The sequence below is a fragment of the Somniosus microcephalus genome, unplaced genomic scaffold, assembly GCF_052327205.1.
Source record: "Somniosus microcephalus isolate GS21.2 unplaced genomic scaffold, FLI_Smic_1.0 unresolved_chr4, whole genome shotgun sequence".
Taxonomy (NCBI): Eukaryota; Metazoa; Chordata; class Chondrichthyes; order Squaliformes; family Somniosidae; genus Somniosus; species Somniosus microcephalus.
Genome location: NW_028225182.1, coordinates 37,649,558 through 37,711,219, shown reverse-complemented (window position 1 = coordinate 37,711,219; position 61,662 = coordinate 37,649,558). Strand labels below are relative to the sequence as shown.

Here is a 61,662-nt window from a genome sequence, read left to right as displayed (position 1 = left end):
CAGCAGGTGGGGATAGAATCCATACCAACTTAACGAGCACAGTTTTGTATCTCTCTTGTGGCTGACCCTGGTCAGTGAATGCTGGCTGAAATCTGCAGTAGAACTGTTGTCAATATTTAACCACTTACATATTGATGTAGCCCCTTCAACGTACTGAAATGTCCCCAAGGTGCTTCACAGAAGCCCTATCGAATAAAATTTGACACCAAGCCACATACGGAGATATTAGGGCAGATGACCAAAAGCTTGTTCAAGAGGTAGGTTTTAAGGAGGAGGGAGCGCTGGAGAGGTTTAGGGAGGGAATTCCAGAGTTTGGGGCCCAGGCAGCTGAAGGCAAGGCTGCCAATGGTGGAGCGATTACATAGAAACATAGAAGATAGGAGTAGGCCGCTTGAGCCTGCTCTGCCATTCAATGCGATCATGGCTGATCATCCAAATTCAGTACCCGATCCCTGCTATCTCCCCATAACCCCTTGATCCCTTTAGCCTTAAGAAGTGTATCCAACTCCTTCTTCTTGAATATATCTAATGAATTGGCCTCTGCTGCCTTCTGTGGTAGAGAATTCCACAGGTTCACCACGCTGTGGGTGAAGAAATTCCTCCTTCAGCGACTGGTGCACAAGGTCACCCAGGTCTCGTTGCACTTCCCCTTCTCCCAATCTATTGCCATTCAGATAATCTGCCTTCCTGGTTTTGCCACCAAGTGGATAACCTCCCATTTATCCACGTTATATTGCATCTGCCATGCTTCTGCCCAATCACCCAACCTGTAAATCATCCTGTAGTTTCTCGGCATCCTCCTCACAGCACGCACACACGCCCACCCAGCTTTGTGTCGTCTGCAAATTTAGAGATATATCTAGTTCCCTTGTCTAGATCATTAATATATATTGTGAATAGCTGGGGTCCAAGGACCGATCCCTGCGGTACCCCACTAGTCACTGCCTTCCACTCAGAAAAAGACCCGTTTATTCCAACTCTTTGCTTTCTATCTGCCAACCAGTTCTCTATCCAAGTCAGTACCTTGCCCCCAATCCCATGTGCCTTAACTTTACATACAAATCTCTTATGTGGGACCTTATCGAAAGCCTTCTGAAAGTCCAAATACACCACATCACAGAATCACAGAAACCCCACAGTGCAGATAGAGGCCATTTCGGCCCATCGAGCCTGCACCGACACCTATCGCACCCGATCCCCGTAACCCCTACACCAACACATATCCCACCCTATTATTGAACGCAGCAACAGCCCGTGGCGCGCCCAAGTGGTGGTGGTAAGGGGTAGCGAGAAGAAACGGATGGTGATCGACTATAGCCAAATGATCAACAGGTACACCCAACTAGACGCCTACCCGCTACCCCGCATATCAGAAATGGTGAACCAAATCGCCCAATACCGGGTGTTCTCCACCATCGACCTCAAGTCAGCGTACCACCAGCTCCCTATCAGACCAGAGGACCGCCCGTACACCGCCTTCGAGGCGAACGGACGCCTCTACCAATTCCTCAGAATCACCTTTGGGGTGACGAACGGGGTCTCGGTCTTCCAGAGGGAGATGGACCGCATGGTCGATGACCACCACTTGCAGGCAACCTTCCCCTACCTCGACAACGTCACCATCTGCGGTCACAACCAGCAGGATCACGACTCGAACCTCGAGAGGTTCCTGAAAACCGCACAAAAACTCAACCTCACTTACAACGAGGACAAGTGCGTTTACAACACCACGCGCCTCTGCATACTAGGCAGCGTGGTGGGGAATGGGGAAATCGGACCAGACCCCGACCGATTGAGCCCCCTACGGGAGCTGCCCCTGCCCAACACTCCCAAAGCCCTGAAAAGGTGCCTGGGGTTATTTTCTTATTATTCCCAATGGGTCCCCAACTACTCCGACAAAGCCTGCCCCCTCTTGAAAGCATCCTCTTTTCCGCTCTCTGCTGAGGCCCACGCTGCCTTCAAAAGCATTAAGCGGGATATTGAGCGGGCCACGCTACAGGCAGTGGACGAGAACACTCCCTTTCGAGTGGAAAGTGATGCGTCTGACTTTGCCTTGGCGGCCACCCTCAACCAGGCGGGGCGGCCCGTAGCTTTCTTCTCGAGGACCCTCCAAGGGCCCGAGATCAGACACTCCTCCGTGGAAAAGGAGGCCCAAGCCATCGTGGAGGCAGTGCGCCACTACCTAGCCGGCAAACGCTTCACCCTACTTACCGACCAGCGGTCGGTAGCGTTTATGTTCAATAATAAAGAGGGGGAAGATTAAAAATGATAAGATTCTTAGGTGGCGGATCGAGCTCTCCACCTTCGATTATGACATCATTTACCGGCCAGGGGCCCTTAACGAATCCCCCGACGCCCTCTCACGAGGGATGTGTGCCAGCGCCACCGGGGATCGGCTACAGACCCTCCACAACGACCTCTGCCACCCAGGGGTCACGCGGCTGTTCCACTTCATAAAGTCCCGTAACTTACCCTACTCGATTGAGGAAGTTCGGTCTCTGACCAGGAATGCCGCACTTGCGCTGAGTTCTCCCTTATCTATTTTACTAGTGACGTCCTCCAAAAATTCCAGTAGATTAGTCGAGCACGATTTACCTTTTGTAAATCCATGTTGACTTTGTCCGATCCTGTCTCTGTTTTCCAAGTGCTCTGCTATTACATCTTTTATAATGGACTCTAGCACTTTCCCCACTACCGATGTCGGGCTTACCGAGACCTGTAATTCCCCGTTTTCTCTCTACCACCTTTTTTGAATAGTGGGGTAACATTAGCTACCCTTCAATCCATGGGTACTGTTCCAGAGTCCGTCGAATGTTGGAAGATGATCAGCAATGCATCTACTATTTCTAGGGCCACTTCCTTAATTACGCTAGGATGTAGATTATCAGACCCTGGGGATTTATCGGCCTTCAATCCCATCAATTTCCCTAACACCATTTCCCTACAAATACTGATTTCTTTTAGTTCCTCCCTTTCATCGAACCCTATGTTCCCCGACATTTCTGGGAGGTTATTTGTGTCCCCCCTTGTGAAGACAGAACCAAAATATGTATTTAATTGGTCTGCCATTTCTTTGTTCCCCATTATAAATTCCCCAGTTGGGGATGCTCAAGAGGCCAAAATTGAAGGAGCGCAGAGCTTGCGGAGGGTTGTGGGGCTAGAGGAGGTTGGAGGGATTTCAAAACAACGATGAGAATTTTTAAAATCAAGGCGTTGCTTAACCGGGAATCGATGTAGGTCAGCGACGGGTGAATGGGACTTGGTGCGAGTTAGGATACGGGCAGCTGAGTTTTGGACGGCCTCAAGTAAATGGCGTGTAGTGCGTGGAAGGTCAGCATTGGAATAGTCGAGACTACAGGCGAATAGAGATGTGGCAGTCAGTCTCACCTGGGTTTAGTGAGTGTCTACACAAAGCCTCATACACAACATACAAAAAGTTGATGTGCATTCACACTGAAGTCTTCCAATAAATATGTATAATCACAGAAGTGCTTGTTTGAGTAAACCAGTTAACATTTTATACACAGCCAGCACACCTCGCCTCACCCCGTAAACAGCTGCCATCAAAGCCCAGTTGCTGTATTATTTTGTCGGTCTGTGCTCGGATTAGCAGCCCTCCAGGATTGTCCCAGAGTCTCCAGGAATTAAAAGATTCATCTCTGGGAGCCTGGCACGTCCTGAGTTCATGATAGGTGCGGTATTCCCAGAAGGTTGTGGGTTCGAGTCCCACTCCAGTGACGAGAGCACATTAATGCAGGCTGACACTCTAGTGCCACTGCTGAGGGAGCGCCGCACTGTCGGAGGTGTCATCTTTCGGATGAGACGTTAAACCGAGGGCCCGTCTGCCCTCTCGGGTGGATGTAAAAGATCCCATGGCCACTATTTTGTAGAAGAGCAGGGAGTTATCCCCTGGTGTCCCAGCAAATATTTATCCCTCAATCAACATCACTAAAAACAGATTATCTGGTCATTATCACATTGCTGTTTGTGGGAGCATGCTGTGTGCAAATTGGCTGCCGTGTTTCCTACATTACAACAGTGACTGCGCTCCAAAAATTACCTCATTGGCTGTAAAGCGTTTGGGATGTCCTGAGGCTGTGAAAGGCGCGATATAAATGCAAGTCTTTCTTTCTTTTACAGGCGACTTTGGGCCGATGGTTCCCAAAGCTCTCCACCCAATGGGGGCACTCTGGTTTGGTTTTTGGTTGATGACATCACCCAGTGTCTTCCTATTGATGGTTTCGGAGAAGGTCAACCCAATCTCTGCCTCTTTCTTTATCATAGGCAACGGCCTATTAAAAGTCAACCACGTGCTCCCTTTTTAAAGGGTCGCAAACGATAAGGTCTGTAAATTAACATAAATTTGAAAGGAACCTTAACAAATCAAATTAAAATTTGGTTGCCGGGGGTGATGATGCACTCCATTCTCCGCGGCGCCCACCGGCCGCGGAAGGCCTCAAGCGTGCCAGTGGATACCGCGTACTCCATATCCAGGGCCACCCGGGCGCGAACGTGGCCGCGGAAGAGAGGCAGGCAATCGGGCAGCTCTTTCCCACCCTCTTTCCAGTTGCCTGTTGACACAGCCGAGGCGAAAACTCCCTTTCGTCTTTTGTGTCGCCGCGAGATCACCGGGACAAGATCCGGTTCAACCTGGATGCGTTCCGCTTCTTTGAGGATGCCAGGGACCTGGTAAGAGTTGGCCAGATGTTGGAAGGTAAGACGGTGAGCGTTGACGCTGAGTAACTCCTGGATGTGTCTCCTGCAGATCTTCATCAGTTGCCACCTGAGAGTAGCTGCAGCAGATCAAAGGCCGGATTCGGTCAACAAAGCCTGTTCCTTCCAGAAGCCAGCCAACCGGTGAGAGGAATCTACCCCCGAATGGTGGACCTCTTTCTTTTTGGCGTATGGATGCATTCTGACCGATGGCTTGCTTCCTTGTTTAGATGGTCCCTGGTGAACGAGTTGGGCCTCTCCCTGGTGGAAGGATCCAATGAGGTTTGTGCCTGTTGTGATGGGGGCAACTGCAGGGGCGAGAGATTGCGATCTGGAGGAAGACCACACTCCAGGTGCAGGAGGGAGGTCCCATCTGAGCTTGGAATGTTGTGTTGGGTGTTGAGGGTGAAGAAGGATGTTTTGTAACTGGATGGAACTAATTGTTGCAGAGTCTGAGCCTGTGTGGGAGAGTGAGGCCTCACTTGGACCTCTGATCGTTCTGGATGTAGATCTGGACCTGGTTCATTCGGTGGATAGTGAAGCTGTTGGGACTCGTGAGGATATTCCGAGTTCTTATCGAGGTGAGTGTTGATTGTATGAAAACCCAATTCCAGTCCTGTGACTCCTGACTCCATATTGGCTTCTCGTTCTCGGCAGGTGATGTGCGTTCTGAGCTGCTTCTGGTCGTGGCTGTGACGTTGGCAGCTGGGGTCCTGATCTCCACCTCTCTGGTGGCCTTCCTACTGTCCAGGAAACACAACTGAATCCTCTCCCTCAATTGAGCTGCTTTATTTGTCAAAAAATGCTTCAATAAAATTGAAATGTGACTTGGTTGAGTTACAGTCTTTGGTGTTGAACTGGTTTTTAAATACACTGTCATGGTGGTTTGACCTAAGTTGTCTAAATGACACTAGACCAGTTTTGGAGGCCTATATTTAACTGAGAATTTCACCACACACCGCTCAGTTTTGGGTAGTTGAAAGTAGGCATTTGCACCTGGAATAAGATTGTGGCCTTAATAGGATGGCAACTGGAATCATACAGCACAGAAAGAGGCCATTCGGCCCATCGTGCCTGTGCTAGCTCTTTGAAAGAGCTCTCCAATTAGTCCCACTCCCCCCGGCTCTTCCCCATATCCCTGCCATTTTCACCGCTTTGTACTTATCCAATTCCCATTTTTGAAAGAGACTATTGAATCTGCTTCCACCGCCCTTTCAGGCAGCGTGTTCCAGATCACAACTTCTTCTTTATATTAGAAGTCTCCTCATCTCTGGCTCTCTTGTCAATGACGTCACTTACTAACCCTTCTGTCAGTGGAAACCGTTTCTCCTTATTTACTTTAATCAAAACCCTTACCATTTTGAACCCCTCCCTTGACCTTCTCTGCTCTAAGGAGAACAATCCCAGCTTCTCTGCAGTAATATTGTGACCTTTGTAAAGGGATGAAAGCGATGGGGAGCTTCTGCCATCTTTCTAGAGCGAGTAGATGGGGTTACAGACACCCAGCTAGGAGTCCGCTGTGAGAATGTTCCAGTCCCACATCGGGGTCAAGAGACTAGACCAAAGCAGCATCTCCTTAATTGGCCATCTTGCTCCATGTCCACTGGCGGTAGGTGTGTCTTGGCCCGGTACTGTCACTCTGCTGGCTCTGTTCCACATTTAACATCCCTTAAAGGTTAGTTACAATTGCCTTTTTGAATATAGTGATGTAACCTACCACCCACCATCACACATGGGTGGGTAGTGGAATCAAACAGTGCTGAGGGGATTGGTAAATGATCAATTATCTTTTTCATTGCACTCTGGCTTCTGGTGCATTTCCCCCACCCGCCCAAAATCCTTCGCCCACCCCACCTCCCATCACCCCCTGTTGGTGGCCGTGCCTTCAGACATCTGGCACCTCAGCTCAGACATTCTCTCCCTAAATCCCTCAACCTCTCCTCCTAATACATTGCTTCAAACCTACATCAGTGTCCAGGCATTTACCTGTCCTAATGTCTCCTCCTTTGACTCTGTCAGGTTTTTGTCTGATTTACGTGAGTTGAATGCTTTGCTTAGTTGAACATTGGGCGGTGTAACAAGGCACCACTGCAACCAGATGGTGAGGATAAAGGGGCAGGAATATAAGATGGCCATTAACAGATCAAATTAAGAATTTAGGAGGACATTCTTTACACAGAATGTGGAACATGGAGTGGTTGAAGCAGATATATTTGGAGTTGAGATACAGGTCGACCATGATCGAATTGAATGGCAGAACAGGCTCGAGGGCCTGAATGGACTCCTCCTGTTCATTTGTAAAGGAGGCTGGTAGCATAGATGAGGGAGGATGAAATAGAGGGCTCTGTGGGGTGGGGAGTTAGATAGAAAGCAAAGCACGCTCTACGCTGTCCCATCAAACACTCCCAGGGCAGCGAGAGTACGGGTTAGATACAGAGTAAAGCTCCGTCTACACTGTCTCATCAATCACTCCCAGCGCAGGTACAGCATAAGTTAGATACTGTTGTGTCCCCTTGTGTTTTTATTACTATGTAATACAGGCACTTTTAACTCATTTCTGGTTTACAGCTTTTACTCAGTGCTTTCATGATGTTGCTGCCGCATGGTGCGGAGTGATACAAGATGTCCGACCTTGCACTGTGCACTGCCTGACACAGTGTGCCACATAGCAGTATAAATGCACTAACCAAAGTAGTTCCATATAACAATGTAACAAGTAGTTCCATTTAACAATGTGATAATATAACGATGTAACAGATACAGGTTACAGCATGAGTTAGATACAGAGTAAAGCTCCCTCTACACTGTCCCATCAAGCACTCCCAGTGCAGCTACAGCGCGGGTTAGATACAGAATAAAGCTCCCTTTACAATGTCACGTCAAAATCTCCCAGGGCAGGTACAGCACGGGTTAGATATAGAGTAACGCTCCCTCTACACTGTCACTTCAAACAGTCCCAGGACACGCACAGCATGGGTTAGATACAGAGTAAAGCTCCCTCTGCACTGTCCCATGAAACACTCCCAGGGCAGGTAGCGCACGGTTAGATACAGAGTAAAGCTCCCTCTACACTGTCCCATCAAATACTCCCAGGACAGGTACAGCACGGGTCAGATACAGAGTAAAGCTCCCTTTAAACTGTCCCATCAAACACTCCCAGGGCAGGTACAGCATAGGTTAGATACAGAGTAAAGCTCCCTTTAGACTGTCGCATCAAACTCTCCCATGGCAGATACAGCATGAGTTAGATACAGAGTAAAGCTCCCTCTACACTACCCCATCAAACGCTCCCAAGGCAGGTACAGCACGGGTTAGACACAGAGTAAAGCTCTCTTTACAATGTCCCATCAAACACTCCCAGGGCAGGTACAGCACGGGTTAGATGGAGAGTGAAGCTCCCTCTACACTGTCCCATCAAACACTCCCAGGGCAGGTAGAGCACGGGTTAGATACACAGTAAATGAACAATTGACCCAGCAACAACTGCTGTTAGCGGAAGAGAGTTCCAAACCTTTCCCACCCTTTGTGTGTAGAAGTGTTTCCTAACTTCACTTCTGAAAGATCTGGCTCTAATTTTTAGGCCATGTCCCCTTGTCCTGAACTCCCAACCGGCGGAAATAGTTTGTCTCTGTGTACCCTATCGGTTCCCCTTAATATCTTGAAAACTTCAATCAAATCACCCCTTAACTTTCTAAATCCCGAGCTTTTCACCATTGGGAAAGTACGCTGATCTATCCTTTTTCGATCCAAAGTGGATGACTACTGTATTAATGGTGCCCATCAAAATGTGCCCTTGTGCGACTCTTTCAGGTGGGGGTGATTGACCAAATTGTAATAGGCCCTCGTGGCAATAAATCCATCAGTTCTGGCATTTTTTTCCTTTTTTTATTCTTCTTATTTTTTCTTTTTTTGTCAAGTTTTATTAAAAGTTTTATTAATTTACAGTTGATTAGTTTAACCAAAAGAGCACCCCTATTGGTCGAATGTTTTCTTAAGTTACAGTCAATTGCTTTAATCAAAAAGAGCAGTCAAATTTGAAATTAGTTTGTTCAGGTTCCTTTAAAGTTTTATTTATTTACAGACTAACTGGTTAATCACCCACACATAAAAGTGTACAGTTGATTGGTGTAACCACCCAATCAAAAGAGTCACTCCGATTGGTCGAATTAAAATAGGCCCTCCTGGCAATAAATACATGAGTTCTGGCATTGGGTAGAAATTGTGGAGCTTGGGGTTAATTGGCTCAATGTGACTGCAGGTTGTGTGTATAAAAGGTGCTTGTTGAGGGGTGCAGGGATAGTTGAGTTGTTTAGTATCATGGGGGATTTTGTAGTGAGGGGTTTGCTCCCAGTGCTGGTGTTAGTTGGAGCTGTTTGTTCCTCTGATATTTGGCAACAGTTTGGGGGCCAGAGGTTTCCATGGAGAAGAGTAAAAGCCACCCCTGGGCCTCAGCGAGTCCCTTCTCCTGGGTCTCCCTTTGGCTCCGGTTTCAGTGTGTCTGAGGGGCGCAGTGTGTCTCCACTGCAGACTGTGAGGGTGCAGTGTGGAGAGCACAACCTGCTGGTCAGGGTACAGATGGATTTATTTGGAACCAGACACCTGATTAAAGCTGCTGACCTGACCCTGGGGACGGCAGGTTGTCGGCCAACCGGGATCTACTCTCAGAACCACACCGTCCTCTTTGACTATGGGCTGCATGAGTGTGGCAGCAGAGTGAAGGTAATGTGATTCCTCAACTCTTGCTCTAAGCTTGGTGGCTGGATTAGACCCAACTCTTTATTCCTACCTTTGGTGAAATGTCATTGATGTTGAGGAGATTCCTGTCTCCTGCTTTTAAATCCTCAGACTTGTGTTGAATTATGCATTGTCCTTGGCTTTAACTGGTCTTCCTGAGTCTCCAACCTTGTGATCTCAGCCCTATTGGCCTTGAGCCTTCACTTAGTTCTTCAAACTTTTCCTTCCATACATCTTGTCTTGTGGATTTTCAGGTCCCTGGGGATTCAGTTTAATGGTTCAGTTATCTACAATATTCAGCTTTTGTCTCTCTTTCTCTCATACAGAGGAGCTGCGATTAAAGGAGGATTTAATCTTGTTCTTTTCATTGCTCTAAATTATCAACCTGTGGCTCCTTTTATTGAAGTGAAGCTGTCCTTTCATTGAGTCTTTATTCTGTTTAATTGTCTTGTGCTTGCAATCCCCCTCCTTGCATTAGCGACTGAGGCTGCACAACTTCCAACCACCTGAGTAGAATGTTGTCCATTTCTGAACCTGATGTCTTTCAGATGTCTGGAGATTTCCTGGTCTACGCCACCCACCTGAACCACACCCCCAAGGCCCATGGATCTGTCATTGTGAGAACTAATGGAGCTGTCGTTCCCATTGAGTGCCACTATTTTAGGTAAGATTCTTTACACTGTCGTGAATAACGTCTACAGCTGGTGTAGTTCTCTGACCTTGTCCTAAAATGGCTCCATTGTCTTTCCAGGAAGGGCAATGTGAGCAGTGACCCGATCAAGCCCACCTGGATCCCGTTCAGCTCCACCAAGTCTGGAGAGGGGCTTCTGTCATTCTCTCTGCGCCTAATGAACGGTATGTGATGGGTGGATGGGGAATGACTTCCTGTAGTCACCCACTGGCAGTTGTACCCAGTCTCCAACCCTTGTCCCTCTTGTACTTCAGATGACTGGCTCACAGAGCGCACCTCGACTGTCTACTACCTGGGTGACCTCATTCACATTGAGGCCTCTGTTTCAATGACCAACCACATGCCCCTGAAGCTCTACATTGATCGCTGTGTCGCTACGTTGAGCCCAGACACGGACTCCACCCCGAGATACAGCATCATTGACTACAATGGGTAAGGAGCGCTCTGCTTTCTCCAGCTGGTCCTGTCTCAATGGCTTCTCTTGATTCACTCAATGTCCCTTTTTAAAAAAAAAAAAAAAAAAATTATTTCTTCAGTTGCCTCCTGGACAGCAAAGCTGAGGACTCCTTCTCAACCTTCGTGTTGCCAAGAGACGGGCGTGAGCTGGACAAGCTCCACTTTGACCTGGATGCGTTCCGCTTCTTTGGAGATGACCGTTCCTTGGTAAGAGGAAGCCGACCATTGCAAAGTATTTACAGCCATTCTGCATAACTGGCTTGTGCTCCACACGAGTGTCCTCCCACGCCTCTTCATCTAACTCCAACATATCCTTCTATTCCTTTCTCCCTGATGTATTTATCTAGCTTCCCCTTAAATGCATCTACACTATTTGCCTCAAACACTCCGTGGTAGCGAGTTCCATATTCTCACCACTCTGGGTAAAGAAGTTTCCCCTGAAATCCCTCTGCTGTATATCCTGTGTACTCCTATGAATCACTAACATTACCCACTTTTCTCTCTGTTTCTAGCCAGCTTGCTATCCATTCTGCTACTTGTCCCCTGAATCCACCTGTTCATTGAGTTCCCAAGTTGGGAGGTGTTAAGTCTGTGGGTTGTATTGTAAATAATCCACAGACTCCACGATTAACAAAATAAAACCGGTCTTTACTATTCAGAGGTTCGGGCGATTCTGCCCTAGTTAACGTATCACAACCCTTATATACTGGTGTGGTCACTATCGGTATTACAGTATACATGAGCCAACAAATAGTGCCACCCTAAAGTAGTGCTCTTAAAGGCGAACGGTTACATTCAATAGTTCCCTTAAAGGTAAACGGTTACATACACAACACTCCTCCCTTTTTAGCTTATTACTTACAGAATCCCGTTAAACATACAATCTTCAACTTTATATATACAGTTTGCAGATATACTCTCGATGGAGTCAACGTCATATAACTTCATGTTTAACATAACATAATAACATATATAACTTCATGTCAAAACAGATCACAGATTCAGTCTCTGCAGGAACAGTTGCAACATACTTTCAGTGGAACAGTTTACAGGTTCAGTCTCTGGGAACAGTTCGTAAATTCAGTCTCTGATCTTAATTCGTTCCAGACAGCATCTTTTCGTAGTGTTTGGCCGGAGGTTGTAGAAGTAGTAATATTTTAAACAATTATTATCTTCGGCTTCTTCTATTTCTCTCCTGCCTTTTTACAACTCTTGACGTTCCCATCTTCTCGGCGGCCAGCTGTAATGCCACCAACTCTCTGTTCTTTAGACCTTAAGTGCTTCCTCCGGATTTCAGCACTTTGGGAGTTTCCCTCACAATTTAGGCATACCACATCCTCGTAGTATTCAGTGTCACTCAACAGGTCATGGTCACATTCGGGGTCATCCTGAGTTAGTCCATCGAGAGGCCCTTCTACTCCTTCCTTACCCAACTGGACGCTATCCGACTGCTGTTCCTTCTCTATCTCTCTTTCTTTCCGTCGTAGAGCCACCTTCTCCCAATGTTCCGTAGACTTTTGGTGCTCCTCCATGATTTCTGCACTTTGGGAGTCGAAGTTACAAGCTGGGCAGGACAGGACATCGCAATTTTCGGTGCAGTCCACCAGGTCATGGTAATATTCGGTGTCGTCCTGAGCTAGGCCAGCTAGAGGGTCGTCTATTTCCTCCATACCCAGCTGGACGTTAGCCAGCTCTTGTTCCAAATCCAGACATCTTTCCTGAAGAGACTTCTTCATGTGTACCTCTTCGTCCAGCTTTTTCTTGGCTTTCAGCAAGTCGTTTACTAATGACCTCATTAGTGATTTTAATACTTCAACTTCCTTCAATAATTTAACGAGTTCTGGGACATCCTGCATTTCATGTTCTGCCATGTCTTCCACCACTAATTTTTCATCTATGGATGGAATCTTTACCGATGAGTCAGCCTTGGCCTGAAGCTCATCAAACATTTCCTGCAGCCTTTGGACTTCTTGCTCATGGTCAACCTTCAGTTGCTCATGTGCTTTCACCAACACTAGCTTTTCGGAGGTTGCCAAGTTAACCCCTTCCAGGATTGTAGTCTGGGCCTGTTCATACTGTTCTTTCAACTCGTTACACTCTGCTTGCAACAAGTCGTAGAGATGAACTGGAATAAAATCCTGGCTTCCTGAAGATTCCTCTGCAATTGGTGTTTTTGCAATTTCCTGTTGGAGTTCAGCCAAGGCTGCTATGTTATCTGCCTCTCGAAGTCTCACTGCCATCAATTCTTCTTTATTCTTGCAGTCTATCTCAGCCATCTCCCGTTTACTCTCTTTTAACTGAGTGAGTAGCCCCTTATTCTGGGCTGAGAGATATTTCACCTTCTCCTGTAGACCATAGCACTCCTTCTCTGCTCGACATAGCTGATTTCTGCTGATTTGGTTCTGTGTTTCAAGTTCCAACATCCTTTGCTTAGCTGCTTTCAGTTTCGCCTCAATAATCCCCTCTCGCAACATATTCACATCAGGTAAAGAAGCGTTTCTCTCTTCCATGTCCAAGATTTGTTTCTGCATCTCCTTAAGAGCACACTGCGATTCAACTTCTCTTAACCTTGCCTGCACTAGCTCCGTCTCTAATTGCAGAACAAAATCCTCAGTGTAGCGTGGTTTGCCCTTCTGCTGTATCTCTAGATCATGCAAATATTCTAACTCCTGAACATCATAAGGGAGATGTGATCGGTAATTGGTCACGATGGCTCTATGGTCGCTCTCTCTGCTTGAGCCAGTAGGTTCTGTTGTCTTTCCAGACTCTCCCATTCGGTGTCATAGAACTTTTTCATTGTTTTCATCTCTTGTACGAGGCGGTAACTTAATTGTTCTAATTGTTGTTGTACTTTGACACAACGTTGAGTTTGAGCCCGGTGTTCCTCCGTAATGCATATGTCTGTAGCTTGAACAGACTCAGAATTCTCTCTTTATGCACGCCATCGATTTTCTAACCTTAGTCCGTGAGTTCATGTTAACCTTGTTTTTCATACATAAGCTGGACTTATCGTCTTCCGGCTCGGAGTCTGAGCTGCTTGTCTGCACCGAGTCCTCACTCGTCATTGCTTGTAGGTAGTGCCATTCCATGTCTATTTTCTGCATCCACTCCCGCCCTAGGAGTGGTGGTCCTCCCTCAGGTAGTACGTACAAATTCATTCTTGGGTGTACTTTACCCCTATCTCTCACCTTGACTCTTATTTTCCCCATGGGGTATACGTTATGCCCCGTGTATGTCTGATACGAACTTGGTATTTCTTAAGGGTATGTGAGAGAATAGTCGGTGGTAGTCCTTTTGGTTGATGACTGATACAGCTGATCCCGTGTCCAGCTCCATTCGTACTTGGACTCCAGCTATTTTTAGTGTGACCCAGATCGTCTGTAGATCAGTCACTTTACCCACATTGTGGATTCTCAGACTATCCAACTCCTGGCTGTTTGGGTCTGAGTCTGAATTTTGTTCGTCTGAACTCTTTCCAGCCACCTGATGTACCTTGTTGTACTTTTCTTGTGGTGGTGGCTTCCTTTGCTTGTTGGTCTTCTTTCCGGACCTGCATACCCTCGCGATGTGACCCAGTTTGCCACATTTCCTGCACTCCTGGTTCTTAAACCAGCACTGATTCTGGTCGTGTGTTGTCTTTCCACAACGGTAGCATTTGGAAGTGCTTGCAGTAATTTGGTCCACCCAGAGTGCCGCTGCCTTTTGCTGCATTTCCGCCGTTCCTTTCGCTGCGGCTTCATGCGATGAAGCTATGAGGACAGCCCTGTCCAGTGTGAGGTCGTTTTCTTCCAGAAGTCGCTTCTGCGTTCCTTCTTTGGCCAAGCCGCATACGAACTTGTCCCGCAGCGCCTCTGTCAAATTCCCTCCAAACTGGCAGTATTTCACTAGCTTACGCAGTTCGACTAAGTATTCTGCATTGCTTTCATCTTGCCTCTGGGTTCTGGCGTAAAATTTAAATCGTTCAGCCAGCATCAACGGTGTGGGGTTCAAGTGATCCTTCAGCACTGCTACGATCTCTTCGAAGGTCTGGTCCACTGGTTTAACTGGTGCTATTGGATGTTTCAAAAGCCCGTATGTTTTTGCTCCCATCGAATTTAACAAAGTTATTGCCTTGTCGTCGTCCTCAATTTCGTTGGCTACGCAATATATTTCTATGCGTTCCACATACGTGGCCCAGTCTTCTATTTCAGCATTAAAATCATTAATATTTCCTCGCTTAGGCATCTTCTTCTCTTTCCGAGAACAGTACAAGTATTTCTTTACTTATTATTAATTTTCTTCTCTTCTTGAACACACCAGCCTTTCTGAAAATTCTAATTAATTTTCTAAGATAGCGGTTTCCCGCTTCTGTCTTCCCCAGCGGTTTTCCCGCGAAAATGGCGGCTTTCCTGCGCTTCTCGCTCTCCCCGCCCACTTCAATGGCGGTTTTCCCGCGCTTCTCGGCGCTCTCCGCCCACTTCAATGGCGGTTTTCACCCGTCCCCCGACGCTGACTGTCAGCCCGAGTGCGGCCCGTATCTCCTGTGCGATCGCTGGTGCGCCGCCTGCCCGAAGCGGTTCTCAGCCCTTATCACCGGTGCGATCGCTGGCCCGCTAAGCGCCTCTCGCTTGCACCCTCCCGGGCTCTGGCTCACCCGCTCACGCGTTTCACCGCGGCTCTTATCAGGGATTGCGATCGCCCTTATCTCCCGATCGATGGCCCGGCTGCGCCTCGCACTCCAAAGCGGCCCGGCCCTTATCTCCCGATCGATGGCCCTGTACCTCTGTCTTCCCAGCCTGTTTCTCCTCACAAGCTGCCTGGATGTCTTCTGCTCTGCAGTGCTCAGTCGCTGATGGAGGCTTCAGGGTCCTAATGCCTGTCACTTCCAGTGGGGTGGTGAGATTTGAAACCTTCAACGTCCTGTTTGTGGACGAAGCCGCCGTGAAATAACTGCCGCAGAGTTCGAATCCGACTCGTCGCCAATGTTAAGTCTGTGGGTTGTATTGTAAATAATCCACAGACTCCACGATTAACAAAATAAAACAGGTCTTTACTATTCAGAGGTTCGGGCGATTCTGCCCTAGTTAACGTATCACAACCCTTATATACTGGTGTGGTCACTATCGGTATTACAGTATACATGAGCCAACAAATAGTGCCACCCTAAAGTAGTGCTCTTAAAGGCGAACGGTTACATTCAATAGTTCCCTTAAAGGTAAACGGTTACATACACAACAGGAGGGAGTCACTATATAATGACTTGTGTTGACTGTGTCCCTCAGATTTTCATCTCCTGTCACCTGAAGGTTGCTGCAGTGGATCAGAGAGATTCCATGAGCAAAGCTTGTACTTTCCAGAAGATGCAGAATGTGTAAGTGCCCCCTCTCTCCCTCAGGGATGTGTTGTGTGGGGAAGTGATGCCCAACCTGATTGTGAAACTGATTCTCTTGTTTAGCTGGACCCCATTGGAAGTATCCAACAATGACGTTTGTGCCTGTTGTCACTTGGGCAACTGCAGTGCCACAAGGGAGTTTGGATTTGATTCCAGAGCAAGGAGGGATCTTGCACCTGACGCTGGTAGGACATTGATTGATTCTCTAGATGTTGGAGGTTGCCCTTTACCCTCTCTAACTGGAATGTTTGATATTGCAGGGAGTGATGCTGAATTGAAGTGGGAGGGTGAGGCCTCCCTTGGACCCCTGGTCATTCTGGACACTGATGTGACAGACCTGGCAACTGAGTCCCTTAATGAGGTTGAGCAACGGATGGAGGAGAGGTCTCCAGGTGGTGAGTTGGCCGACTGCTAGTTTCCATTTCCCCCTCAGTATTTCCTTCACTCACTGTTGGTTTCTCATTGCTGTTTAGGTGCGGAGTCTGAGATGGTCCTGATGGTGGCCCTGACTGTGACTGCTGTGTCTCTGATCTCTGCTTCGTTGATCGCCTTGTTCCTGTACAGGAAACACAAGCAAACCCTGCGCAACAACTTGTGATTAATAAAGTGAAATTAGCAAATCTGTAATGGTTATTGCTTGCATTTGGTCATTGATCAAGGCTGGGGATTTGCATTCTGAATATGGGAAGTTTTCCATATTTATTTACTTCCATTAATGATTCTTGACCCAGTGGCATGCCTACTGAGTGTATTTAAGCTTTTCACCAGATATCAGGCTACTGGGGTATCTGCCCCATTTCACTAGTTTATTAACAGCAACTTGGAAGTGTTTGCCTGGAGCTAGTTATCTTGGCCTGCTGTTTGTCCCTTGTTAAGGAGGTTTGCGGGGCTCTTGTGGCGTGAGGTTGGTGGAACTGATTGTTGAGCCCCATGAAATTGCAATGTTCCTGGAAATTTTAATGCTGGGATTAGCTTATTACTAGAAGTGGAGGTTGTTTAGTCCTCTATAACTGACTGGGATAATGAGTCTAAATGGGGTAGATGTCCATATTCTAAAAATGATAGAGGCACTAGTGAGGGTGCAAAACATTTACTAGGATGATGCCAGAACTGAGATTCGACTTACTAGGAAAGATTGACCTGTTTGGGTTGCCTTCTCTAGGAAAGAGAAGGCTGCGGGTGTTTAAAATTATGACTTGGTTCGACAGGTTAGATATCGAGATGTTTCCACTTGTGGGCAAGACCAGGACTAGGGGCCTGTAACTACAAGGTAGTAACTAACTAATGACTCCAATGGTGAATTCAGGAGAAACTTCTTTACCCAGAGAGTGGTGAGAATGTGGCTGTCGCTATCACGGAGTGGTTGAGGCGAATGGTGTAGCTGCATTTAAGGGGGAGCTCGAAGCATGAGGGAGGAAGGATATGCTGTTTGGGTGAGATGAAGGGTGGGAGGAGGCTCGTGTGGAGCATAAACACTGGCGTGGACAATTGGGCTGAATAGCCTGTTTCTGTGCTGTCGATGGCTTGTTAACCTGCAGGATTAGTCACCTGAGGAATTGCATCTCTGAAGGCCCCTTAAATGGCTTTCGGTGTTGGCCGTGGCTCAGTGGGCAGCACTCTAGCCTGAGTCGGAAGGTCGTAGGTTCAAATCCCACTATAGAAACCTTGAGTACAAAAGCCAGGCTGACGCCCCCAGTGCTGCACTGTCGGAGGTGCCATCTTTTCGGATGAGAAGTTAAACCGAGGCCACTTCTGGCCCCTCGGGTGAATGTAAAAGATCCTGTGGCACTTTTGGAAGAAGAGCAGGGGAGTTCTTCCCTCTGACCAATTATTATCCATCAGCCAACATCATATGATCTGGCCATTATCACATTGTTTGTAGGCTCTTGATGGGCTGCCATGTTTCTGACAATAGTGACTACATTTCAAAAGTAATTCATTGGTTATGAAATGCATTTTTTAATTTGTTCATGGGATGTGGGTGTCACTGGCAAGGCCTGCATTTATTGCCCATCCCTAGTTAGCCTTGCGAATGTGGTGGTGAGCTGCCTTCTAGTCCAGTTGGTCAGTGTGCTGTTGGGGAGTTCCAGGACTTTGACCCAGTGACGATGAAGGATCGACGATATACTTGCAAGTCGGGATGGTGTGTGATTTGGAGGGGAACTTGGAGGTGGTGGTGTTCCCATATGCCTGCTGCCCTTGTCCTTCTAGGTGGTAGAGGTCGCGGGTTTGGGAGGTGCTGCCGTAGAAGCCTTGGCGAGATGCTGCAGTGCGCCAGTGGTGGAGGGAGTGAATGTTTAAGGTGTTGGTGTGACATCCTGAATCTGGGTATGGTGCTGTATAAATAAGATTGGTCTTTCTAAACATCTGACGTGAGTTTGGGACCTACAATAAAATATAATTATCCCTAACCAACATACTAGGTCCCCAATTGGGATTCAGTTGCCGTACTGGATCTCCAACAGCAGGTGGGGATAGAATCCATACCAACTTAACGAGCACAGTTTTGTATCTCTTGTGGCTGACCCTGGTCAGTGAATGCTGGCTGAAATCTGCAGTAGAACTGTTGTCAATACTTAACCACTTACATTTATGTAGCCCCTTCAACGTACTGAAATGTCCCAAGGTGCTTCACAGAAGCCCTATTGAATAAAATTTGACACCAAGCCACATAAGGAGATATTGAGGCAGATGAGCAAAAGCTTGTTCAAGAGGTAGATTTTAAGGAGGAGGGAGTGCCAGAGTTTGGGGCCCAGGCAGCTGAAGGCAAGGCTGCCAATGTTGGAGCGATTACATAGAAACATAGAAGATAGGAGTAGGCCGCTTGAGCCTGCTCTGCCATTCAATGCGATCATGGCTGATCATCCAAATTCAGTACCCGATCCCTGCTATCTCCCCATAACCCCTTGATCCCTTTAGCCTTAAGAAATGTATCCAACTCCTCCTTGAATATATCTAATGAATTGGCCTCTGCTGCCTTCTGTGGTAGAGAATTCCACAGGTTCACCACGCTGTGGGTGAAGAAATTCCTCCTTCAGCGACTGGTGCACAAGGTCACCCAGGTCTCGTTGTCAATAGATTGGGAGAAGGGGAAATGCATTCAGATAATCTGCCTTCCTGGTTTTGCCACCAAGTGGATAACCTCACATTTATGCACGTTCTATTGCTTCTGCCCAATCACCCAACCTGTAAATCATCCTGTAGTTTCTCGGCATCCTCCTCACAGCACACACGCCCACCCAGCTTTGTGTCGTCTGCAAATTTAGAGATGTTGCATCTAGTTCCCTTGTCTAGATCATTAATATATATTGTGAATAGCTGGGGTCCAATGACCGATCCCTGCGGTACCCCACTACTCACTGCCTTCCACTCAGAAAAAGACCCGTTTATTCCAACTCTTTGCTTTCTATCTGCCAACCAGTTCTCTATCCAAGTCAGTACCTTGCCCCCAATCCCATGTGCCTTAACTTTACATACAAATCTCTTATGTGGGACCTTATCGAAAGCCTTCTGAAAGTCCAAATACACCACATCCACTGGTTCTCCCTTATCTATTTTACTAGTGACATCCTCCAAAAATTCCAGTAGATTAGTCGAGCACGATTTACCTTTTGTAAATCCATGTTGACTTTGTCCGATCCTGTCTCTGTTTTCCAAGTGCTCTGCTATTACATCTTTTATAATGGACTCTAGCACTTTCCCCACTACCGATGTCAGGCTTACCGAGATCTGTAATTCCCCGTTTTCTCTCTACCACCTTTTTTGAATAGTGGGGTAACATTAGCTACCCTTCAATCCATGGGTACTGTTCCAGAGTCCATCGAATGTTGGCAGATGATCAGCAATGCATCTACTATTTCTAGGGCCACTTCCTTAATTACGCTAGGATGTAGATTATCAGGCCCTGGGGATTTATCGGCCTTCAATCCCATCAATTTCCCTAACACCATTTCCCTACAAATACTGATTTCTTTCAGTTCCTCCCTTTCGTCGGATCCCTATGTTCCCCGACATTTTTGGGAGGTTATTTGTGTCCCCCTTTGTGAAGACAGAACCAAAATATGTATTTAATTGGTCTGCTATTTCTTTGTTCCCCATTATAAATTCCCCAGTTGGGGATGCTCAAGAGGCTCGAGGGCCTGAATGGATTCCTCCTGCTCCTATGTAAGGGGAGGCTGGTAGCATAGATAAGGGAGAATGAAATAAAGGGCTCTGTGGAGGCGGGGGGTTAGATACAAGGTAAAGCACGCTCTACACTGTCCCATCAAATACTCCCAGGGCAGGAACAGCACAAGTTAGATACAGAGTAAAGCTCCCTTTAAACTGTCCCATTAAACACTCCCAGGGCAGGTACAGCACAGGTTAGGTACAGAGTAAAGCTCTCTTTACAATGTCTCATCCAACACTCCCAGGGCAGGTAGAGCACGGGTCAGATACAGAGTAAAGCTCCCTCTACACTGTCCCATCAAACACTCCCAGGGCAGCTACAGCACGCGTTAGATACAGAGTAAAGCTCCCTTTAAACTGTCCCATCAAATACTCCCAGGGCAGGAACAGCACAGGTTAGATACAGAGTAAAGCTCCCTCTACACTGTCCACATCAAACACTCCCAGGGCAGGTACAGCACGAGTTAGATACAGGTTACAGCACGAGTTAGATACAGAGTAAAGCTCCCTCTACACTGTCCCATCAAACACTCCCAGGGCAGCTACAGCACGCGTTAGATACAGAGTAAAGCTCCCTTTAAACTGTCCCATCAAACACTCCTAGGGCAGGTACAGCACAGGTTAGGTACAGAGTAAAGCTCTCTTTACAATGTCTCATTCAACACTCCCAGGGCAGGTAGAGCACGGGTCAGATACAGAGTAAAGCTCCCTCTACACTGTCCCATCAAACACTCCCAGGGCATGTAGAGCACGGGTCAGATACAGAGTAAAGCTCCCTGTGCTCTGCGCAAAAAAGTTACCAAATCCCAACCTCAGAGGCTCACACCCTATTAACCACCTCCCTCAGAATTCATGTTCCCACAGCTCCGGCCATTTGTGGATCCTCCCCTTCCTTCACTCCACCATTGGCATCTTGGGATGTTTTTCTGCATTAAAGGTGCGATATGATGTAAGATTTGAAATTTTCAGCAATAATCACGCAAGAAAACAGGATAAAATAAGACAGTTTATTGACCAAAGTAAGCTTGCACAGAAAAACCTTTGATAAAAGGGCATACAAAATGGCCGCCGGGCCTCGTGATCAGTTTCTGGACCATTTGATTTCTGTTACTGCAAGCCAGACAGGCTTGTGGATTGAAGACAGTAAGCCCGCGAAAGCCAGTATCGGGAAACCGAAACTCAGGGAAACAGCATACATATTCAATAGATTCTAAGTACAAGACAGTTTCAGGCAAACAGGATGGGGCCCATCAAGATATGGGCGGACAATGAATGAACACTTAAACCCATTTAATGTATGTGGTAAACCACTGTTTGTATTCCTGTTTGTCCTGTTTGTATTCCACTGTGTACATGCCTGGACATGCCTCGGCTGACTCCTCCCACAGGTCCTAGTATAAAGGTGACTGCTCCCCAGCCCTTGGTATCCTGGACCGGTCGACCACTCGAGGCAGACCTCCATTCTGTTGTTAATAAAAGCCTTTAGTTACTCTTCTAACTCTCAGTCTTTTATGAGTAATTGATAGTGCATCAATTTTATTAACAACATTTTTATAATGGAGAAGATCCTCACACCAGCATGCCTGGACTTAGATCATCGGGAGGCGGACTCATCCACCAAGTTTACTCACTGGCTTAAGTGTTTCGAAAAATTCCTGACCGCCTCCGAAGCAATCAAATCGGACGAGGACAAACTGGATGTCCTGACCTCCAAAGTGAACCACCGAGTGTACTCGGTCATCCAAGACGCGACCTCGTACGCGGATGCTATCAAGCTCCTCAAGGACCAGTACACGCGCCCAGTGAACGAAGTGTACGCCAGGCACCTCCTGGGGAGTCGTAAACAACAACCTGGGGAATCGACCGTGGAATACCTTCAGGCACTGTCTGTGCTTGGCCGGGCCTGTGGTTGTAAGGATGTAAAGGCCGCCGTGTACACAGAGGAACTTATCCGGGACGCTTTTGTAGCGGGCCACAGATCCAATTACACACGACAGCGACTGTTGGAGCAGAGTAACCTCGACCTCAACAAGGCCTCTGAACTCGCACTATCGTTGGATGCAGCCTACCAGGGCATGGATGCCTACTCCTCTGCACCGTGGACGCCGCGGGGAATGACAGCCTGGGACACGGTAGGACCGCCTCATAGCGCCGTGCCACCCCAGCCACACCCCAACAATGGCCCAACTACCGCAGCAGTGCCCCAAGGCCAGAAATGCTACTTCTGTGGCCAGGCAAAACACCCCAGAGCGCGCTGCCCGGCGAAAAACGCGATCTGCTCGGGCTGCGGGAAGAAGGGACACTACGCTAGCGTCTGCAGGGCCAAAGCCACCCCGAACCCCAGCAGCGCCGCGTGTGGGCCATGCGGGCCGCCATTTTGGACCTCCCCGGCCGTGTGCGATTCACCGGTACAGCAGCCATTTTGGACGCCTCCAGCCACATGGGGATCATGGACGCCGCCATCTTGGACGACAGCCGGGACGCAGCAGGCCCCCGACACCGCCTCATCTGATACCCGCAGCGACACACCGACCCCTACGCTGGCATCCGTTACACTGGACCAAGCGAGACCGCACCAACTGGCCAGTTCCACAATGGACATTAAGGTAAATGGTCACGATACAATCTGCCTTTTTGACTCTGGGAGCACGGAGAGCTTCATCCACCCCGACACGGTGCGGCGTTGCTCTCTCCCAGTCCTGCCTGCGCAACAGCGGATTTCTATGGCCTCCGAGTCCCAGTCGGCGGACATCGGCGGCTACTGCGTGGTGACACTCGTAGTAGACGGGACCGTGTACGATCATTTTAAACTTCTGGTCCTGCCTGACCTCTGCGCTGCCGTCCTGCTGGGGTTAGATTTTCAGTGCCACCTTAAAAGTGTTACGATGGCGTACGGTGGACCCCTACCCCCACTCACAGTCCGCAGCCAGCAGCTTCCAAATTGCCCGCCGCGCACCAGGTGCAACCTCTCCACACTCAGAGTCACCCCCCCACCACTGTTTGCTAACCTCACCCCCGACTGTAAGCCCATCGCCACAAAGAGCAGGCGATACAGTGCCGGGGACAGGGTTTTCATTAAAACCGAAGTGGAGCGGCTCCTGAAAGAAGGGATTATTGAGGGCAGCACCAGCCCCTGGCGAGCCCAGGTTGTGGTCGTTAAGACCGGCGAGAAGCAGCGCCTGGTCATCGACTACAGCCAGACAATAAATCGCTACACCCTGCTGGACGCCTACCCACTCCCCCGTATAGCTGATATGGTCAACCAGATCGCGCAGTACCGCGTCTTCTCGACCATTGACCTGAAATCAGCGTACCACCAGCTCCCCATCCGCCCTGAGGACCGCCAGTACACTGCCTTTGAGGCAAACGGCCGCCTCTATCACTTCCTTAGGGTTCCCTTTGGCGTCACCAACGGGGTCTCCATCTTCCAAAGGGAGATGGACCGGATGGTAGATCAAAATGCGTTGCAGGCCACTTTCCCATATCTGGACAATGTGACCATCTGCGGCCGTGACTTGCAGGACCATGACGCAAACCTCGAAAAATTCCTCCGCACCGCCCAACTCCTAAACCTGACATATAACAAGGAGAAGTGCATATTCCGCACAAACCGCCTCGCCATCCTTGGCTGTGTTGTGGAACACGGAGTCATCGGCCCCGACCCCGACCGGATGCGTCCCCTTATGGAACTTCCACTGCCCCACTGCCTCAAGGCCCTGAAGAGGTGCCTAGGGTTTTTCTCCTATTACGCCCAGTGGGTCCCCTACTATGCGGACAAGGCCCGTCCGCTGATCAAGTCCACCTCTTTTCCCTTGACGGCAGAGGCCCGCTTAGCCTTCCACCGTATCAAGGAGGACATTGCCAAAGCCACCATGCACGCAGTGGACGAATCCATCCCCTTCCAGGTGGAAAGCGACGCGTCCGACTTTGCCCTGGCCGCTACCCTCAATCAGGCGGGGAGACCCGTGGCCTTCTTTTCACGAACCCTCCAAGGCCCGGAGACCAGACACTCCGCTGTTGAGAAGGAGGCCCAGGCGATTGTGGAGGCTGTGCGTCATTGGAGGCACTACCTGGCCGGAAAACGATTTACCCTGCTCACTGACCAGCGTTCAGTTGCTTTTATGTTTAACAACAAGCAGAGGGGCAAAATCAAAAATGACAAGATCTTGAGGTGGAGAATCGAACTTTCCACCTACAACTACGAGATCTTGTACCGGCCCGGGAAGCTCAATGAACCCCCGGATGCGCTATCGCGTGGCACCTGCGCCAGCGCGCAGATCGATAGACTACGGGTCCTCCACAATGACCTCTGCCACCCGGGGGTCACCAGGTTCTTCCACCTCATCAAGGCCCGCAACCTGCCTTACTCTATTGAGGAGGTCAGGACCATGACCAGGAACTGCCAAGTCTGCGCTGAGTGCAAACCACACTTTTATAGACCAGACAGGGCCCACCTGATAAAAGCCACTCGCCCCTTCGAGCGCCTGAGCGTTGATTTTAAAGGGCCTCTCCCCTCCTCCGACCGCAATGTGTACTTCCTCAATATTATTGATGAGTACTCCCGTTTCCCGTTCGCCTTCCCCTGCCCGGACATGACCAGTGCCACGGTCATTAAATGTCTGAACAACCTCTTCACCCTGTTCGGCTTCCCCAGCTATATCCATAGCGACCGGGGCTCATCGTTTATGAGCGACGAACTCCGTCAGTACCTGCTAACTAGGGGTATTGCCACAAGCAGGACCACCAGTTACAACCCCCGGGGGAACGGACAGGTGGAAAGAGAAAATGCGACAGTTTGGAAGGCCGTCCTGCTAGCCTTAAAGTCTAGGGGCCTTCCAACCTCCCGCTGGCAGGATGTGCTCCCCGATGCGCTCCACTCTATTCGGTCACTGCTCTGCACTGCCACTAACGCCACCCCTCATGAGAAAATGTTTGTCTTCCCAAGGAAGTCCACATCAGGGACATCGCTACCGCCATGGCTGACGTCCCCAGGGCCGGTCCTACTGAGAAGACACGTGAGGACCCATAAAACGGACCCCCTGGTCGAGAGGGTCGACCTCCTCCACGCCAACCCCCAGTATGCTTACATCGCATACCCGGACGGGCGGGAGGACACAGTCTCCATAAGAGACCTTGCACCCTCGGGGACCACAGTAACCCACTACCCACTACCACCCCCCCCCCACGATCCGATATCCAGCCCCAGCAGACGGCAGGCCTGGGCCCCGCGACCCGCTCGACATCTACGAGGACGACACGCCTGTGCCACAGCCTACGCTGGACTCGACGCCGGAAGCTTCACTACCCCTGCCGTCGCCACGCCGATCACAGCGGCAGACAAGACCTCCGGAGAGACTCCAATACACTAACTTTTAATACACTTCACCCCGCCGGACTCAATTTTAAACAAGGGGTGAATGTGGTAAACCACTGTTTGTATTCCTGTTTGTCCTGTTTGTATTCCACTGTGTACATGCCTGGACATGCCTCGGCTGACTCCTCCCACAGGTCCTAGTATAAAGGTGACTGCTCCCCAGCCCTTGGTATCCTGGACCGGTCGACCACTCGAGGCAGACCTCCATTCTGTTGTTAATAAAAGCCTTTAGTTACTCTTCTAACTCTCAGTCTTTTATGAGTAATTGATAGCGCATCAATGTACAAAGGAGAAACCGTTTAACAGCCATCAAGGGAAATCTCCAGACCGATCAATATGCGAACCGAGTTACGGTGACAAAGTAAAAGACATTAAAAGACATTATCGGCCAGGAAGGCCAGTTAAGTTATCACCGGCTCCCGTTACAAGACAAAGCGCCCCTGCAGAGATTTCTGCCCGCCAAAATATTACAAAGACTGGACTATGATCTGGCGGGAGATAAGGCTGGCCCAAAAAGGGTATAAATATGGATTTTGAAAAGTCCATCAGCGCCTCTTCTACCTCGGTAGTTTCGGAATTCGATCAGGAAGTTTCGGACGGACATTTCGGAAAGGACAACGCGGTCGGCGTTCAGCCAGACAAGGCTCGGCCGCGACGAGAAGACGACGAGGGTGGCCCGGGTACCGTTGTCGGGAGATCATCGACGACCCAGGCCGAAGAAGAAGACACCCTCAGGAAAACCGACGATCCAGGCCGGAGAGAAAGGACATTCCGGGCCTAGCACTTCCGTGCCTCAACATCCCATCGAGGTGTTGTTCTGTTCCATGAACCCAAATCCACAACAGACTTGGTGGATTTCAGCCATGACGAGCGCTCACCGAGGCTGTGTCCACTGCCTCATCGCCTGAGAGAGAGAGAGAAAAACAAGCTGCGCCAGAAGTTTCCAAATCCACGTGACGACGGAAAGCTGTGCCAGAAAGGCTGCGAACCCCTCCTTTTTGCGATTCTGATAGCGGTGAGCATGATCCCGAGTTCCTCAAGTCGAAACTTAGTTCAGGTATTAGGGGAGGGAGTAAGGTTAAATCGTAATGTGTTTCCCCTTTTACGACGTGCCGTGTGTTCCCCATTTCCATAGAGTCAAGTTCATAAATTTGTGCATGATTGTAGTTACTTTAATCTGTGCCTATGACATGTGTTTTGTAATGCTTCAAACTGTTTAAAAATAAAAGCATCCATTTCATGCTATTCAACCTGGTCTATTGAGTCCTTTCTCTGCACTACAGTTCTCTGCATCTAAGTCCAAGGTCTAGAACCGTAGGGGAGAGTGGGTCGAACCACTCAAGGGTAATTATTGCACAAAGCCTGGCAGGAGACCAGAACGAGCAAGAGAAACCCCCTACAATGATGACAAGTTGGTGTTGTTGTTCCAGTGTGACAGTCTCCATTTCCCATCACAATCTTTATCAGTCTGTATGGAACAGGACAATTGTAATTAGAGTGACTTTGCCTCTATTTTAGAGTTTTAGTTTGGATAGACTATTTCCCCCTGATGATGTCCTTTTACTTATCAGCAAGGACGGGGGAGCTTGTCCTGTTTTGCAGACTACGAGTTAGGGGCACTGGGTGAAGCTCAGGCCCATACCGATCATCTATAAGAGGTCCTCCCCACAAGGGACAGGACACCACTAACAAGAACAAAGAGTCTGTCCGAACTAATGTCCCACAGTACATATCAACTGATTAAGGTCCAACTTTCCGATCCGGTAAAATGAAGCAATGATCCCGTCCGCATCCAGCCATTTGTAGAAGCTTCTGGAAAACCCATTGGACGCCGAGTGTTTGCGTGCCAGGCTCCCTGGAGAGGGAGCGGGCAACGCCCACCGGTACACTCAAGGCCTCCCGCAACCGGTGGGCACCGCAGGGAATGGAGAGTCTTATCGGCACGAGTAATAATATTATGATTTACTTTTATGAGTTTCCTGTTGTTTTGTCGAAAGAACATTCTGCGTTTGAGTTCCTTTGTTAATTGTGCCAACTTAAAGAGGGAGGCCAGGTGTAAATTCGTTCCTCTGTTGATGACACCGGGACAACCCATGTCATTTTATGGCTCAATTTTTCAAAATCCACATTAGACATAGGAACATCGGAACAGGAGGAGGCCATTCAGCCCCTCGAGCCTGTCGCTCCATTCAATGAGATCGTGGCTGATCTGGGACCTAACCCCACATACCCGTCTTTGGCCCAAATCCCTTAATACCTTTGGTTATCAAAAATCTATCAATCTCAGATCTAAAATTAACAATTGACCCAGCAACAACTGCCGTTAGCGGAAGAGAGTTCCAAACCTCTCCCACCCTTTGTGTGTAGAAATGTTTCCTAACTTCACTTCTGAAAGATCTGGCTGTAATTTTTAGGCCATGTCCCCTTGTCCTGAACTCCCAACCAGCGGAAATAGTTTGTCTCTGTGTACCCTATCGGTTCCCCTTAATATCTTGAAAACGTCAATCAAATCACCCCTTAACATTGTAAATTCCGAGCTTTCCACCATTGGGAAAGTACGCTGATCTATCCTTTTTAGATGCAAAGTGGATGACTACTGTATTAATGGTGCCCATCAAAATGTGCCCTTGTGCGACTCTTTCAGGTGGGGGTGATTGACCAAATTGTAATAGGCCCTCCTGGCAATAAATCCATCAGTTCTGTCTTTTTTTTCCTTTTTTTATTATTATTTTTTTTTCTTCTTTTGTCAAGTTTTATTCAAAGTTTTATTAATTTACAGTTGATTAGTTTAATCAAAAGAGCACCCCTAATTGGTCGAATGTTTTCTTAAGTTACAGTCAATTGCTTTAATCAAAAAGAGCAGCCAAATTTTAAATTAATTTGTTAAGGTTCCTTTAAAGTTTTATTTATAAACTAATTGGTTAATCACCCACACAAAAAAGATTACTGTAGATTTGCTTAACCACCCAATCAAAAGGGTCACTCCGATTGGTTGAATTAAAATAGGCCCTCCTGGCAATAAATCCATGAGTTCTGTGATTGGGTAGAAATTGTGGAGCTTGGGGTTAATCGGCTCAATGTGACTGCAGGTTGTGTGTATAAAAGGTGCTTGTTGGTGGGTGTAGGGATAGTTGAGTTGTTTAGTATCATGGGGGATTTTGTAGTGAGGGGTTTGCTCCCAGTGCTGGTGTTAGTTGGAGCTGTTTGTTCCTCTGATATTTGGCAACAATTTGGGGGCCAGAGGTTTCCATGGAGAAGAGTAAAAGCCACCCCTGGGCCTCAGCGAGTCCCTTCTCCTGGGTCTCCCTTTGGCTCCGGTTTCAGTGTGTCTGAGGGGCGCAGTGTGTCTCCACTGCAGACTGTGAGGGTGCAGTGTGGAGAGCACAACCTGCTGGTCAGGGTACAGATGGATTTATTTGGAACCAGGCACCTGATTAAAGCTGCTGACCTGACCCTGGGGACGGCAGGTTGTCCGTCAACCGGGATCTACTCTCAGAACCACACTGTCCTCTTTGACTATGGGCTGCATGAGTGTGGCAGCAGAGTGAAGGTAATGTGATTCCTCAACTCTTGCTCTAAGCTTGGTGTCTGGAATAGACCCAACTTGTTTTTCCTACCCTGATTCCTGTCTCCTGCTTTTAAAACCTCCAGACTTGTGTTGAATGATGTATTGTCCTTTGCTTTAACTGGTTTTCCTGAGTGTCTCCAACTTTGATCTCGGCCTTATTGGCCTTGATCCTTCACTTAGTTAACTTTTCCTTCCTTACATCCTGTCTTGTGGATTTTCAGGTCACTGGGGGTTTAGTTATCTACAATATTGAGGTTTTTTTCTTCCACTCCTTTGTATCAGAATACGGGGGAGTCTGGCTTAAATGAGGCTTTAATCTTGTTCTATTCATTGCTCTAACTTATCAACCTGTGGCTCCTTTTATTGAAGTGAAGCTGTCCTTTCATTGAATCTTTATTCTGTTTAATTGTCTTGTGCTTGCAATCCCCCTCCTTGCTTTAGCTGCTGAGGCTGCACAACTTCCAACCACCTGAGTAGAATGTTGTCCATTTCTGAACCTGATGTCTTTCAGATGTCTGGAGATTTCCTGGTCTACGCCACCCACCTGAACCACACCCCCAAGGCCCATGGATCTGTCATTGTGAGAACTAATGGAGCTGTCGTTCCCATTGAGTGCCACTATTTTAGGTAAGATTCTTTACACTGTCGCAAATAACGTCTACAGCTGGTGTAGTTCTCTGACCTTGTCCTAAAATGGCTCCGTTGTCTTTCCAGGAAGGGCAATGTGAGCAGTAACCCGATCAAGCCCACCTGGATCCCGTTCAGCTCCACCAAGTCTGGAGAGGGGCTTCTGTCATTCTCTCTGCGCCTAATGAATGGTATGTGATGGGTGGATGTGGAATGATTTCCTGTAGTCACCCACTGGCAGTTGTACCCAGTCTCCAACCCTTGTCCCTCTTGTACTTCAGATGACTGGCTCACAGAGCGCACCTCGACTGTCTACTACCTGGGTGACCTCATTCACATTGAGGCCTCTGTTTCAATGACCAACCACATGCCCCTGAAGCTCTACATTGATCGCTGTGTCGCTACGTTGAGCCCAGACACGGACTCCACCCCGAGATACAGCATCATTGACTACAATGGGTAAGGAGCGCTCTGCTTTCTCCAGCTAGTCCTGTCTCAATGGCTTCTCTTGATTCACTCAATGTCCTTTTTTTAAAAAATTATTTCTTCAGTTGCCTCCTGGACAGCAAAGCTGAGGACTCCTTCTCAACCTTCGTGTTGCCAAGAGACGAGCGTGAGCTGGACAAGCTCCACTTTGACTTGGATGCCTTCCGCTTCTTTGGCGATGATCGTTCCTTGGTAAGAGGAAGCCGACCACTGCAAAGTATTTACAGCCAATCTGCATAACTGGGTTGTGCTCCACATGAGTGTCCTCCATCTCCTCTTCATCTAACTCTCCAACATATCCTTCTATTCCTTTCTCCCACCTGTGTTTATCTAGCTTCCCCTTAAATGAATCTACACTATTCGCCTCAACCACTCCCTGTGGTAGCGAGTTCCACATTCTCACCACTCTCTGGGTAAAGAAGTTTCCCCTGAAATCCCTCTGCTGTATATCCTGTGTACTCCTATGAATCACTAACATTAACCACTTTTCTCTGTTTCTAGCCAGCTTGCTATCCATTCTGCTACTTGTCCCCTGAATCCACCTGTTCATTGAGTTCCCAAGTTGGGAGGGAGTCACTATATAATGACTTGTGTTGACTGTGTCCCTCAGATTTTCATCTCCTGTCACCTGAAGGTTGCTGCAGTGGATCGGAGAGATTCCATGAGCAAAGCTTGTACTTTCCAGAAGATGCAGAATGTGTAAGTGCCCCCTCTCTCCCTCAGGGATGTGTTGTGTGGGGAAGTGATGCCCAACCTGATTGTGAAACTGATTCTCTTGTTTAGCTGGACCCCATTGGAAGTATCCAACAATGACGTTTGTGCCTGTTGTCACTTGGGCAACTGCAGTGCCACAAGGGAGTTTGGATTTGATTCCAGAGGAAGGAGGGATCTTGTACCTGAAGCTGGTAGGACATTGATCCTCTAGATGTTGGAGGTTGCCCTTTACCCTCTCTAACTGGAATGTTTGATATTGCAGGGAGTGATGCTGAATTGAAGTGGGAGGGTGAGGCCTCCCTTGGACCCCTGGTCATTCTGGACACTGATGTGACAGACCTGGCAACCGAGTCCCTTAATGAGGTTGAGCAACGGATGGCGGAGAGGTCTCCAGGTGGTGAGTTGGCCGACTGCTAGTTTCCATTTCCCCCTCAGTATTTCTTTCACTCACTGTTGGTTTCTCATTGCTGTTTAGGTGCGGAGTCTGAGGTGGTCCTGATGGTGGCCCTGACTGTGACTGCTGTCTCTCTGATCTCTGCTTCGTTGATCGCCTTGTTCCTGTACAGGAAACGCAAGCAAACCCTGCGCAACAACTTGTGATTAATAAAGTGGTGAAATTAGCAAATCTGTAATGGTTATTGCTTACATTTGGTCATTGATTTAAGGCTGGGGATTTGCATTCTGAATATGGGAAGTTTTCCATATTTATTTACTTCCATTAATGATTCTTGACCCAGTGGCATGCCTGCTGAGTGTATTTAAGCTTTTCACCAGATATCAGGCTACTGGGGTATCTGCCCCATTTCACTAGTTTATTAACAGCAACTTGGAAGTGTTTGCCTGGAGCTAGTTATCTTGGCCTGCTGTTTGTCCCTTGTTAAGGAGCTTTGTGGGGCTCTTGTGGCGTGAGGTTAGTGGGACTGATTATTGAGCCCCATGAAATTGCAACGTTCCTGGAAATTTTAATGCTGGGATTAGTTTATTACTAAAGTGGAGGTTGTTTAGTCCTCTATAACTGACTGGGATAATGAGTCTAAATGGGGTAGATGTCCATATTCTAAAAATGATAGCGGCACTAGTGAGGGTGCAAAACATTTACTAGGATGATTCCAGAACTGAGATTCGACTTATTAGGAAAGATTGACCTGTTTGGGTTGCCTTCTCTAGGAAAGAGAAGGCTGAGGGTGTTTAAAATTATGACTGGGTTTGATAGGTTAGATAGAGATGTTTCCACTTGGGGGCAAGACCAGAACTCGGGGCCTGTAACTACAAGGTAGTAACTAACTAATGACTCCAATGGTGAATTCAGGAGAAACTTCTTTACCCAGAGAGCGGTGAGAATGTGGATCTCGCTATCACGGAGTGGTTGAGGCGAATGGTATAGCTGCATTTAAGGGGAAACTCTAAGCATGAGGGAGGAAGGATATGCTGTTTGGGTGAGATGAAGGGTGGGAGGAGGCTCGTGTGGAGCATAGACTAGTTGGACTGAATAGCCTGTTTCTGTGCTGTCGATGGCTTGTTAACCTGCAGGATTAGTGACCTGAGGAATTGCATCTCTGAAGGCCCCTTAAATGGCTTTCAGTCTTGGCCGTGGCTCAGTGGACAGCGCTCTAGCCTGAGTCGGAAGGTCGTAGGTTCAAATCCCACTAGAAAGCTTGAGTACAAAAGCCAGGCTGACACTCCCAGTGCTGCACTGTCGGAGGTGCCATCGTTCGGATGAGAAGTTAAACCGAGGCCACTTCTGCCCCCTCGGGTGGATGTAAAAGATCCTGTGGCACTTTTTGGAAGAAGAGCAGGGGAGTTCTTCACTCTGACCAATTGTTATCCATCAGCCAACATCTTAAGATGATCTGGCCATTATCACATTGCTGTTTGTAGGCTCTTGATGGGCTGCCATGTTTCTGACAACAGTGACTACATTTCAGAAGTAATTCATTGGTTATGAAGTGCATTTTTTAATTTGTTCATGGGATGTGGGTGTCACTGCCAAGACCTGCATTTATTGCCCATGCCTAGTTCGGCTTGAAGGTGGTGGTGGTGGTGGTGGTGAGCTGCTTTCTAGTCCAGCTGCAGTTTGTGCAGTTGGGCAGGGAGTTGTAGGATTTTGACCCAGCGACTATATGAAGGGACGGCGATATATTTCCAAGTCAGGATGGTGTGTGACTTGGAGGGGAACTTGGAGGTGCTGGTGTTCCCATGCGCCTGCTGCCCTTGTCCTTCTAGCTGCTAGAGGCCATGGATTTGGGTGATGCTGCCGAAGAAGCCTCGGTGAGTTGCTGCAGTGCATCTTGTAGATGGTACACACTGCAGCCAGTGTGCGCCGGTGGTGGAGGGAGTGAATGTTTAAGGTGTTGGTGGGACATCCTGAACGTGGTATGGTGCTGTATAAATAAAAGATTGTTCTTTCTAAACATCTCTGACGTGAGTGTGGGACCTACAGTAAAAAATAATTATGTCTAACCAACATACTAGGTTCCCCAAGTGGGATTGAGTTGCCGTACTGGATCTCCAACATCAGGTGGGGCTAGAATCCACACAAACTTAACGAGCACACTTTTGTATCTCTCGTGGCCGACCCTGGTCAGTGAATGCTGGCTGAAATCTGCAGTAGGACTGTTGTCAATACTTAACCACTTACATTTATGTCGCCCCTTCAACGTACTAAAATGTCCCAGAAGCGCTTTCAATTAAAATTTGACACCAAGCTACATAAGGAGATATTAGGGCAGATAACCAAAAGCTTGGTCAAAGAGGGAGGTATTAAGGAGCATGGAGCGCTGGAGAGGTTTCGGGAGGGAATTCCAGAGCTTGGGGCCCAGGCAGCTGAAGACAAGGCCGCCAACGGTGGAGCGATTGAAATCTGGGATCCTCCAGAGGGCAGAATTGGAGAAGTGCAGATATCTCGGAGACGGGGGTGTTGTAGGGCTGGAGGCCTCAGGATGTCCCAAAGCGCTTTACAGCCAATGAAGTACTTTTGAAATGGAGTCACTGTCGTAATGTGGGAAACGCAGCAGCCAATTTGCAAGCTTCCAAAAACAGCAATGTGAAAATGACCAGATAATCTGTATTTAGTGATGTTGATTGAGGGATAAATATTGTCCCCAGGACACTGGGGAGAACTCCTCCTGCTCTTCTTCCAATAGCAGCCGTAGGATCTTTTACATTCACCTAAGAGGGCAGATGGGACCTCGGTTTAACGTTTCACCCAAAAGATGGCACCTCTGACAGTGCAGCACTCCCTCAGCATTGCACTGGGAGTGTCAGCCTGGATTATGGGCTCAAGTCTCTGGAGTGGGACTTGAACCCTCGACCTTTTGACTCAGAGGCAAGTGTGCTACCGGCTGACACCTTTAAGATGATCTACTGTTGGGGCAGGTTTCCGGTTTATTGATAACATCTGCAATTATATGGTTCCTTACCACGTTAAAATGCCTCAACACTTCAGGCAGTGAATTACATTTGAAGATCAGAGACTCTTCTGCCTGCGATGGGGGTAGAAACTTTTGAGCACGTGCGGTGGGAGCGGTTTTCTGTCGGACCGCCAATCAGATGAGTTTGTTGGCTCGGGTGTCTCTGAACCCCCGAGGTTCGCAGCGCAGCGGGAGGCCGTTCAGCCCATCAAATCAGTGCCAGCTCTCTCTCCGATGCAGCAATCCAAACCTGCCTCTCCGAGACTTCCAGTGCAGGGGTCGTAGTCATGTCCTCGACTCAGCGGCTGAGCGTTCCGGCTCACGATGGTCAGGCAGTTCCCACTTCAGCCCTGTCTTTTTTGTTGGCATTTCATCACAAAGACTACGCAAAAAGTGTCAGGCAGATTGCTGGGAGGACTGTGCCAAGGCCCCATTGCCATGGGAACAAGCTGGCTTGGTTAGGCAGTGTAGGTCACACCTGTCCAAAATGGTAAATCAGCCGTCACTGTCCAAAACTAATCCCACTGATCTACTCTCTTCCCATAGCCCTGTATCAATGCCAAACTAACCCCACTGCCCCGCTCTCTCTCCATAGCCCTGTATCAATCCCAAACTAATCCCACTGGCCCGCTCTACCCGAATAGCCCTGTATCAATCTCCAAACTAATCCCACTGCCCCGCTCTCTCCCCATAGCCCTGTATCAATCCCAAACTAACCTGACTGCCCCACATGGTCCCCATAGCCCTGTATCAATCCCAAACTAATCCCACTGCCCCGCTCTCTCTCCACAGCCCTGTATCAATCCCAAACTAATTCCACTGCCCCGCTCTCTCCCCATAGCCCTGTATCAATCCCAAACTAATTCCACTGCCCCACTCTCTCCCCATAGCCCTGTATCAATCCCAAACTAATCCCACTGCCCCGCTCTCTCCCCAAAGCCCTGTATCAATCCCAAACTAATTCCACTGCCCCACTCTCTCCCCATAGCCCTGTATCAATCCCAAACTAATTCCACTGCCCCACTCTCTCCCCAAAGCCCTGGATCAATCCCAAACTAATCCCACTGCCCCGCTCTCTCCCCATAGCCCTGTATCAATCCCAAACTAATCCCACTGCCCTGCTCTCTCCCCATAGCCCTGTATCAATCCCAAACTAATCCCACTGCCCCGCTCTCTCCCCATAGCCCTGTATCAATCCAAAACTAATCCCACTACCCCGCTCTCTCCATAACCCTGTATCGATCCCAAACTAATCCCACTGCCCCGCTCTCTCCCCATAGCCCTGTAACAATCCCAAACTAATTCCACTGCCCCACTCTCTCCCCAAAGCCCTGGATCAATCCCAAACTAATCCCACTGCCCCGCTCTCTCCCCATAGCCCTGTATCAATCCCAAACTAATCCCACTGCCCCGCTCTCTCCCCATAGCCCTGTATCAATCCCAAACTAATCCCACTGCCCCGCTCTCTCCCCATCGCCCTGTATCAATCCAAAACTAATCCCACTACCCCGCTCTCTCCATAACCCTGTATCGATCCCAAACTAATCCCACTACCCCGCTCTCTCCATAACCCTGTATCAATTCCAAACTAATTCCACTGCCCCGCTCTCTCCCCAAAGCCCTGGATCAATCCCAAACTATTCCCACTGCCCTGCTCTCTCCCCATAGTTTTGTATCAATCCCAAACTAATCCCACTGCCCTGCTCTCTCCCCATAGCCCTGTATCAACCCAAACTAATCCCACTGCCCCGCTCTCTCCCCATAGCCCTGTATCAATCCCAAACTAATCCCACTGCCCCGCTCTCTCCATAGCCCTGTATCAATCCCAAACTAATTCCACTGCCCCACTCTCTCCCCAAAGCCCTGGATCAATCCCAAACTAATCCCACTGCCCCGCTCTCTCCCCATAGCCCTGTATCAATCCCAAACTAATCCCACTGCCCCGCTCTCTCCCCATAGCCCTGTATCAATCCAAAACTAATCCCACTACCCCGCTCTCTCCATAACCCTGTATCGATCCCAAACTAATCCCACTGCCCCGCTCTCTCCCCATAGCCCTGTATCAATCCTAAACTAATCCCACTGCCCTGCTCTCTCCATAACCCTGTATCGATCCCAAACTCACCCTTGCCTCTGACTTAGACGGTTGTGGATTTAAGTCCCACTCCAGAGACTCGAGCATAATAATCTAGGCTGACACCCCAGGGCAGGACTGAGGGAGTGCTGCACTGTTGGAGGTGCCGTCTTTCGGCTGCAATGCTAAACTGAGGCCCCGTCTTCCCTCTCAGATGGACGTAATAGATCCCATGGCCACTATTTCGTAGAAGAGCAGGGGAGTTATCCCCAGGTGTCCTGGCAAATATTTATCCCTCAATCAACATCACTAAAAACAGATGATCTGGTCATTATCCCGTTGCTGTTTGTGGGAGCTTGCTGTGCGCAAATTGCTGCTTTCTTTCTGACATTACAATAGTGACTGCGCTCCAAAAAGTACCTCATTGGCTGTAACGCGCTTTGGGATGTCCTGAGGTTGTGAAAGGCGCTATATAAATACAAGTCTTTATTTTTTTCTTTTACAGGCGACTTTGGGCCGATGGTTCCCAAAGCTCTCCACCCAATGGGGGCACTTTGGTTTGGTTTTTGGTTGATGACATCGCCCAGTGTCTTCCTATTGATGGTTTTGGAGAAGGTCAACCCAATCTCTGCCTCTTTCTTTATCATAGGCAACGGCCTATTAAAAGTCAACCACGTGCTCCCTTTTTAAAGGGTCGCAAACGATAAGGTCTGTAAATTAAGATAAATTTGAAAGGAACCGTAACAAATCAAATTAAAATTTGGTTGCCGGGGGTGGTGATGCACTCCATTCTCCGCGGCGCACACCGGTCGCGGAAGGCCTCAAGCCTGCCAGTGGATACCGCGTACTCCATATCCAGGGCCACCCGGGCGCGAATGTGGCCGCGGAAGAGAGGCAGGCAATCGGGCAGCTCTTTCCCACCCTCTTTCCAGTTGCCTGTTGACACAGCCGAGGCGAAAACTCCCTTTCGTCTTCTGTGTCGCCGCGAGATCACCGGGACAAGCTCCGGTTCAACCTGGATGCGTTCTGCTTCTTTGAGGATGCCAGGGACCTGGTAAGAGTTGGCCAGATGTTGGAAGGTAAGACGGTGAGCGTTGACGCTGAGTAACTCCTGGATGTGTCTCCTGCAGATCTTCATCAGTTGCCACCTGAGAGTAGCTGCAGCAGATCAAAGGCCGGATTCGGTCAACAAAGCCTGTTCCTTCCAGAAGCCAGCCAACCGGTGAGAGGAATCTACCCCCGAATGGTGGACCTCTTTCTTTTTGGCATATGGATGCATTCTGACTGATGGCTTGCTTCCTTGTTTAGATGGTCCCTGGTGAACGAGTTGGGCCTGTCCCTGGTGGAAGGATCCAATGAGGTTTGTGCCTGTTGTGATGGGGGCAACTGCAGGGGCGAGAGATTGCGATCTGGAGGAAGACCACACTCCAGGTGCAGGAGGGAGGTCCCATCTGAGCTTGGAATGTTGTGTTGGGTGTTGAGGGTGAAGAAGGATGTTTTGTAACTGGATGGAACTAATTGTTGCAGAGTCTGAGCCTGTGTGGGAGAGTGAGGCCTCACTTGGACCTCTGATCGTTCTGGATGTAGATCTGGACCTGGTTCATTCGGTGGATAGTGAAGCTGTTGGGACTCGTGAGGATGTTCCGAGTTCTTATCGAGGTGAGTGTTGATTGTATGAAAACCCAATTCCAGTCCTGTGACTCCTGACTCCATATTGGCTTCTCGTTCTCGGCAGGTGATGTGTGTTCTGAGCTACTTCTGGTCGTGGCTGTGACGTTGGCAGCTGGGGTCCTGATCTCCGCCTCTCTGGTGGCCTTCCTACTGTCCAGGAAACACAACTGAATCCTCTCCCTCAATTGAGTGGCTTTATTTGTCAAAAAATGCTTCAATAAAATTGAAATGTGACTTGGTTGAGTTACAGTCTTTGGTGTTGAACTGATTTTTAAATACACTGTCATGGTGGTTTGACCTAAGTTGTCTAAATGACACGAGACCAGTTTTGGAGGCCTATATTTAACTGACAATTTCACCACACACCGCTCAGTTTTGGGTAGTTGAAAGTAGGCATTTGCACCTGGAATAAGATTGTGGCCTTAATAGGATGGCAACTGGAATCATACAGCACAGAAAGAGGCCATTCGGCCCATCGTGCCTGTGCTAGCTCTTTGAAAGAGCTCTCCAATTAGTCCCACTCCCCCCGGCTCTTCCCCATATCCCTGCCATTTTCACCGCTTTGTACTTATCCAATTCCCATTTTTGAAAGAGACTATTGAATCTGCTTCCACCGCCCTTTCAGGCAGCGTGTTCCAGATCACAACTTCTTCTTTATATTAGAAGTCTCCTCATCTCTGGCTCTCTTGTCAATGACGTCACTTACTAACCCTTCTGTCAGTGGAAACCGTTTCTCCTTATTTACTTTAATCAAAACCCTTACCATTTTGAACCCCTCCCTTGACCTTCTCTGCTCTAAGGAGAACAATCCCAGCTTCTCTGCAGTAATATTGTGACCTTTGTAAAGGGATGAAAGCGATGGGGAGCTTCTGCCATCTTTCTAGAGCGAGTAGATGGGGTTACAGACACCCAGCTAGGAGTCCGCTGTGAGAATGTTCCAGTCCCACATCGGGGTCAAGAGACTAGACCAAAGCAGCATCTCCTTAATTGGCCATCTTGCTCCATGTCCACTGGCGGTAGGTGTGTCTTGGCCCGGTACTGTCACTCTGCTGGCTCTGTTCCACATTTAACATCCCTTAAAGGTTAGTTACAATTGCCTTTTTGAATATAGTGATGTAACCTACCACCCACCATCACACATGGGTGGGTAGTGGAATCAAACAGTGCTGAGGGGATTGGTAAATGATCAATTATCTTTTTCATTGCACTCTGGCTTCTGGTGCATTTCCCCCACCCGCCCAAAATCCTTCGCCCACCCCACCTCCCATCACCCCCTGTTGGCGGCCGTGCCTTCAGACATCTGGCACCTCAGCTCAGACATTCTCTCCCTAAATCCCTCAACCTCTCCTCCTAATACATTGCTTCAAACCTACATCAGTGTCCAGGCATTTACCTGTCCTAATGTCTCCTCCTTTGACTCTGTCAGGTTTTTGTCTGATTTACGTGAGTTGAATGCTTTGCTTAGTTGAACATTGGGCGGTGTAACAAGGCACCACTGCAACCAGATGGTGAGGATAAAGGGGCAGGAATATAAGATGGCCATTAACAGATCAAATTAAGAATTTAGGAGGACATTCTTTACACAGAATGTGGAACATGGAGTGGTTGAAGCAGATATATTTGGAGTTGAGATACAGGTCGACCATGATCGAATTGAATGGCAGAACAGGCTCGAGGGCCTGAATGGACTCCTCCTGTTCATTTGTAAAGGAGGCTGGTAGCATAGATGAGGGAGGATGAAATAGAGGGCTCTGTGGGGTGGGGAGTTAGATAGAAAGCAAAGCACGCTCTACGCTGTCCCATCAAACACTCCCAGGGCAGCGAGAGTACGGGTTAGATACAGAGTAAAGCTCCGTCTACACTGTCTCATCAATCACTCCCAGCGCAGGTACAGCATAAGTTAGATACTGTTGTGTCCCCTTGTGTTTTTATTACTATGTAATACAGACACTTTTAACTCATTTTTAGTTTACAGCTTTTACTCCGTGCTTTCATGATGTTGCTGCCGCATGGTGCGGAGTGATACAAGATGTCCGACCTTGCACTGTGCACTGCCTGACACAGTGTGCCACATAGCAGTATAAATGCACTAACCAAAGTAGTTCCATATAACAATGTAACAAGTAGTTCCATTTAACAATGTGATAATATAACGATGTAACAGATACAGGTTACAGCATGAGTTAGATACAGAGTAAAGCTCCCTCTACACTGTCCCATCAAGCACTCCCAGTGCAGCTACAGCGCGGGTTAGATACAGAATAAAGCTCCCTTTACAATGTCACGTCAAAATCCCCCAGGGCAGGTACAGCACGGGTTAGATATAGAGTAACGCTCCCTCTACACTGTCACTTCAAACAGTCCCAGGACACGCACAGCATGGGTTAGATACAGAGTAAAGCTCCCTCTGCACTGTCCCATGAAACACTCCCAGGGCAGGTACAGCACGGTTAGATACAGAGTAAAGCTCCCTCTACACTGTCCCATCAAATACTCCCAGGACAGGTACAGCACGGGTCAGATACAGAGTAAAGCTCCCTTTAAACTGTCCCATCAAACACTCCCAGGGCAGGTACAGCATAGGTTAGATACAGAGTAAAGCTCCCTTTAGACTGTCGCATCAAACTCTCCCATGGCAGATACAGCATGAGTTAGATACAGAGTAAAGCTCCCTCTACACTACCCCATCAAACACTCCCAAGGCAGGTACAGCACGGGTTAGACACAGAGTAAAGCTCTCTTTACAATGTCCCATCAAACACTCCCAGGGCAGGTACAGCACGGGTTAGATGGAGAGTGAAGCTCCCTCTACACTGTCCCATCAAACACTCCCAGGGCAGGTAGAGCACGGGTTAGATACACAGTAAATTAACAATTGACCCAGCAACAACTGCTGTTAGCGGAAGAGAGTTCCAAACCTTTCCCACCCTTTGTGTGTAGAAGTGTTTCCTAACTTCACTTCTGAAAGATCTGGCTCTAATTTTTAGGCCATGTCCCCTTGTCCTGAACTCCCAACCGGCGGAAATAGTTTGTCTCTGTGTACCCTAGCGGTTCCCCTTAATATCTTGAAAACTTCAATCAAATCACCCCTTAACTTTCTAAATCCCGAGCTTTTCACCATTGGGAAAGTACGCTGATCTATCCTTTTTCGATCCAAAGTGGATGACTACTGTATTAATGGTGCCCATCAAAATGTGCCCTTGTGCGACTCTTTCAGGTGGGGGTGATTGACCAAATTGTAATAGGCCCTCGTGGCAATAAATCCATCAGTTCTGGCATTTTTTTCCTTTTTTTATTCTTCTTATTTTTTCTTTTTTTGTCAAGTTTTATTAAAAGTTTTATTAATTTACAGTTGATTAGTTTAACCAAAAGAGCACCCCTATTGGTCGAATGTTTTCTTAAGTTACAGTCAATTGCTTTAATGAAAAAGAGCAGTCAAATTTGAAATTAGTTTGTTCAGGTTCCTTTCAAGTTTTATTTATTTACAGACTAACTGGTTAATCACCCACACATAAAAGTGTACAGTTGATTGGTGTAACCACCCAATCAAAAGAGTCACTCCGATTGGTCGAATTAAAATAGGCCCTCCTGGCAATAAATACATGAGTTCTGGCATTGGGTAGAAATTGTGGAGCTTGGGGTTAATTGGCTCAATGTGACTGCAGGTTGTGTGTATAAAAGGTGCTTGTTGGTGGGTGCAGGGATAGTTGAGTTGTTTAGTATCATGGGGGATTTTGTAGTGAGGGGTTTGCTCCCAGTGCTGGTGTTAGTTGGAGCTGTTTGTTCCTCTGATATTTGGCAACAGTTTGGGGGCCAGAGGTTTCCATGGAGAAGAGTAAAAGCCACCCCTGGGCCTCAGCGAGTCCCTTCTCCTGGGTCTCCCTTTGGCTCCGGTTTCAGTGTGTCTGAGGGGCGCAGTGTGTCTCCACTGCAGACTGTGAGGGTGCAGTGTGGAGAGCACAACCTGCTGGTCAGGGTACAGATGGATTTATTTGGAACCAGGCACCTGATTAAAGCTGCCGACCTGACCCTGGGGACGGCAGGTTGTCGGCCAACCGGGATCTACTCTCAGAACCACACCGTCCTCTTTGATTATGGGCTGCATGAGTGTGGCAGCAGAGTGAAGGTAATGTGATTCCTCAACTCTTGCTCTAAGCTTGGTGGCTGGATTAGACCCAACTCTTTATTCCTACCTTTGGTGAAATGTCATTGATGTTGAGGAGATTCCTGTCTCCTGCTTTTAAATCCTCAGACTTGTGTTGAATTATGCATTGTCCTTGGCTTTAACTGGTCTTCCTGAGTCTCCAACCTTGTGATCTCAGCCCTATTGGCCTTGAGCCTTCACTTAGTTCTTCAAACTTTTCCTTCCATACATCTTGTCTTGTGGATTTTCAGGTCCCTGGGGATTCAGTTTAATGGTTCAGTTATCTACAATATTCAGCTTTTGTCTCTCTGTCTCTCATACAGAGGAGCTGCGATTAAATGAGGATTTAATCTTGTTCTTTTCATTGCTCTAAATTATCAACCTGTGGCTCCTTTTATTGAAGTGAAGCTGTCCTTTCATTGAGTCTTTATTCTGTTTAATTGTCTTGTGCTTGCAATCCCCCTCCTTGCATTAGCTACTGAGGCTGCACAACTTCCAACCACCTGAGTAGAATGTTGTCCATTTCTGAACCTGATGTCTTTCAGATGTCTGGAGATTTCCTGGTCTACGCCACCCACCTGAACCACACCCCCAAGGCCCATGGATCTGTCATTGTGAGAACTAATGGAGCTGTCGTTCCCATTGAGTGCCACTATTTTAGGTAAGATTCTTTACACTGTCGCGAATAACGTCTACAGCTGGTGTAGTTCTCTGACCTTGTCCTAAAATGGCTCCGTTGTCTTTCCAGGAAGGGCAATGTGAGCAGTGACCCGATCAAGCCCACCTGGATCCCGTTCAGCTCCACCAAGTCTGGAGAGGGGCTTCTGTCATTCTCTCTGCGCCTAATGAACGGTATGTGATGGGTGGATGGGGAATGACTTCCTGTAGTCACCCACTGGCAGTTGTACCCAGTCTCCAACCCTTGTCCCTCTTGTACTTCAGATGACTGGCTCACAGAGCGCACCTCGACTGTCTACTACCTGGGTGACCTCATTCACATTGAGGCCTCTGTTTCAATGACCAACCACATGCCCCTGAAGCTCTACATTGATCGCTGTGTCGCTACGTTGAGCCCAGACACGGACTCCACCCCGAGATACAGCATCATTGACTACAATGGGTAAGGAGCGCTCTGCTTTCTCCAGCTGGTCCTGTCTCAATGGCTTCTCTTGATTCACTCAATGTCCCTTTTTTTTTTTTTTTTTAAATTATTTCTTCAGTTGCCTCCTGGACAGCAAAGCTGAGGACTCCTTCTCAACCTTCGTGTTGCCAAGAGACGGGCGTGAGCTGGACAAGCTCCACTTTGACCTGGATGCGTTCCGCTTCTTTGGAGATGACCGTTCCTTGGTAAGAGGAAGCCGACCATTGCAAAGTATTTACAGCCATTCTGCATAACTGGCTTGTGCTCCACACGAGTGTCCTCCCACGCCTCTTCATCTAACTCCAACATATCCTTCTATTCCTTTCTCCCTGATGTATTTATCTAGCTTCCCCTTAAATGCATCTACACTATTTGCCTCAAACACTCCCTGTGGTAGCGAGTTCCATATTCTCACCACTCTGGGTAAAGAAGTTTCCCCTGAAATCCCTCTGCTGTATATCCTGTGTACTCCTATGAATCACTAACATTACCCACTTTTCTCTGTTTCTAGCCAGCTTGCTATCCATTCTGCTACTTGTCCCCTGAATCCACCTGTTCATTGAGTTCCCAAGTTGGGAGGTGTTAAGTCTGTGGGTTGTATTGTAAATAATCCACAGACTCCACGATTAACAAAATAAAACCGGTCTTTACTATTCAGAGGTTCGGGCGATTCTGCCCTAGTTAACGTATCACAACCCTTATATACTGGTGTGGTCACTATCGGTATTACAGTATACATGAGCCAACAAATAGTGCCACCCTAAAGTAGCGCTCTTAAAGGCGAACGGTTACATTCAATAGTTCCCTTAAAGGTAAACGGTTACATACACAACACTCCTCCCTTTTTAGCTTACTTACAGAATCCCGTTAAACATACAATCTTCAACTTTATATATACAGTTTGCAGATATACTCTCGATGGAGTCAACGTCATATAACTTCATGTTTAACATAACAACATAACATATATAACTTCATGTCAAAACAGATCACAGATTCAGTCTCTGCAGGAACAGTTGCAACATACTTTCAGTGGAACAGTTTACAGGTTCAGTCTCTGGGAACAGTTCGTAAATTCAGTCTCTGATCTTAATTCGTTCCAGACAGCATCTTTTCGTAGTGTTTGGCCAGAGGTAGTAGAAGTAGTAATATTTTAAACAATTATTATCTTCGGCTTCTTCTATTTCTTTTCTGCCTTTTTACAACTCTTGACGTTCCCATCTTCTCGGCGGCCAGCTGTAATGCCACCAACTCTCTCTGTTCTTTAGACCTTAAGTGCTTCCTCCGGATTTCAGCACTTTGGGAGTTTCCCTCACAATTTAGGCATACCACATCCTCGTAGTATTCAGTGTCACTCAACAGGTCATGGTCACATTCGGGGTCATCCTGAGTTCGTCCATCGAGAGGCCCTTCTACTCCTTCCTTACCCAACTGGACGCTGTCCGACTGCTGTTCCTTCTCTATCTCTCTTTCTTTCCGTCGTAGAGCCACCTTCTCCCAATGTTCCGTAGACTTTTGGTGCTCCTCCATGATTTCTGCACTTTGGGAGTCGAAGTTACAAGCTGGGCAGGACAGGACATCGCAATTTTCGGTGTAGTCCACCAGGTCATGGTAATATTCGGTGTCGTCCTGAGCTAGGCCAGCTAGAGGGTCGTCTATTTCCTCCATACCCAGCTGGACGTTAGCCAGCTCTTGTTCCAAATCCAGACATCTTTCCTGAAGAGACTTCTTCATGTGTACCTCTTCGTCCAGCTTTTTCTTGGCTTTCAGCAAGTCGTTTACTAATGACCTCATTAGTGATTTTAATACTTCAACTTCCTTCAATAATTTAACGAGTTCTGGGACATCCTGCATTTCATGTTCTGCCATGTCTTCCACCACTAATTTTTCATCTATGGATGGAATCTTTACCGATGAGTCAGCCTTGGCCTGAAGCTCATCAAACATTTCCTGCAGCCTTTGGACTTCTTGCTCATGGTCAACCTTCAGTTGCTCATGTGCTTTCACCAACACTAGCTTTTCGGAGGTTGCCAAGTTAACCCCTTCCAGGATTGTAGTCTGGGCCTGTTCATACTGTTCTTTCAACTCGTTACACTCTGCTTGCAACAAGTCGTAGAGATGAACTGGAATAAAATCCTGGCTTCCTGAAGATTCCTCTGCAATTGGTGTTTTTGCAATTTCCTGTTGGAGTTCAGCCAAGGCTGCTATGTTATCTGCCTCTCGAAGTCTCACTGCCATCAATTCTTCTTTATTCTTGCAGTCTATCTCAGCCATCTCCCGTTTACTCTCTTTTAACTGAGTGAGTAGCCCCTTATTCTGGGCTGAGAGATATTTCACCTTCTCCTGTAGACCATAGCACTCCTTCTCTGCTCGACATAGCTGATTTCTGCTGATTTGGTTCTGTGTTTCAAGTTCCAACATCCTTTGCTTAGCTGCTTTCAGTTTCGCCTCAATAATCCCCTCTCGCAACATGTCCACATTATTCACATCAGGTAAAGAAGCGTTTCTCTCTTCCATGTCCAAGATTTGTTTCTGCATCTCCTTAAGAGCACACTGCGATTCAACTTCTCTTAACCTTGCCTGCACTAGCTCCGTCTCTAATTGCAGAACAAAATCCTCAGTGTAGCGTGGTTTGCCCTTCTGCTGTATCTCTAGATCATGCAAATATTCTAACTCCTGAACATCATAAGGGAGATGTGATCGGTAATTGGTCACGATGGCTCTATGGTCGCTCTCTCTGCTTGAGCCAGTAGGTTCTGTTGTCTTTCCAGACTCTCCCATTCGGTGTCATAGAACTTTTTCATTGTTTTCATCTCTTGTACGAGGCGGTAACTTAATTGTTCTAATTGTTGTTGTACTTTGACACAACGTTGAGTTTGAGCCCGGTGTTCCTCCGTAATGCATATGTCTGTAGCTTGAACAGACTCCGAATTCTCTCTTTATGCACGCCATCGATTTTCTAACCTTAGTCCGTGAGTTCATGTTAACCTTGTTTTTCATACATAAGCTGGACTTATCGTCTTCCGGCTCGGAGTCTGAGCTGCTTGTCTGCACCGAGTCCTCACTCGTCATTGCTTGTAGGTAGTGCCATTCCATGTCTATTTTCTGCATCCACTCCCGCCCTAGGAGTGGTGGTCCTCCCTCAGGTAGTACGTACAAATTCATTCTTGGGTGTACTTTACCCCTATCTCTCACCTTGACTCTTATTTTCCCCATGGGGTATACGTTATGCCCCGTGTATGTCTGATACGAACTTGGTATTTCTTAAGGGTATGTGAGAGAATAGTCGGTGGTAGTCCTTTTGGTTGATGACTGATACAGCTGATCCCGTGTCCAGCTCCATTCGTACTTGGACTCCAGCTATTTTTAGTGTGACCCAGATCGTCTGTAGATCAGTCACTTTACCCACATTGTGGATTCTCAGACTATCCAACTCCTGGCTGTTTGGGTCTGAGTCTGAATTTTGTTCGTCTGAACTCTTTCCAGCCACCTGATGTACCTTGTACTTTTCTTGTGGTGGTGGCTTCCTTTGCTTGTTGGTCTTCTTTCCGGACCTGCATACCCTCGCGATGTGACCCAGTTTGCCACATTTCCTGCACTCCTGGTTCTTAAACCAGCACTGATTCTGGTCGTGTGTTGTCTTTCCACAACGGTAGCATTTGGAAGTGCTTGCAGTAATTTGGTCCACCCAGAGTGCCGCCGCCTTTTGCTGCATTTCCGCCGTTCCTTTCGCTGCGGCTTCATGCGATGAAGCTATGAGGACAGCCCTGTCCAGTGTGAGGTCGTTTTCTTCCAGAAGTCGCTTCTGCGTTCCTTCTTTGGCCAAGCCGCATACGAACTTGTCCCGCAGCGCCTCTGTCAAATTCCCTCCAAACTGGCAGTATTTCACTAGCTTACGCAGTTCGACTAAGTATTCTGCATTGCTTTCATCTTGCCTCTGGGTTCTGGCGTAAAATTTAAATCGTTCAGCCAGCATCAACGGTGTGGGGTTCAAGTGATCCTTCAGCACTGCTACGATCTCTTCGAAGGTCTGGTCCACTGGTTTAACTGGTGCTATTGGATGTTTCAAAAGCCCGTATGTTTTTGCTCCCATCGAATTTAACAAAGTTATTGCCTTGTCGTCATCCTCAATTTCGTTGGCTACGCAATATATTTCTATGCGTTCCACATACGTGGCCCAGTCTTCTATTTCAGCATTAAAATCATTAATATTTCCTCGCTTAGGCATCTTCTTCTCTTTCCGAGAACAGTACAAGTATTTCTTTACTTATTAATTTTCTTCTCTTCTTGAGAACACCACAAGTATTGCTTTACTTATTCTTATTTTTCCTCTCTTCTTGAGAACACACCAGCCTTTCTGAAAATTCTAATTAATTTTCTAAGATGGCGGTTTCCCGCTTCTGTCTTCTTCCCCAGCGGTTTTCCCGCGAAAAATGGCGGCTTTCCTGCGCTTCTCGCTCTCCCCGCCCACTTCAATGGCGGTTTTCCCGCGCTTCTCGGCGCTCTCCGCCCACTTCAATGGCGGTTTTCACCCGTCCCCCGACGCTGACTGTCAGCCCGAGTGCGGCCCGTATCTCCTGTGCGATCGCTGGTGCGCCGCCTGCCCGAAGCGGTGCGATCGCTGGCCCGCTAAGCGCCTCTCGCTTGCACCCTCCCGGGCTCTGGCTCACCCGCTCACGCGTTTCACCGCGGCTCTTATCAGGGATTGCGATCGCCCTTATCTCCCGATCGATGGCCCGGCTGCGCCTCGCACTCCAAAGCGGCCCGGCCCTTATCTCCCGATCGATGGCCCTGTACCTCTGTCTTCCCAGCCTGTTTCTCCTCACAAGCTGCCTGGATGTCTTCTGCTCTGCAGTGCTCAGTTGCTGATGGAGGCTTCAGGGTCCTAATGCCTGTCACATCCAGTGGGGTGGTGAGATTTGAAACCTTCAACGTCCTGTTTGTGGACGAAGCCGCCGTGAAATAACTGCCGCAGAGTTCGAATCCGACTCGTCGCCAATGTTAAGTCTGTGGGTTGTATTGTAAATAATCCACAGACTCCACGATTAACAAAATAAAACCGGTCTTTACTATTCAGAGGTTCGGGCGATTCTGCCCTAGTTAACGTATCACAACCCTTATATACTGGTGTGGTCACTATCGGTATTACAGTATACATGAGCCAACAAATAGTGCCACCCTAAAGTAGTGCTCTTAAAGGCGAACGGTTACATTCAATAATTCCCTTAAAGGTAAACGGTTACATACACAACAGGAGGGAGTCACTATATAATGACTTGTGTTGACTGTTTCCCTCAGATTTTCATCTCCTGTCACCTGAAGGTTGCTGCAGTGGATCGGAGAGATTCCATGAGCAAAGCTTGTACTTTCCAGAAGATGCAGAATGTGTAAGTGCCCCCTCTCTCCCTCAGGGATGTGTTGTGTGGGGAAGTGATGCCCAACCTGATTGTGAAACTGATTCTCTTGTTTAGCTGGACCCCATTGGAAGTATCCAACAATGACGTTTGTGCCTGTTGTCACTTGGGCAACTGCAGTGCCACAAGGGAGTTTGGATTTGATTCCAGAGCAAGGAGGGATCTTGCACCTGACGCTGGTAGGACATTGATTGATTCTCTAGATGTTGGAGGTTGCCCTTTACCCTCTCTAACTGGAATGTTTGATATTGCAGGGAGTGATGCTGAATTGAAGTGGGAGGGTGAGGCCTCCCTTGGACCCCTGGTCATTCTGGACACTGATGTGACAGACCTGGCAACCGAGTCCCTTAATGAGGTTGAGCAACGGATGGAGGAGAGGTCTCCAGGTGGTGAGTTGGCCGACTGCTAGTTTCCATTTCCCCCTCAGTATTTCCTTCACTCACTGTTGGTTTCTCATTGCTGTTTAGGTGTGGAGTCTGAGGTGGTCCTGATGGTGGCCCTGACTGTGACTGCTGTCTCTCTGATCTCTGCTTCGTTGATCGCCTTGTTCCTGTACAGGAAACACAAGCAAACCCTGCGCAACAACTTGTGATTAATAAAGTGGTGAAATTAGCAAATCTGTAATGGTTATTGCTTGCATTTGGTCATTGATCAAGGCTGGGGATTTGCATTCTGAATATGGGAAGTTTTCCATATTTATTTACTTCCATTAATGATTCTTGACCCAGTGGCATGCCTACTGAGTGTATTTAAGCTTTTCACCAGATATCAGGCTACTGGGGTATCTGCCCCATTTCACTAGTTTATTAACAGCAACTTGGAAGTGTTTGCCTGGAGCGAGTTATCTTGGCCTGCTGTTTGTCCCTTGTTAAGGAGGTTTGTGGGGCTCTTGTGGCGTGAGGTTAGTGGGACTGATTATTGAGCCCCATGAAATTGCAATGTTCCTGGAAATTTTAATGCTGGGATTAGCTTATTACTAGAAGTGGAGGTTCTTTAGTCCTCTATAACTGACTGGGATAATGAGTCTAAATGGGGTAGATGTCCATATTATAAAAATGATAGAGGCACTAGTGAGGGTGCAAAACATTTACTAGGATGATGCCAGAACTGAGATTCGACTTATTAGGAAAGATTGACCTGTTTGGGTTGCCTTCTCTAGGAAAGAGAAGGCTGCGGGTGTTTAAAATTATGACTTGGTTCGACAGGTTAGATATAGAGATGTTTCCACTTGTGGGCAAGACCAGGACTAGGGGCCTGTAACTACAAGGTAGTAACTAACTAATGACTCCAATGGTGAATTCAGGAGAAACTTCTTTACCCAGAGAGTGGTGAGAATGTGGCTCTCGCTATCACGGAGTGGTTGAGGCGAATGGTGTAGCTGCATTTAAGGGGGAGCTCGAAGCATGAGGGAGGAAGGATATGCTGTTTGGGTGAGATGAAGGGTGGGAGGAGGCTCGTGTGGAGCATAAACACTGGCGTGGACAATTGGGCTGAATAGCCTGTTTCTGTGCTGTCGATGGCTTGTTAACCTGCAGGATTAGTCACCTGAGGAATTGCATCTCTGAAGGCCCCTTAAATGGCTTTCGGTGTTGGCCGTGGCTCAGTGGGCAGCACTCTAGCCTGAGTCGGAAGGTCGTAGGTTCAAATCCCACTATAGAAAGCTTGAGTACAAAAGCCAGGCTGACACTCCCAGTGCTGCACTGTCGGAGGTGCCATCTTTTCGGATGAGAAGTTAAACCGAGGCCACTTCTGGCCCCTCGGGTGGATGTAAAAGATCCTGTGGCACTTTTGGAAGAAGAGCAGGGGAGTTCTTCCCTCTGACCAATTATTATCCATCGGCCAACATCATATGATCTGGCCATTATCACATTGCTGTTTGTAGGCTCTTGATGGGCTGCCATGTTTCTGACAATAGTGACTACATTTCAAAAGTAATTCATTGGTTATGAAATGCATTTTTTAATTTGTTCATGGAGTGTGGGTGTCATTGGCAAGGCCTGCATTTATTGCCCATCCCTAGTTAGCCTTGAGAATGTGGTGGTGAGCTGCCTTCTAGTCCAGTTGGTCAGTGTGCTGTTGGGGAGTTCCAGGATTTTGACCCAGTGACGATGAAGGATTGACGATATACTTGCAAGTCAGGATGGTGTGTGACTTGGAGGGGAACTTGGAGGTGGTGGTGTTCCCATATGCCTGCTGCCCTTGTCCTTCTAGGTGGTAGAGGTCACGGGTTTGGGAGGTGCTGCCGAAGAAGCCTTGGCGAGATGCTGCAGTGCGCCAGTGCTGGAGGGAGTGAATGTTTAAGGTGTTGGTGTGACATCCTGAATCTGGGTATGGTGCTGTATAAATAAGATTGTTCTTTCTAAACATCTGACGTGAGTTTGGGACCGACAATAAAATATAATTATCCCTAACCAACATACTAGGTCCCCAATTGGGATTCAGTTGCCGTACTGGATCTCCAACAGCAGGTGGGGATAGAATCCATACCAACTTAACGAGCACAGTTTTGTATCTCTTGTGGCTGACCCTGGTCAGTGAATGCTGGCTGAAATCTGCAGTAGAACTGTTGTCAATACTTACCCACTTACATATTGATGTAGCCCCTTCAACGTACTGAAATGTCCCAAGGTGCTTCACAGAAGCCCTATCGAATAAAATTTGACACCAAGCCACATACGGAGATATTAGGGCAGATGACCAAAAGCTTGTTCAAGAGGTAGGTTTTAAGGAGGAGGGAGCGCTGGAGAGGTTTAGGGAGGGAATTCCAGAGTTTGGGGCCCAGGCAGCTGAAGGCAAGGCTGCCAATGGTGGAGCGATTACATAGAAACATAGAAGATAGGAGTAGGCCGCTTGAGCCTGCTCTGCCATTCAATGCGATCATGGCTGATCATCCAAATTCAGTACCCGATCCCTGCTATCTCCCCATAACCCCTTGATCCCTTTAGCCTTAAGAAATGTATCCAACTCCTTCTTCTTGAATATATCTAATGAATTGGCCTCTGCTGCCTTCTGTGGTAGAGAATTCCACAGGTTCACCACGCTGTGGGTGAAGAAATTCCTCCTTCAGCGACTGGTGCACAAGGTCACCCAGGTCTCGTTGCACTTCCCCTTCTCCCAATCTATTGCCATTCAGATAATCTGCCTTCCTGGTTTTGCCACCAAGTGGATAACCTCCCATTTATCCACGTTATATTGCATCTGCCATGCTTCTGCCCAATCACCCAACCTGTAAATCATCCTGTAGTTTCTCGGCATCCTCCTCACAGCACACACGCCCACCCAGCTTTGTGTCGTCTGCAAATTTAGAGATATTATATCTAGTTCCCTTGTCTAGATCATTAATATATATTGTGAATAGCTGGGGTCCAAGGACCGATCCCTGCGGTACCCCACTAGTCACTGCCTTCCACTCAGAAAAAGACCCGTTTATTCCAACTCTTTGCTTTCTATCTGCCAACCAGTTCTCTATCCAAGTCAGTACCTTGCCCCCAATCCCATGTGCCTTAACTTTACATACAAATCTCTTATGTGGGACCTTATCGAAAGCCTTCTGAAAGTCCAAATACACCACATCACAGAAACCCCACAGTGCAGATAGAGGCCATTTCGGCCCATCGAGCCTGCACCGACACATATCGCACCCGATCCCCGTAACCCCTACACCAACACATATCCCACCCTATTATTGAACGCAGCAACAGCCCGTGGCGCGCCCAAGTGGTGGTGGTAAGGGGTAGCGAGAAGAAACGGATGGTGATCGACTATAGCCAAACGATCAACAGGTACACCCAACTAGACGCCTACCCGCTACCCCGCATATCAGAAATGGTGAACCAAATCGCCCAATACCGGGTGTTCTCCACCATCGACCTCAAGTCAGCGTACCACCAGCTCCCTATCAGACCAGAGGACCGCCCGTACACCGCCTTCGAGGCGAACGGACGCCTCTACCAATTCCTCAGAATCCCCTTTGGGGTGACGAACGGGGTCTCGGTCTTCCAGAGGGAGATGGACCGCATGGTCGACGACCACCACTTGCAGGCAACCTTCCCCTACCTCGACAACGTCACCATCTGCGGTCACAACCAGCAGGATCACGACTCGAACCTCGAGAGGTTCCTGAAAACCGCACAGAAACTCAACCTCACTTACAACGAGGACAAGTGCATTTACAACACCACGCGCCTCTGCATACTAGGCAGCGTGGTGGGGAATGTGGAAATCGGACCAGACCCCGACCGATTGAGCCCCCTACGGGAGCTGCCCCTGCCCAACACTCCCAAAGCCCTGAAAAGGTGCCTGGGGTTATTTTCTTATTATTCCCAATGGGTCCCCAACTACTCCGACAAAGCCCGCCCCCTCTTGAAAGCATCCTCTTTTCCGCTCTCTGCTGAGGCCCACGCCGCCTTCAAAAGCATTAAGCGGGATATTGAGCGGGCCACGCTACAGGCAGTGGACGAGAACACTCCCTTTCGAGTGGAAAGTGATGCGTCTGACTTTGCCTTGGCGGCCACCCTCAGCCAGGCGGGGCGGCCCGTAGCTTTCTTCTCGAGGACCCTCCAAGGGCCCGAGATCAGACACTCCTCCGTGGAAAAGGAGGCCCAAGCCATCGTGGAGGCAGTGCGCCACTGGCGCCACTACCTAGCCGGCAAACGCTTCACCCTACTTACCGACCAGCGGTCGGTAGCGTTTATGTTCAATAATAAAGAGGGGGAAGATTAAAAATGATAAGATTCTTAGGTGGCGGATCGAGCTCTCCACCTTCGATTATGACATCATTTACCGGCCAGGGGCCCTTAACGAATCCCCCGACGCCCTCTCACGAGGGATGTGTGCCAGCGCCACCGGGGATCGGCTACAGACCCTCCACAACGACCTCTGCCACCCAGGGGTCACGCGGCTGTTCCACTTCATAAAGTCCCGTAACTTACCCTACTCGATTGAGGAAGTTCGGTCTCTGACCAGGAATGCCGCACTTGCGCTGAGTTCTCCCTTATCTATTTTACTAGTGACGTCCTCCAAAAATTCCAGTAGATTAGTCGAGCACGATTTACCTTTTGTAAATCCATGTTGACTTTGTCCGATCCTGTCTCTGTTTTCCAAGTGCTCTGCTATTACATCTTTTATAATGGACTCTAGCACTTTCCCCACTACCGATGTCGGGCTTACCGAGACCTGTAATTCCCCGTTTTCTCTCTACCACCTTTTTTGAATAGTGGGGTAACATTAGCTACCCTTCAATCCATGGGTACTGTTCCAGAGTCCATCGAATGTTGGAAGATGATCAGCAATGCATCTACTATTTCTAGGGCCACTTCCTTAATTACGCTAGGATGTAGATTATCAGGCCCTGGGGATTTATCGGCCTTCAATCCCATCAATTTCCCTAACACCATTTCCCTACAAATACTGATTTCTTTCAGTTCCTCCCTTTCATCGGACCCTATGTTCCCCGACATTTCTGGGAGGTTATTTGTGTCCCCCTTTGTGAAGACAGAACCAAAATATGTATTTAATTGGTCTGCCATTTCTTTGTTCCCCATTATAAATTCCCCAGTTGGGGATGCTCAAGAGGCCAAAATTGAAGGAGCGCAGAGCTTGCGGAGGGTTGTGGGGCTGGAGGAGGTTGGAGGGATTTCAAAACAACGATGAGAATTTTTAAAATCAAGGCGTTGCTTAACCGGGAATCAATGTAGGTCAGCGACGGGTGAATGGGACTTGGTGCGAGTTAGGATACGGGCAGCAGAGTTTTGGACGGCCTCAAGATAATGGCGTGTAGTGCGTGGAAGGTCAGCATTGGAATAGTCGAGACTACAGGCGAATAGAGATGTGGCAGTCAGTCTCGCCTGGGTTTAGTGAGTGTCAACACAAAGCCTCATACACAACATACAAAAAGTTGATGTGCATTCACACTGAAGTCTTCCAATAAATATGTATAATCACAGAAGTGCTTGTTTGAGTAAACCAGTTAACATTTTATACACAGCCAGCACCCCCCGCCTCACCCCGTAAACAGCTGCCATCAAAGCCCAGTTGCTGTATTATTTTGTGGGTCTGTGCTCGGGTTAGCAGCCCTCCAGGATTGTCCCAGAGTCTCCAGGAATTAAAAGATTCATCTCTGGGATCCTGGCACATCCTGAGTTCATGATAGGTGCGGTATTCCCAGAAGGTTGTGGGTTCGAGTCCCACTCCAGTGACGAGAGCACATTAATGCAGGCTGACACTCTAGTGCCACTGCTGAGGGAGCGCCGCACTGTCGGAGGTGTCATCTTTCGGATGAGACGTTAAACCGAGGGCCCGTCTGCCCTCTCGGGTGGATGTAAAAGATCCCATGGCCACTATTTCGTAGAAGAGCAGGGAGTTGTCCCCTGGTGTCCCAGCAAATATTTATCCCTCAATCAACATCACTAAAAACAGATTATCTGGTCATTATCACATTGCTGTTTGTGGGAGCTTGCTGTGTGCAAATTGGCTGTGGCGTTTCCTACATTACAACAGTGACTACACTTTGAAAATTACCTCATTGGCTGTAAAGCGCTTTGGGATGTCCTGAGGCTGTGAAAGGCGCTATATAAATACAAGTCTTTATTTCTTTCTTTTACAGGCGACTTTGGGCCGATGGTTCCCAAAGCTCTCCACCCAATGGGGGCACTTTGGTTTGGTTTTTGGTTGATGACATCACCCAGTGTCTTCCTATTGATGGTTTTGGAGAAGGTCAACCCAATCTCTGCCTCTTTCTTTATCATAGGCAACGGCCTATTAAAAGTCAACCATGTGCTCCCTTTTTAAAGGGTCGCAAACGATAAGGTCTGTAAATTAACATAAATTTGAAAGGAACCTTAACAAATCAAATTAAAATTTGGTTGCCGGGGGTGATGATGCACTCCATTCTCCGCGGCGCCCACCGGTCGCGGAAGGCCTCAAGCCTGCCAGTGGATACCGCGTACTCCATCTGCAGGGCCACCCGGGCGCGAACGTGGCCGCGGAAGAGAGGCAGGCAATCGGGCAGCTCTTTCCCACCCTCTTTCCAGTTGCCTGTCGACACAGCCGAGGCGAAAACTCCCTTTCGTCTTTTGTGTCGCCGCGAGATCACCGGGACAAGCTCCGGTTCAACTTGGATGCGTTCCGCTTCTTTGAGGATGCCAGGGACCTGGTAAGAGTTGGCCAGATGTTGGAAGGTAAGACGGTGAGCGTTGACGCTGAGTAACTCCTGGATGTGTCTCCTGCAGATCTTCATCAGTTGCCACCTGAGAGTAGCTGCAGCAGACCAAAGGCCGGATTCGGTCAACAAAGCCTGTTCCTTCCAGAAGCCAGTCAACCGGTGCGAGAAATCTACCCCCGAATGGTGGACCTCTTTCTTTTTGGCGCATGAATGCGTTCTGACTGATGGCTTGCTTCCTTGTTTAGATGGTCCCTGGTGACCGAGTTGGACCTGTCCCTGCTGGAAGGATCCAATGAGGTTTGTGCCTGTTGTGATGGGGGCAACTGCAGGGCCGAGAGATTGCGATCTGGAGGGAGACCACACTCCAGGCGCAGGAGGGAGGTCCCATCTGAGCTTGGAATGTTGTGGTGGTGTTGAGGGTGATAATGGATGTTTTGTAACTGGATGGAACTAATTGTTGCAGTGTCTGAGCCTGTGTGGGAGGGTGAGGCCTCCCTTGGACCTCTGATCGTTCTGGATGTAGATCTGGACCTAGTTCATTCGGTGGAAGGTGAAGCTGTTGGGACTCGTGAGGAGGTTCCGAGTTCTTATCGAGGTGAGTGTTGATTGTATGGAAACCCAATTCCAGTCCTGTGACTCCTAACTCCATATTGGCTTCTCGTTCTCAGCAGGTGATGTGGGTTCTGAGCTGCTTCTGGTCGTGGCTGTGACGTTGGCAGCTGGGGTCCTGATCTCAGCCTCTCTGGTGGCCTTCCTACTGTCCAGGAAACACAACTGAATCCTCTCCCTCAATTGCGCTGCTTTATTTGTCAAATGGTTCAATAAAATTGAAATGTGACTTGGTTGAGTTATAGTCTTTGGTGTTGAACTGGATTTTAAATACACTGTCATGGTGGTTTGAACTAAGTTGTCTAAATGACACTAGACCAGTTTTGGAGGCCTATATTTAACTGACAATTTCACCACACACTACTGCGTTTTGGGTAGTTGAAATTAGGCATTTGCACCTGGAATAAGATTGTGACATTAATAGGATGGCAACTAGAATCATACAGCACAGAAAGAGGCCATTCGGCCCATCATACCTGTGCTGGCTCTTTGAAAGAGCTCTCCACATTTAACATCCCTTAAAGGTTAGTTACAATTGCCTTTTTGAATATAGTGATGTAACCTACCACCCACCATCACACATGGGTGGTTAGTGGAGTCAAACAGTGCTGAGGGGATTGGTAAAGGATCAATGATCTTTTTCATTGCACTCTGGCCTCTGGTGCATTTCCCCCACCCGCCCAAAATCCTTCGCCCACCCCACCTCCCATCACCCCCTGTTGGTGGCCGTGCCTTCAGACATCTGGCACCTCAGCTCAGACATTCTCTCCCTAAAACCCTCAACCTCTCCTCCTAAGGCATTGCTTAAAACCTACATCAGTGTCCAAACATTTACCTGTCCTAATGTCTCCTCCTTTGATTCTGTCACGTTTTTGTCTGATTTACGTGAGTTGAATGCTTTGCTTAGTTGAACATTGGGCGGTGTAACAAGGCACCACTGCAACAAGATGGTGAGGGCAAAGGGGCAGGAATATAAGATGGCCATTAGCAGATCAAATTAAGAATTTAGGAGAACATTCTTTACACAGAATGTGGAACAGGGAGTGGTTGAAGCAGATATATTTGGAGTTGAGATACAGATCGACCATGATCAAATGGAATGGCAGAACAGGCTCGAGGGCCTGAATGGATTCCTCCTGCTCCTATGTAAGGGGAGGCTGGTAGCATAGATAAGGGAGAATGAAATAAAGGGCTCTGTGGAGGCAGGGGGTTAGATACAAGGTAAAGCACGCTCTACACTGTCCCATCAAATACTCCCAGGGCAGGAACAGCACAGGTTAGATACAGAGTAAAGCTCCCTCTACACTGTCCCATCAAACACTCCCAGGGCAGCTACAGCACGCGTTAGATACAGAGTAAAGCTCCCTTTAAACTGTCCCATCAAACACTCCCAGGGCAGGTACAGCACAGGTTAGGTACAGAGTAAAGCTCTCTTTACAATGTCTCATCCAACACTCCCAGGGCAGGTAGAGCATGGGTCAGATACAGAGTAAAGCTCCCTCTACACTGTCCCATCAAACACTCCCAGGGCAGGTACAGCACGGGTTAGATACAGAGTAAAGCTCCCTCTACACTGTCCCATCAAACACTCCCAGGGCAGCTACAGCACGGGTTAGATACAGAGTAAAGCTCCCTTTAAACTGTCCCATCAAATACTCCCAGGGCAGGAACAGCACAGGTTAGATACAGAGTAAAGCTCCCTCTACACTGTCCACATCAAACACTCCCAGGGCAGGTACAGCATGAGTTAGATACAGGTTACAGCACGAGTTAGATTCAGAGTAAAGCTCCCTCTACACTGTCCTATCAAACACTCCCAGGGCAGTTACAGCACGCGTTAGATACAGAGTAAAGCTCCCTTTAAACTGTCCCATCAAACACTCCTAGGGCAGGTACAGCACAGGTTAGGTACAGAGTAAAGCTCTCTTTACAATGTCTCATCCAACACTCCCAGGGCAGGTAGAGCACGGGTCAGATACAGAGTAAAGCTCCCTCTACACTGTCCCATCAAACACTCCCAGGGCAGCTACAGCACGCGTTAGATACAGAGTAAAGCTCCCTTTAAACTGTCCCATCAAATACTCCCAGGGCAGGAACAGCACAGGTTAGATACTGAGTAAAGCTCCCTCTACACTGTCCACATCAAACACTCCCAGGGCAGGTACAGCACGAGTTAGATACAGGTTACAGCACGAGTTAGATACAGAGTAAAGCTCCCTCTACACTGTCCCATCAAACACTCCCAGGGCATGTAGAGCACGGGTCAGATACAGAGTAAAGCTCCCTGTGCTCTGCGCAAAAAAGTTATCAAATCCCAACCTCAGAGGATCACACCCTATTAACCACCTCCCTCAGAATTCATGTTCCCACAGCTCCGGCCATTTGTGGATCCTCCCCTTCCTTCACTCCACCATTGGCACCTTGGGATGTTTTTCTGCATTAAAGGTGCGATATGATGTAAGATTTGACATTTTCAGCAATAATCACGCAAGAAAACAGGATAAAATAAGACAGTTTATTGACCAAAGTAAGCTTGCACAGAAAAACCTTTGATAAAAGGGCATACAAAATGGCCGCCGGGCCTCGTGATCAGTTTCTGGACCATTTGATTTCTGTTACTGCAAGCCAGACAGGCTTGTGGATTGAAGGCAGTAAGCCCGCGAAAGCCAGTATCGGGAAACCGAAACTCAGGGAAACAGCATACATGTTCAATAGATTCTAAGTACAAGACAGTTTCAGGCAAACAGGATGGGGCCCATCAAGATATGGGCGGACAATGAATGAACACTTAAACCCATTTAATTTACAAAGGAGAAACCGTTTAACAGCCATCAAGGGAAATCTCCAGACCGATCAATATGCGAACCGAGTTACGGTGACAAAGTAAAAGACATTAAAAGACATTATCGGCCAGGAAGGCCAGTTAAGTTATCACCGGCTCCCGTTACAAGACAAAGCGCCCCTGCAGAGATTTCTGCCCGCCAAAATATTACAAAGACTGGACTATGATCTGGCGGGAGATAAGGCTGGCCCAAAAAGGGTATAAATATGGATTTTGAAAAGTCCATCAGCGCCTCTTCTACCTCGGTAGCTTCGGAATTCGATCAGGAAGTTTCGGACGGACATTTCGGAAAGGACAACGTGGTCGGTGTTCAGCTAGACAAGGCTCGGCCACGACGAGGGTGGCCCAGGTACCGTTGTCGGGAGATCATCGACGACCCAGGCCGAAGAAGAAGACACCCTCAGGAAAACCGACGATCCAGGCCGGAGAGAAAGGACATTCCGGGCCTAGCAATTCCGTGCCTCAACATCCCATCGAGGTGTTGTTCTGTTCCATGAACCCAAATCCACAACAGACTTGGTGGATTTCAGCCATGACGAGTGCTCACCGAGGCTGTGTCCACTGCCTCATCGCTTGAGAGAGAGAGAGAGAAAAACAAGCTGCGCCAGAAGTTTCCAAATCCACGTGACGACGGAAAGCTGTGCCAGAAAGGCTGCGAACCCCTCCTTTTTGCGATTCTGATAGCGGTGAGCATGATCCCGAGTTCCTCAAGTCGAAACTTAGTTTAGGTATTAGGGGAGGGAGTAAGGTTAAATCGTAATGTGTTTCCCCTTTTACGACGTGCCGTGTGTTCCCCATTTCCATAGAGTCAAGTTCATAAATTTGTGCATGATTGTAGTTACTTTAATCTGTGCCTATGACATGTATTTTGTAATGCTTCAAACTGTTTAAAAATAAAAGCATCCATTTCGTGCTATTCAACCTGGCCTATTGAGTCCTTTCTCTGCACTACATTTCTCTGCATCTAAGTCCAAGGTCTAGAACCGTAGGGAGAGTGGGTCGAACCACTCAAGGGTAATTATTGCACAAAGCCTGGCAGGAAACCAGAACGAGCAAGAGAAACCCCCTACAGAAATGGCGACCGCGGCAGGACCTTGGCAGCAGGAAAGTAGTGTGTTAGATCAAGGTCTGAATAAACGAAATGTAATGGATGAAAGAATAGCGGATTATGTTTTTGGAAAGGTAAACCTCACAAAACAATGGATATCTGACCTATTAAGGGATAGGCGCCCGCTAGACGCAGCCATCAAGTGGACAGAAAGCAAAGAGCACAAAAGATCTGTAGAAAAGGCGGTCTGGCTGATGTGCTACAAGAAGCAAGTCCAGCTTTTGGACCAAGTCGTTGTAGCACAGACGGCCCAGATCAAAGATTAGCAGAAGTAGAGGAAAAGGTTGCGGGAGGTCAAAAACTGATTGAATCGCTTAACGCGCTGAATCAGGAACGCCAATCCACAACTCACCGCCACAAAACCTTGGTAGAGTATTTAAAATGTCAGGTCATTGAAGCCAAGGCCTGTGAAGGTAGAATGAGAGAAAGGTGTTTCCGTCTAGCTAAGCAAATAGAGACCCAAGAGGAAAAACTTCTGGGAGCCAGGGCAGCATATAAGATGGCCATGGAGGATAGATCTGAGAGCACCGACCACAGCGCTTGCCGCCGGGAGCAAGAGGACCTGAGAACGGCCCTAGCCAAGGCAAACGGGTTGGTGTGTCTCATAAACCCACCAGCGAGCCTGCTATTGCTAGCCAAGGAATCCAAAAGACCGATTCCACAAGAGATAGTTCAGGAACCAACCCCCGAACCCTCTGCGCCTCCTGCTTATGATGAGTCTTGGACTCCGGGAAAGGAAACGGAGACGGTAGATGAAGAGATTCTTGAGGAAGAGCCACCCCAGGTAGCAGAGTCAGGACCGGCACCGATGTGTCCCACGCGACACCGGAGGCTCGGTCCAGGCGCCAATGATGGCGAGGACGGACCCCTTGTGAACCAGATCATAATGCCCCACAGCGCACAACAGCTGAGGGCAATGATAAGTCACGTCCCAAAACTCACCGAGTCAGGAGATCCCTCCGTCCATTTTAGGGACGTGGAGCAGACCGCAGCCGTTAATGACTGCGACGGGGTTGAACAGTCTAAGATGCTGCTGTTCTCCCTGGACAGCTCGCTCCTCCAGTGTCTCCCTGACGAGAGCAAGAGAGGGCACAGGGAATATGGGTTGTTACGGGATGAGATCCTGGAGATTATAGGAGAGGGTGATGGAACTCCGTTCCTCCGTTTAGAAAAGACAGTGCAGCTA

The 61,662-nt window shown here is 48.2% G+C and overlaps 3 protein-coding genes across 3 annotated transcripts; all 3 read left to right on the top strand.

Annotated features, from left to right (window-relative positions):
- The first annotated feature begins 8,981 nt into the window (after positions 1 to 8,981).
- LOC147090568 (zona pellucida sperm-binding protein 3-like) lies at positions 8,982 to 16,563 on the top strand. Its single transcript, XM_085977072.1, has 9 exons — positions 8,982 to 9,432; positions 9,996 to 10,111; positions 10,199 to 10,302; positions 10,393 to 10,570; positions 10,675 to 10,801; positions 15,856 to 15,944; positions 16,029 to 16,150; positions 16,226 to 16,360; positions 16,439 to 16,563. Exons 1-9 carry the CDS (start codon positions 9,031 to 9,033, stop codon positions 16,561 to 16,563), a joined length of 1,398 nt encoding a protein of 465 aa, XP_085833198.1. The 5' UTR covers positions 8,982 to 9,030.
- Positions 16,564 to 28,640: 12,077 nt separating this feature from the next.
- On the top strand, positions 28,641 to 31,526 carry LOC147090567 (zona pellucida sperm-binding protein 3-like). Its single transcript, XM_085977311.1, has 9 exons — positions 28,641 to 29,056; positions 29,586 to 29,701; positions 29,789 to 29,892; positions 29,983 to 30,160; positions 30,253 to 30,379; positions 30,798 to 30,886; positions 30,971 to 31,092; positions 31,164 to 31,298; positions 31,377 to 31,526. Exons 1-9 carry the CDS (start codon positions 28,655 to 28,657, stop codon positions 31,499 to 31,501), a joined length of 1,398 nt encoding a protein of 465 aa, XP_085833437.1. The 5' UTR covers positions 28,641 to 28,654; the 3' UTR covers positions 31,502 to 31,526.
- Positions 31,527 to 42,697: 11,171 nt separating this feature from the next.
- Positions 42,698 to 56,695, top strand: LOC147090566 (zona pellucida sperm-binding protein 3-like). Its single transcript, XM_085977071.1, has 12 exons — positions 42,698 to 42,861; positions 42,949 to 43,052; positions 43,143 to 43,320; positions 43,421 to 43,547; positions 48,640 to 48,728; positions 48,813 to 48,934; positions 49,010 to 49,144; positions 55,844 to 55,908; positions 55,985 to 56,076; positions 56,163 to 56,227; positions 56,381 to 56,512; positions 56,589 to 56,695. The coding sequence occupies exons 1-12, from the start codon at positions 42,713 to 42,715 to the stop codon at positions 56,693 to 56,695; spliced, it is 1,365 nt and encodes a 454-aa protein (XP_085833197.1). The 5' UTR covers positions 42,698 to 42,712.
- Positions 56,696 to 61,662: the final 4,967 nt, after the last annotated feature.

Bases quoted from the DNA above. Each gene is read 5' to 3' on its own strand.
- LOC147090567 (XM_085977311.1), top strand. From the start codon at position 28,655: ATGGGGGATTTTGTAGTGAGGGGTTTGCTCCCAGTGCTGGTGTTAGTT. The intron at 29,702-29,788 runs GTAAGATTCTTT...TTGTCTTTCCAG, and splicing joins ATTGAGTGCCACTATTTTAG to GAAGGGCAATGTGAGCAGTA. The intron at 31,093-31,163 runs GTAGGACATTGA...TTGATATTGCAG, and splicing joins GGATCTTGTACCTGAAGCTG to GGAGTGATGCTGAATTGAAG.
- LOC147090568 (XM_085977072.1), top strand. From the start codon at position 9,031: ATGGGGGATTTTGTAGTGAGGGGTTTGCTCCCAGTGCTGGTGTTAGTT. The intron at 9,433-9,995 runs GTAATGTGATTC...GATGTCTTTCAG, and splicing joins AGTGTGGCAGCAGAGTGAAG to ATGTCTGGAGATTTCCTGGT. The intron at 16,151-16,225 runs GTAGGACATTGA...TTGATATTGCAG, and splicing joins GGATCTTGCACCTGACGCTG to GGAGTGATGCTGAATTGAAG.
- LOC147090566 (XM_085977071.1), top strand. From the start codon at position 42,713: ATGTTGTCCATTTCTGAACCTGATGTCTTTCAGATGTCTGGAGATTTC. The intron at 43,321-43,420 runs GTAAGGAGCGCT...TTATTTCTTCAG, and splicing joins AGCATCATTGACTACAATGG to TTGCCTCCTGGACAGCAAAG. The intron at 56,077-56,162 runs GTGCGAGAAATC...TTCCTTGTTTAG, and splicing joins TTCCAGAAGCCAGTCAACCG to ATGGTCCCTGGTGACCGAGT.